General features: G+C 39.8%; 2 protein-coding genes across 4 annotated transcripts; one reads left to right on the top strand and one right to left on the bottom strand.

Moving 5' to 3' along the window:
- The first annotated feature begins 26,362 nt into the window (after positions 1–26,362).
- On the top strand, positions 26,363–43,023 carry NEPRO (nucleolus and neural progenitor protein). Of its 3 annotated transcripts, none has more exons than XM_016185263.2 (9): positions 26,363–26,545; positions 31,229–31,383; positions 33,610–33,695; positions 34,190–34,327; positions 34,997–35,074; positions 37,612–37,967; positions 38,592–38,653; positions 39,473–39,732; positions 42,403–43,023. In XM_016185263.2, the coding sequence occupies exons 1-9, from the start codon at positions 26,443–26,445 to the stop codon at positions 42,854–42,856; spliced, it is 1,692 nt and encodes a 563-aa protein (XP_016040749.1). In that variant the 5' UTR covers positions 26,363–26,442; the 3' UTR covers positions 42,857–43,023. The 3 variants fall into 3 exon arrangements, with proteins under 3 accessions (XP_016040749.1, XP_060054351.1, XP_060054352.1); XM_060198368.1 differs by lacking the exon at positions 26,363–26,545 and adding an exon at positions 26,661–26,896; XM_060198369.1 differs by lacking the exons at positions 26,363–26,545; positions 31,229–31,383; positions 33,610–33,695 and having other exon boundaries at positions 34,223–34,327; positions 37,847–37,967.
- Positions 43,024–43,578: 555 nt separating this feature from the next.
- On the bottom strand, positions 43,579–59,179 carry GTPBP8 (GTP binding protein 8 (putative)). Its single transcript, XM_007516343.3, has 6 exons — positions 58,847–59,179; positions 56,590–56,688; positions 51,307–51,437; positions 50,482–50,581; positions 46,429–46,547; positions 43,579–44,221 (listed from the first exon to the last, which is right to left on the bottom strand). Exons 1-6 carry the CDS (start codon positions 59,177–59,179, stop codon positions 44,146–44,148), a joined length of 858 nt encoding a protein of 285 aa, XP_007516405.1. The 3' UTR covers positions 43,579–44,145.
- Between the last annotated feature and the right edge of the window lie 12,910 nt (positions 59,180–72,089).

A 72,089-nucleotide genomic window follows, 5' to 3' on the forward strand; every position in this document is an offset into this window, starting at 1 on the left:
GGCTTCCTTAGTGATCTGCATGAGCCATACCTTTCCTCTGGGCTGGGATAGCTGCGTGTGGCCTGCAAAACAATCAAATACTTCTCAGTACCAGCTCTCCGTGAACAAAGCCACATGCTTTGCTTAGTGTCAGAGGCAAACAGACATTTTCTGGGCTGGAAGGCAAAGTGCTACCCTCTCATCATTGTAACTTCGAAATAGTGCACATGGAAAAAGGTGAGCACAGATGCTAACAAAACCCCTGTTACTTGCATCTTATGACTTGACATGGTTCTGGTAGACCCCACACATGGGACTTTGTATGCTATCAATTTAGAAGACATAAAATATCTACATCTTGGGCCCCAGAGGGAGGCTGACTGTCCCTAAATGCTCCCTCTTCTCTGGGTCAGCTTTGATAAGAGCCCTAGCCTTAGCCTTGAGCCTAGTTTGGGAAGCCATGCTTCCCAAACCATGACCCTAGCTTGATTCTGGTTGAGCCACAACATGTATAAGAAACACATGCTGAGGAGGCTGGAGCAGGGGAGAGAGTGTGTATTACAGAGAGAGAGTGTGTATACAGCTAAGGTGTATTTTTTTTTTTTTACCACAGTGTAGACATTGTGGTTTTGTTAAAAATCATATTCCAGTTTATGTGCACTTGGTTTTATGAAAAACCAAGGCCATTTGCCCAGCAGTGAAATGAGTTGACCCAGCTCAGCCACAAATGACATTTTGGCTAGAGATAAGCTCCTAAATGGAGGGAATAAGCTTCCCTTATGTAAGTTTAAAGGCTCTCAAGGGTGGGGCAGTGTGGTAAGAGAGGAAGAAGGCCTGAGACCTGGTTTCTGCTGCTGCTCCACCACTAATTAGCTGTGCGAACAAAGTAGGCCAGTTCACCTCTCTGTGCCTCACTCTCCTCATCTCTAAGTTAGTGGGCCTGGAACTGATGACTTTGTAAATCCTTTCCAAAGGATCAGTCTACTAGTCTATGCAGGACTGGCTGTACAATTAACTGATGGGCCTAGTGTAAAATGGCGATGCAGAGTCCCTCAGTAATAAGCTATTAGTAATTCCAAGAGAGGAGAAGCAGAGCATTCAGGTAAACATGGGTCCCCTGGCAGAGTAGTCTTCTGGGCACCTTACCAGATAGGCTAGCATGAAGTTGGCCTTGATTCAGTGGCTGTCTCCATTGCTACCTCTACTGATTACATGGGATGGAATGTTTGCTTAATGAAGGGAGGAGAATATGACATAATCTGTTTTATATATATATTCAGGAAATCCAGTCTCCTTCTATCCCCTGAAGACTTTGACTATTAAGTTTTCTCTCACTTAGCAGTTAGACTCCATCTTTCATCTTAGCCCTCTGTACCAGTGTGTGACTTTGGGTCACTCACCTAACTGCTCCCTGCCTCAGGTTCCTTGTGTGGAAAAGTTAAACCACACCTTCTCTCACAAGAATAAAAATAGACAAGCAGAAGTTCAGTGAAAGCAGTACCTGATTGTAAGTTGCCTCAGAGTCCTATTAAGCTGAGTTCTGTCGGAAAGAGTGTCTCTCAGAGTTGTTGCTTTTTTGTCTTTTTTAAAGTTTTTATTTATTTTCCCTTTTGTTGCCCTGGTTTTTCTTTCTATTGTTGTAGTTATTATTGTTGTTGATGTTGTCTATGTTAGATAGGACAGAGAGAAATGGAGAGAGGAGGGGATAACAGAGGGGGAGAGAAAGACACCTGCAGACCTTGTGAAGCAAGAGTTGTTGCTTTTTAAGGCAAAATTCTGTGCTGCTATAGAGATGGTTGTTTTCAAAACATACTTTATTCTTGCCAAAAAAAAAAATCATGTTTTTTTTTTTTTTTTTTTCTATAACTGCATCTGGGCCTCTGCTTTCTGGACCACACACTCTACGATTTAGGAACTCATTCTGTTCCCAACTATAAATTATCTCTTAGGCCTGTTGCATTTTTTTTTTTCACCTAGTTCTTTTTACTCCCACTCTTTCTCTTGCTATCCAGGGCTGTGTATGGGCATGGAGAAAAGTATTTGAAATTTGTATTTAGTTCATGGCTATTACTGTTTTCATTTGCTTTTGCCTCACATGTATCCACACGTGCAAATCCCTTTGACCTTGTGTAGCTAGAGAAGATTACCAGTGCCTTCTTGGGTCTCCCTGCTTTAGTTAGTACACAGTAAGTAAAAGTCATCCTCCATCAGGAAAGGGAACAACATTCATTCATAAGTTCATTTCTTCACCCATTCACTTATCATTTTTTTCAGCACTTCACATGTGTTGCAATGACATGAGATATTGGGAAGACAGGAATCAATTAGGGCCTTGGAAGTACTCAATGATGAATAAGAAACACAAGTGAAGACACTAAAATTGAAACAAGATAAACACTGTTATAAAGACTTGTAGATTGTAAGGAAGAATGAATGACTTCAGTTTCTATCTCAGTGAGTCAGAGAAGAGGATAGCTGGACTGAGTCTTTTCTTTCTTTCTTTCTTTCTTTTTTTCTTTCTTTTTTCTTTTCTTACCAGAGCACTGTACAGCTCTGGTGATGTGGGTTACTGAACCTGAACCTGGAACTTTGGAGCCTCAGGCACAAGAGAGTCTCTTTGTATAACCATTAAGTTATCTACCCCCCCTTAAAAATACGTTTATCCATTGACAAGAGAGAGAGAGAGAGAGGAGGAGAGAGAAAATAACAAGGCATCATTCTAGTACATGCAATGCCAGAGAGTTAACCCAGGACCTGAGATTCTGAAGTCAATTCTCAGGCCACTGAGCTGAGTCTTAAATAACATATAGAAATTTTCCCAGGAAAGACTTATGTATCTGAAAGGAATTCTGGCACCTAACAGTTCCTTTGTGATATTTCAATAATTTGTTATTACCCTTCTAAAACAGTTGCCTCAGAGTCTGCTCATGTAACTCCAGCTACATGAGTTTCAGACTAATTGTCTTCTTGCTCTAGAGATGAAAAATGCCTAGAAAATGAGATGCTTCCACTTTCCTCTTCATTTTTATGTGATTCTTCACTTTTCTTTCCTTCCTTTTCCCTTTCAGAGAAAGAGATTCATTCTCTTTCTAAGACCACCCCTTTCTGAGGAAATTCAATCTCCTTCCACACACTGAAGACTTAACGGCTATCAAGTTTTCTCTTTTAGCTTCAAAATCTCCTCACTCACATTGCCTTTCATTTCTCAAAAGTTTACAGACCTCCAGATCAATGAATCTGTATCATTTAAGCCCTTAGATGTCATTCCTTCCTGCCTTCCACAGCACTATACTTCTTACCAGGCCTCCCCATCAGTCTGTCTTTTCTGCTCTGCTTTCTTCTCTTGTCATTGATCCCACTGTTTGGCCATTCCACATTATCTCTTCGTGTCAGCTGCATAGTGAGTCCTCAACATTCTCTGGCTCTCTGAAGTCAGATTCACTCCTTTTCAACTCTGTGATATTTTTGTTAGGGTGGTTCACTGACACTCCAAATACTACACCAAACCTTGATATTTTGGTGACAGTCATCATTCCAGAACCCAGGTTCAGGATCTGAGTATGATTTCTTCCTATTTCTTTCTCTCTTAACTGGCTCCATTTCTAGTTAGATACCAAATCCAGTACCATGACAATTTTTAGATTTATTTTATTTATTAACATGAAAGAGATAGGGAGAGAGAATCAGAGCATCACTATGGCACATGTAATGCCAGGGATCAAATTCAGGACCTCTTGCTCTTAAAATGGAACAACTCTAGTCTCTGTGCCACCTCCAGGACTACTCCCATCCATGTAATTTTTAAAATGTAGCTCCAGGGAATAAACACAGGCTTAACACATATGCAATAATATACTGAGCAGTCTCCCCAGACAACTTTTTCATTATTTGGGAGAGAGGGATATATATATATATATATATGGAGACAGAGAGAGACAGAGAGAGAGAGAGACAGAGAGAAAAGACACAACAGCACTGATCAGCCACCTTAGACCTCTGTTGGTGCCTTCCAGGGTACTCTCATGTATTCTGGGGGTTGGCGTGGGCGTGAATCCAGGGCTTCATACTTGATAAGGTGTGACTCTGCTAGCTAAGTTCTGACTGCCCATGTCATTTTGAAATGGATGCTGCCATCTCTGTGGCATTCACAGGGATAAATTTCTCCTACCCTTGCACTGTCATGGCTGCTGGCTATCACATTTCCATTCTTTTCCAACTCAAATGAATTGATTTTTCTTTTATTTATTTATTTATTTATATTTATTTATTCCCTTTTGTTGCCCTTGTTGTTTTATTGTTGTAGTTATTATTGTTGCCGTTGTTGGATAGGACAGAGAGAAATGGAGAGAGGAGGGGAAGACAGAGAGGAGGAGAGAAAGATAGACACCTGCAGACCTGCTTCACCGCCTGTGAAGCGACTCCCCTGCAGGTGGGGAGCTGGGGTTCGAACTGGGATCCTTATGCCGGTCCTTGTGCTTTGCGCCACCTGCGCTTAACCCGCTGCGCTATAGCCCGACTCCCTGAATTGATTTTTCTAAATGTTCACTCTAAGTTTTCTCACATTTGTCACTGGATCGTAACTGAGTTTAGTTAAAGTAACCTCTGGCTTTCCTATTAAAGTTCACAGATCTGTGCTGAGTGCCTACTGTCTGCAGAGTACTCTCTGAGGAGCTGCAGGAAGACATCAGTATCTAAAATTTAGGAGAAAGACCTTGGAAGTAAGATAGGGGATGAGAAAAAAAGAAAAGCAATGACAAGAAGAAGTGTGTGTATATGTATTTAGGGGCATAAAATGCAGTATTTGCAGAAGGTTTTGACAGGAAGAAACAATAAAAAAAAAGTAGAGTTTTCCAAATGAGGAAAACAATTTCAACAATAGCATAGAAATAGGAAACTACCATGTATTAAGCAAAACAACACAACAACAACAAATGGTGAGTAATCCAGATTTTTGAGAACATGGAAATCCAGAGGGATCTATTCTATTTTAATCTGCTTGATGGATATGAAAATCCAGGCATCACTTTAGAAAATATTTCACATATGGTATGATTTAAGACTTCAGCTTAAGACTACAACAAAAACATCTGAATATTATGTGCACATTTGTTAGGTTACACACCATTCCGCACACATGTATCCATGAGTAGAATGGATACAGAGATCTTACCCTGATTATTGTTTCTTGGGAGAATGCAGTCATTGCAACATTATACGGTAAATGCTGTCGGCGCAGGTCGAGAGTGTCTGTGACAGCTAGAGGAGGGGATTGAAATTAAATTGTCAGAGATTAAAACGAAAACTATATGGATAGATAGCAGTGGGTTTAGGTCTTGAAGAGTAAGTAGAAGTTTGTCAATGAACAGGGGGAGGGATTTATGCCAAAAGAAAAAGGTACGTGGTGGCGGTGGGGTGGTGAAGATGTGCTCATAGAAGGCAAGCTGTCTCTTGGACTAGAGCTGTTATTCTTAGTGGGTGGCATTTATCCCCTGGTAGTTCCTTTTTTTCCTTTTCTTTTTTCACGAGAGCACTGCTCAGTTGTGGCTTATGGTAGCACTCGGGATTGAACCTGGGACCTTAAAGCCTCAGGCCTGAAAGTCTTTTGCAGAACCCAATATGCTATTGCCCCTGCATTAGGGATAACTTTTATGGAACTTTATTTATTTTAATTTCTTTGTTGGGGGATTAGTAGTTTACAGTCGACAGTGAAATACAATAGTTTGTACATGCATAACATTTCTACATAATAATACAACCCCCACTAGGTCCTCCTCTGTCATCATGTTCCAGGACCTGAACCCTCCCCACTTCCCCAGAGTCTTTAACTTTGGTGTAATACGCCATCCCTGGATGTTCTTAACTGGGGAGATTTTGTCCTCCAGGTGACATTGGCTCTGCCTCTGGGCACCTATTAGTAGTATAATTCAATTTAAAAAATAATACATACAAATGAAAAAAAAAAAATTCTGTACTAAAGTCCGTAACTAAAGTTTTGAGGTCATTTGAATAGATATTTTCTCATGCTAAAGTGTTCATTTGTATTCTCTACTAGTTACCAGCTAGACTCCTGCTACTCCTCCTACCCACCTCCACCTGTGTGCCCAGAATTAAAAAATACTTTATGGGTCGGGTGGTGGCATACTGGATTAAACACACACGGCGTGAAGCTCAAGGATCCCTGTCCCAGCCCGGCTCACCACCTGAGGGGGTGTCAATTCACAAGCAGGTCTGCAGGTATCTGTCTTTCTCCCTCCCCACGCCCCCACCCCGTCTTCCCCTCCTCTCTCAGTTTCTCTCTGTTCTATCCAACGACAACAATAACAACAACAACAAAAGGAAAAATGGCTGCCAGGAGTAGTGGATTCGTAGTGTAGGCACCCAGCTCCAGCAATAACCCTGGAAGCAAAAAAAAATTTTAACAATAAAATATTTTATTAATTTAATCTGTTAGGACAGAGAGAAATTGAGAGGGCAAAAGAGATAGATAGATAGATAGATAGATAGATAGACAGACAGACAGACAGACAGACAGACAGATAGACACCTGCAGTACTGCTTCACCACTTGTGAAGTTTCTTTCCTGTAGTGGGGGACCAGGAGCTTACACCTGGATTCTTGTGCATGGTGATGTGTGAACTCAACTGGGTGCACCACCACCCAGACCCATCCAAAGATCACAGTTGTAAGTCAGACCATTTCTCATGTTCAGCTCAAAAGGTGTGTCCCAGAATAGAAGTACCAGATAAATTACAGGATTCCCAGTTAAATCTGAAGTGCAGATATGAAAGTTATTTTAGGGGAGCCAGGCGGTAGCGCAGGGGGTAAAGGGCAGGTGGCACAAAGCACAAGGACTGGCGTAAGGATCCGGGTTTGAGCCCCACCCCCAGCTCCCCACCTGCAGGGGAGTCGCTTCACAGGCGGTGAAGCAGGTCTACGATGTCTCTCTTTCTCTCCCCCTGTCTTCCCCTCCTCTCTCCATTTCTCTCTGTCCTATACAACAATAACAACATCAGTAGCAACAATAATAACTACAACAATAAGGCAACAAAAGGGAATAAATATTTTTAAAATTATTATATAAAAAAATTAAGTTATGGGAGTCGAGCGGTAGCGCAGCGGGTTAAGCGCAGGTGGCACAAAGCGCAAGGACTGGCATAAGGATCCTGGTTCGAGCCCCCGGCTCCCCACCTGCAGGGGAGTCACTTCACAGGTGATGAAGCAGGTCTGCAGGTGTCTGTCTTTCTCTCCCCCGTCTTCCCCTCCTCTCTCCATTTCTCTCTGTCCTATCCAACAGTGACGACATCAATAACAACAACAACAACAGCTACAACAATAAACCAACAAGGGCAACAAAAGGGAATAAATAAATATTTTTTAAAAAATAAAGTTATTTTAGAATTAATATACCCCACCCTAAATCCATTGATTGGGGGTCTAGCGGTGCACCAGGTAAAGTGCACATTGCACATGTAACCATGCCACCATGAAGGAGGACCTGCGTTTCAAGCCCCTGGTCCCCACCTGCAGGGAAAAGGTTCACAAGCCTTAGGGCAGTGCAAAACAAACAAATAAACTCATTGATCTGAAATTCAAATATGACAGAACAGCCTCCATTTCTGTTTCCTAAATTGGGCAACAGCACCTTACAGAGAATGGGAAAGGAGAATCTTGCATTGCTTAGGATGGTGCCTGTGTCTATGTGCTTCTCAAGAGTAAGCAGTTTGCCTTTCCGAATAGGACTCTTGTTAAGAGTTGCAGGCAGGGAGTCGTAGCGCAGCAAGCTAAGCGCACGTGGCGCAAAGCACAAGGACCGGCGTAAGGAGCCCGGTTTGAGCCCCTGGCTCCCCACCTGCAGGGGAGTCGCTTCACAGGCGGTGAAGCAGGTCTGCAGGTGTCTTTCTCTCCCCCTCTCTGTCTTACCCTTCCTCTCTCCATTTCTCTCTGTCCTATGCAACGACGACAACAACAATGACATCAATAACAACAACAATAACTACAACAATAAAACAACAAGGGCAACAAAAGGAAATAAATAAATATAAAAATATATATATATATAAAAAAAGAGTTGCAGGCAAAGGGCCAGGCAGTGCTGCACCTGGGTAAGCACACACATTACAGTGCACAAGGACCCAGGTTCAAGCTCCTGGTCCCCACCTGCAGGGGGAAAGCTTCATGAGCGGTGAAACAGGTCTGCTGGTGTCTCTCTGTCTCTCTCCCTCTAACTTCCCTTCCTCTTTCAATTTCACTGTCTCCATCTAACAAGTAGTAAGTGAATAAAAATATTAAAAAGAAAAGAGACAAATTTTCTTTAAAAAAATAAGATAAAAATTTGCAGACACCATGATCCCTTGACCCAAGACAACACTACCAGCTAGTATGCAACTGAAGAAACTGTCATCTGCTTCAACTCTGGAGAAGAGAAGATGGTCCGCAGTGGACTTATATAGAGATCCTGGTTTCTGATGTGGTCTTTCACTGAATATTTTCTTCACTTGACTAATAATTGAACTGATAGGACAATGTCGTATGCTTTACATTGGTTTGCTCTAGCCCTCCCCCCGCCAAGAGAATTGGATTAGTCCTGTTAATTTCACGGGCCTGCTTGGCCCCGCCCCAAGAAACCCGGAGAGAGGGTTCCTGAGTTCGAGAGTTCCTGAGTTCCAGAGTTGAAGAGTTGGAGAGTTCGAGAGTAAGAGAGAGTTCCACAGTGGAAGAGTTTTCAGAGGGTTCCCCAGTACGAGAGTTCCTGAATTCCTGAGTTCGAGAGTTTCAGGGTTACAGAGTAAGAGAGAGTTCCAGTGTGCCAGAGTTTCAGAGGGCTCTCAAGTACGAGAGTTCCAGAGTGCCAGAGTTGAAGAGTTTCTGAGTTCGAGAGTTCGAGAGTAAGAGAGGGTGTTTGTGCCGCCGCAAAGAGACAGCAGAGTTCTGTTTGGTGATTAGTTTGTCTTAGTTTGTGAATCGTTGTTCCTGAATAAAGAAATACAGCTTCCCTGCCCAGCCGTTGTCTCCGCGTCTCTGTTCACCACCGTGAAGCCAACCCAGCCAGAGCCCGCCGAAATATTAGCAACAAATGGCGCCCACGTGGACCTGCGCATCTCTCAGATAAGTAAAGACAATTTGGCTACCTATGCACTATAGCCTTCTCTTCTGCTTGTGAAGAGATCTCCAAAGGCCTCTGCTCTTTCTTCACGAGACTGTTTTGCTGTTTCTGGAACATTTATCTCTGGACCACTCTGTGGTTTCCACTCGCTCGGGCGAACTCAGAACAGCCAGCGGGAAGAGCCAGCGGACGGGAGGCGAGGCGCGGAGCTGCCGTTTCCACCTGGTTAAACAGCCAGCCAGCCGGCTGCGCCCAGACAACCCCGCGCACCGCGCCCGCAGCCCCGCAGCCTGCAGGAGGCTGACGCCAGCACGCAGGAGCCCAATGCCACCACACAGGAGCCCAATGCCACCACACAGGAGCCCGACGCCACCACGCAGGAGCCCGATGCCAACACGCTGGAGCCCGATGCCAACACACAGGAGCCCAATGCCACCACGCAGGAGCCCGATGCCAGCACGCAGGCCAGCCCACAGGAGCCGGCTCTCCACCGCGTGGCGCAGGGCACTGGACGCGTGATCCCTTCACGCTGCTCGGCCACTGCGAACAGGGCAGCAGACATGGCAGGGCCATGGGGCAGGGCCGCGGCGGTCTATCATGGCCGCCACCCCTGGGAACCTAGGCCCACGCCTTCTGCAAAGCTGGCCTGCCTGCCCTCTTTCTATGAATTCTGGAACCATCCCGGGCCTCCCGGAACCCCGGGCTCCCTGCCAAAACTGGGCACACGAGATCTCCAGCCGCCGGTCCGGTCTGAAGGCAGACAAGCTGGAGTACGCAGAGATTTGTGCAGAGATCACTACCTGCAATTCCTAGAAGTGGAGCTGCACGGGAAGCCACCTCCGGATGGTGAACCCCCCCCCCCCCAACAACTAAGACAGTACAGACTTAAATTCGTGTTTGAAATGACATGTCTTCGTAACAAAGGTTTCTCTCCTTGTGTATTAATGACCATGTTTATGTGTATGTTTAAAGTTTGGTAAACAGTAGCTTTAAGGCTAAATTCTTACTAGTCAAAGTTAAATGAAAAAGGTTTTCAACGTAATTCTCATAAAGATAAAAATTAACTTACATTTAAAGTCTGAGGTAAAAATTAGTTAACAATCAATATATTTTAACTAAGTTGGTCTAAACAAAAGGTTAAATAGACTTGTTGATATGTAAAACACTACCTTCTCTATTAGAAATGGTAGATCGCACAATGGCTATGCTAATTATTCTCATGCCTGAGGTTTCCTCTCCGGCCCACACCTAGGGTGTGTCTCCATCTTGAATGGGTGTAACAAAAGGTTAAAAGACGTTGTTGATATGTAAAAGTCTCAAATTCCTTCTCTGTTAGAAACGTTGGATCGTGCAGTAGATATGCTAATAACAAGTTTTGTTTCATAGTAAATAAGTTGCAGCCAGCTGCCTGTGGGACTCTAGGCCGTTCCCCGCCCCCATGCAATTGCCCATTGAGGCAACTAGCCCCCCAGAGGCAAGAAATGTTTTTTTTTTCAGATATGGCCCCCTCAGGCCTTCCCTTGGCAACATGCTGGTTTTTGTTATATATGTTTCTGTTCACCCCACACCCTTGATACTATAGTCATTTAGTTAAAAAGAAAAGGGGGAATTGTCGTATGCTTTACATTGGTTTGTTCTAGCCCTCCCCCGCCAAGAGAATTGGATGAGTACTGTTAATTTCGCGGGCCTGCTTGGCCCCGCCCCAAGGAACCCCGAGAGAGGGTTCCTGAGTCCCAGAGTTCCTGAGTTCGAGAGTTTCAGGGTTCCAGAGTAAGAGAGAGAGTGCTTGCACCGCCGCAAAGAGACAGCAGAGTTCTGTTTGGTGATTAGTTTGTCTTAGTTTATGAATCGTTGTTCCTGAATAAAGAAATACAGCTTCCCTGCCCAGCCGTTGTCTCCGCGTCTCTGTTCACCACCGTGAAGCCAACCCAGCAAGAGCCGTCCGGAATTTTAACAACAGGACAAGGAAGTAAATAGTTTGCTGTTGGAACAAAGAAATAAAACATTCCTGTTCTTGTAATGATTACATGCTTTAGGGGAAAGATTTCTAATCTCAATTTTAATGTTTTTAGTTTTGTTTTTTTTTTAAGAGCCTGATTATTTATTTATGAGAAAGACAGGCAGAGAGAGAAAGAACCAGACACCACTCTGGCACATGTGCTACCAGGGATTGAACTCAGGACCTCACGGGTGAGAAACCAATGCTTTATCCACTGTGCCACTTCCCAGACCACAGCATATTCTTAGTTTTTATTCTATAGTTGACCTGAGTAATATGACACCATGTACTGACTTTATAACACATTAGTACCTTATTATTTGATTACAGCTACTTAGTACCCCTAATCATGTCACCTTTCTCTTTCTCTCCTTATTTTCTTTACTCATTCTTTCCTTCACTCATTCTTTCCTTCATTCTGTTTTTCTTTTATTTTCCACCTCTCCTGGTTAAATCATTGTTTTTAGGCTAGAGGCTGAGAGACAGGGAAAGAGAGATATCAGACCACTTTGTATGGTGTGTGCCTTGTACAGGTCAGGGGTTCAAACCCAGGCCCTCGTATCTAGTAAAGTGTGTATTCTACTAGTGAGCTCTCTCACAGCCCCTTGTTTTATTGTATAAGTCCAAGGAAAACTTCTTGCTATACCAGTACTTCTCATGGTAAATTATGAGAAAAGACAGCAATAAACACTGGTATAAAAGAGACAGCTTTTACGGGTGTGATTGCCCCGAGAACCTATTTCTTGACATATGAGCATGCTTAGTGAAGTAAGCAAGAATGGAAAAGACAATGATTGGCTGGTTTTGCTTATATGTGAAATATAAACAATGGAAACAAATGAACCTGCAGAAAGTAGAAGTCAAACTGTTTCTAAACTTTTCGGGAACTATGTAGGTTATGAATCTGACAAAAAAAAAAAGTCAAAGGGTCTCTGAGTTCTATAAGAATGATGGAGGTTAGGGGGAGGGATACAGAACTCTGGTGGTGGATGCTGTGTAAGATTACTATCCTAGTAGCCTTATAGCCTCGGACCTATTATTCAATCACGAATAAAATATATGTATTAAATACTCATTAGGCCATCAAGATAGCTCACCTGGGTAGTGTACCTGCTTTGCCATATGTATTTCCCAGGTTTAAAGCTGGCCCCTTACCACACTGGTGAAAGCTTCATTGCTATCTTTCCCTTTCTTTATTTATGAAAAAGTCAACTCATTTTAGTGAAACCCATGTGAAGACAGGCAAATATTTATAAGAAAGAGAGATTAAAGAGCACTGTTTGACTTGAGCATATGGTGGTGCTGGGTTTGAACCCAGGTCCTGTGAGGCCGCAGACATCCATGTCTTCCTGTGTGCTTTTATGAGTGTATGCAGGTGCACAGATGTTGGGGGCTCTTGGAAAAGTTGGATTGTAATACAGAGGCTATTCCCTTTTTGGATAACCCCTCCCTTTTATTTTTTTATAAAATTTTCCCACTCCCCCCCAGACTAATTTAGTTGTAAAAACAAAACACTCAGAATATTCCAGTGACAACTTCTTGGGCAGAAAATAAAGCCTCTGCTCAGAGCTTTGTTCAGCAATAGGCCCTGCAATGTGGCTTGGCTCCACCCCTTGGCACAGTGCTGGGGTGTTATGTTCCATTAGAGGCCCTGGTACCTTTTCAGAAACTCTAAATCAGGCACAGACTTGCTGGCAGCCACAGTGGAGAGATCTCACTGATCCGTGCCCAGCTCTCAGGAGGTAACTGGCAAGAGAGAAGAAAGCAAAATAAGCAACGAAATCCTTCTACACCTTATAAATTTGACTTGGAAAATGTTGCTTCAGAATAAAATTTGTCAGAGTAGAAATAATGATTGCACTCTTAGGCATTTGGTTTTTTTTTTTTTTTCCTTTGCCTTCAGGGCTATTGCTTGGACTCCACAGGCACTGTGAATCCAATGTTCTTGATGACTATTTTTTAAAATTTTATTGGATAGGACAGAGAGAAACTGAGAGGGGAGTAGAAGATAGAGAGGGAGAGAGAAAGACACCTGGAGACCTGCTTTACCACTTGTGAAGCATCGGGGCTCGAACCCAGATCCTTCTGTGAGTCCTTGGGCTTCAGACATGCACTTAACCTACCTGCACTACCACCTGGCCTGGCATTTGGTCTTCAATGAAGATAAAATGCATCCAATTATTTGATTATTAATTTTCTTTTCCTTCCTTCCATCCTGCCACCTTTCCTCCCTTCTTTTTTTCTCCCTTCCCCTCTCCCTCCCTCCTTTCTTTCTTTTTCTTATTTCTTTTTGTCTAGATATTTAGGTGATTTCTGCTTTCTTGAGAATAAAATTAGGTTATGTTGCTTGTGTAGACCTTCAGGTTACATGACTGATTTTCTCTTCGGGGCGAGGTTACGAAATCATGTGCTTCTATTTTGTCTGTGAGTTGTTTCTTAGATTATCTGAGCCTCTTCTGCGAGGGTAAGTGGATTTGTCTCCACTCTGTCTGAGGTTACGGAATTGGGATTCCATCAGCGGGATGGAATGTAGATTAGGTTCCTTTGCGAACTGAAGCTAGGCGAGATCAAAAGAGTAATGCATTTATAGCCCCATGCTGCTCTCTGGTGGAGATAGTGGGTATTGAGCAATTCATTATGGCAATTACATTGCTTGAGCAAAGAACGAGGTTAAAGCTATTGTTATGCTAAAACGTGAGTCTGAATGTAATAATAAGATGTCAGTTAAACGAAGGTGATTTGAGTCTAATTTCTCAACAATAAGAGTTTTAATTTCACCTCCCCTCCTTTGCTGGGAGTTCCTAATTTTTGTCTCCAAATTTCTTCACTTATTATGCATCTTGAGATACTTGTAAGTTCTAATTTTAGAATGAAAGTGAAAATCAGGGGTGGGTGGTGGGTGGCAGATTAAGCGCACAGAATGGGAAGTGCAAGGACCCACACAAGGATTTGGTTTGAGCCCCCCCCAACACCTGCAGGGAGGTTGCCTCACAAGCAGGTCTGCAAGTGTCTATCTCCCCACCCATCCCTGTCTTTCCCTCCTCTCTCAATTTTACTTTGTCCAATCCAGCAACAACAACAACAATGGGGGAAAAAAGATGGCATCCAGGAGCAGTGGATTCGTAGTACTGGCTCCCAGCCCCAGGTGAGCCCCAGCAATAACCCTGGGAACAAAAACAACAAAATAAAAAAGTAATAATAATAATAAAGAAAGAAAGAAGGAAAAAAGAGAGAAAGTGAAAACCAGTATTTGATTCAAGGAAACTAGTTGTTATATGTTCTGGATTGAAAACCAAAATGTACATCAGGAATTTTAATGAAACATTCTTTCTTTTACACTTTCTGAAAGTCCCCAAGTGCAAATAAGAGGTTTCCTCTAGGAATTCTGCATGAAAATTACACTTTGGGAGAAAATAGGCCATTTTTTCATAGCCTTAAAAATACCAAAGTCGTGGTCCAAGAGGTGGCGCAGTGATAAAGCTTTGGACTCTCAAGCATGAGGTCCTGAGTTTGATCCCCAGCAGCACATGTGCCAGAGTGATGTCTGGTTCTTTCCCTCTCCTCCTATCTTCATTAATAAATAAAATACTAAAAAAAATACCAAAATCTCCCATAAGCAGTCAGGTCAAAGCATGCATATATTCTTGGCCCTGGCATAAGGTAATTCCCAGATTGAACCTTCAGCCTCTGGGGCCTCCCTCTGGCATTCATTTAGTGCTTAAATAGGCTGAGATATCTCCTCTGCCCCTAGATTCTTAATGCCAGTATAATACCTGGTTCTTATTGAAAAGCTTTCAAAACTTATTTATGAAATATTTCACTGATAATTTGTTCACATTCAGCATTTTCAAGCACTCAGGAACTAGTAGCAAGGGTTTAGAATGAGATGCTCTCCAAACCAAGCACAGCTGTCTCAAAAAGAAGGCAGGCTAATCAATGCTATACTTTATGATCCACACTTGGTTGGAATAGAATCAGTGTCAGAGATGTCATATATGATGGCAGTACAGTGACGCTGGGTGGGTTGGCTCTGAATTCTAATCATCATCCTATATGTTAGTTTTATAGAAAGATGTATTTTATTTGAAACCACTAGAAATGTCTTTTAAATGGTTGCTGGTCCAATGTTATTTTGACAATTTTTTTTTAAGTTGGGATAAGACAAGAGCACCAGTTTATATGCTTAAGATCCAAAGGCTACAGTTTCAGTCCCCAGCGTCCCTTTAGGTTAGATCTGAGCAGTCCTCTGATTCTCTCTCCTGACTTGTTATCTCACTCCCATAATAAATAAATATTGAAAATGTATGCTAGCCAGAACAAAAAAGGAAAACTACAGACCAATATCTCTGATGAACATAGATGCCAAAATATTAAACAAGATCTTGGCCAACCGGATACAGCAACATATCAAAAAGATTGTTCATCATGACCAAGTGGGATTCACCCCAGGAATGCAAGGTTGGTTCAACATCCATAAGTCAATCAATGTCATTCACCACATCAATAAAAGCAAAGCCAAAAACCACATGATTATCTCAATAGATGCAGAGAAAGCCTTTGACAAAATCCAACTCCCGTTCATGCTCAAAACTCTACAAAAAATGGGAATAGATGGGAAATTCCTCAAGATAGTGGAGTCTATATATAGCAAACCTACAGCCAACATCATACTCAATGGACAGAAGCTGAAACCATTCCCCCTCAGATTGGGGACTAGACAGGGCTGTCCACTGTCACTGTTACTCTTCAACATAGTATTGGAAGTTCTTGCCATAGCAATCAGGCAAGAGAAAGAAATCAAAGGAATACTGATTGGAAGGGAAGAAGTCAAGCTCTCACTATTTGCAGATGATATGATAGTATACATAGAAAGACCTAAAGAATCCAGCAGAAAATTACTGGAAGTTATTAGGCAATATAGCAAGGTATCAGGCTACAAAATCAATGTACAAAAATGAGTGACATTTCTTTATGGAAACACTAAATCTGTAGAAGAAGACATCCAGAAATCACTCCCATTTATTGTTTCAGCAAAATCAATCAAATACCTAGGAATAAAGTTGACCAAAGAAGTGAAAGACTTGTATGCTGAAAACTATGAGTCGCTACTCAAGGAAATAGAAACTGATACCAAGAAATAGAAAGATATCCCATGCTCATGGATTGGAAGAATAAATATCATCAAAATGAATATTCTCCCCAGAGCCATACAAATTTAATGCAATACCCATCAAAGTTCCAGCAAGCTTCTTTAATAGAATAGAACAAACACTACAATCATTTATCTGGAACCTGAAAACACCTAGCATTGCCAAAACCATCTTGAGGAAAAGAAACAGAAATGGAGGCATCACACTCCCAGACCTTAAAATATATTATAAAGCCATCATCATCAAAACAGCATGGTACTGGAACAAAAATAGGCACACAGACCAGTAGAACAGAATTGAAAGCCCAGAAATAAATCCCCACACCTATGGACATCTAATCTTTGATAAAGGGGCCCAAAGCATTAAATGGAAGAAGGAGGCTCTCTTCAATAAATGGTGCTGGGAAAACTGGGTTGTAACATGCAGAAGAATGAAATTGAACCACTTTATCTCACCAGAAACAAAAATCAACTCCAAATGGATCAAAGACCTAGATGTCAGACCAGAAACAATCAAATGCTTAGAGGAAAACATTGGTAAAACACTTTCCCACATACACCTCAAGGACATCTTTGATGAATCAAACCCAATTGCAAGGAAGATTAAAGCAGAAACAAACCAATGGGACTACATCAAATTGAAAAGCTTCTGCACATCCAAAGAAACTATTAAACAAACAGAGAGACCCCTCAAAGAATGGGAAAAGATCTTCACATGCCAGACATCAGACAAGAAACTAATCACCAAAATATATAAAGAGCTCAGCAAACTTAGCACCAAAAAAGCAAATGATCCAAAAATGGGCAGAGGATATGAACAAAACATTAACTACAGAGGAGATCCAAAAGGCTAACAAACATATGAAAAACTGCTCTAGGTCACTGGTTGTCAGAGAAATGCAAATTAAGACAACACTAAGATACCACCTCACTCCTGTAAGAATGGCATACATCAAAAAGGACAGCAGCAACAAATGCTGGAAAGGTTGTGGGGACAGAGGAACCCTTTTACATTGCTGGTGGGAATGTAAATTGGTACAGCCTCTGTGGAGAGCAGTCTGGAAAACTCTCAGAAGGCTAGACATGGACCTTCCATATGATCCAGTAATTCCTCTCCTGGGGTTATACCCCAAGGACTCCATAACACCCAACCAAAAAGAGGTGTGTACTCCTATGTTCATAGCAGCACAATTCATAATAGCTAAAACCTGGAAGCAACCCAGGTGCCCAACAACAGATGAGTGGCTGAGAAAGCTGTGGTATATATACACAATGGAATACTATGCAGCTATCAAGAACAATGAACCCACCTTCTCTGACCCATCTTGGACGGAGCTAGAAGGAATTATGTTAAGTGAGCTAAGTCAGAAAGATAAAGATGAGTATGGGATGATCCCACTCATCAACAGAAGTTGACTAAGAAGATCTGAAAGGGAAACTAAAAGCAGGACCTGACCAAATTGTAAGTAGGGCACCAAAGTAAAAACCCTGTGGTGAGGGGTAGACATGCAGCTTCCTGGGCCAGTGGGGAGTAGGAGTGGGTGGGAGGGTTGGGTCACAGTCCTTTGGTGGTGGGAATGGTGTTTATGTACACTCCTAGCAAAATGTAGTCATATAAATCAGTAGTTAATTAATATGAGAGGGGGAAAATCAATTGTATGTCTCAAAGTTTTTCAAAACACAAACTGAATCTTTTTAACATATAGGCTGTGTATTTGATATGCGGACTCTCTCAAAAGCCTAGACCAAGTAGATCAGAAGCATCCAATAGCACAGCTATATACAAGATACTGGGTACTGTACAGCAAACCCTAACAAAAGGACTTTTCAAAGTTAACCCAATTACCAAATAATGTGATGATAACATTAACTATCGATTGTCTTTTTGAACCCTAAGACAGCAGGAACCTCACATCTCCACTATAGAGCCCCCACTTCCCCCAGTCCTGGTACCCTTGGATAGGGCCCACTTTCCCGTATGCCTCTCCCAATCCATATCAAATAATATTTCATCCGCCGACCACAACCTAACCAACGCAACGATTGCCACCTCAACATGCTTCACCTCAGACTGTGTCCAGAGACTTCACGTGTGGAATGACAACCCTTCAGCTTCATTACTCAGGTGAGACCTTTCCTTTTATAGTACACTCTAATTTCATCTCAGGTGGTTCACTTTCTAACAAAGTCCCAAAACCTAGATATACACCAGTTTCTGTGAGAGAGAGCTTATGTTCACACGTATCTATAAACTACTGCAAAATACTACTACCTGATAGCAGAAGTACACTACAGTTTGCAGTGAGTACCTCCCTAACACTTCCTCTCCACTATTCCAAGCTTTGGGTCCATGATTGCTCAACAATTTGTTTGGCTTTGTATGTTAACTCTCTTTTCAATCACCAGATTCCAGATGCCATCAGGATGCTAGCCAGGCTTCCCTGGATTGAAGACCCCACCAATGTGTCCTGGAGCTCAGCTTCCCCAGAGACCCACCTTTTGGGGTGTCTGTCTCCTTCTCCAGCAGGGTGTCCTCCAGGGGAAAGGTAACGGGCTGGTTCTTTCTCACTCACGACAGGGGTGACACGAAGTAAAAGACACCAGGGGACTCTTAGCGTGAATCTAGAATCTGAGTCCTTGAGTCCCAGAATCCTAGAGTCCGTTTATTAGCAAAATTGACATGAGTTAAATAGAAAAGCAATGGAGGTAATTATTGTTAAAATATGATAGAAATTATAAGTTTCTTAACAGTCAGCATGCCCCCAAGGTAGAGGGCTGGTATGACAGGAATTGATGAGATACAAAACAGTTATTTTCCATGACACAAACAATTTAATTATCCAAAGGTATTTGAGAGAAGCATAGGGGTTAAACCCGTAGGGTGAGACAGAAAGAAGATGAATATCAAAAGGCCATATAGTTTGGAATTTCTCTTGTCTGGGGTCTGAGGTGTGTGATGAAGTGTGTGATAAGATGTGTTCTTCTGTGATCAGAAGGTGACTTTGAATGAGTGAATCTGCAGCCATATGGCCTGCAGTTATGGAGGGAAATACTGGGGTATCTGTGGGCCTGAGAGTCAAGAAGGAAAGAACCAAGTCTGAGTTTCCCCCCTTATGCTCACCTCGGTTGAGAGAGACTTACCAAGAGGTTATCTTCTCAGACCTCCATCCAAAGATGGGGGTGGTTCTCCCTAAGCTCTATCAGGCTTACACATGTTCCCAACACCCACCCTACTAGGGAAAGAGAGAGGCAGACTGGGAGCATGGACCGACCAGTCAACGCCCATGTTCAGTGGGGAAGCAATTACAGAAGTCAGACCTTCTACCTTCTGCAACCCACAAAGACCCTGGGTCCATGATCCCAGAGGGATAGAGAATGGGAAAGATATCGGGGGAGGGGGTGGGATATGGAGATTTGGTGGTGGGAATTGTGTGGAGTTGTACCCCTCCTACCCTATGGTTTTGTTAATTAATCCTTTCTTAAATTAAAAAAAATTAAAAAAAAAAAAAGAAAATGTATGCTAGCCATAAATATAAGAATAAAACCTCAAAAAATAATGCCCTCTGTGTGCCGGGATAGTCTGAGGTGCTTCTTCCTGAGCAAGGGCTCTCTGGGTTGTAGAGAACTCGACTGGAGCCAACCTAGATTGCTGCATGGGAGAGGGATCAGGAACTCTTACCGGGCTAGCATCACAGGAGAGAGACTCTGGGACTCTCTGAGCCAGAAGGCAATCCCCAGTGTGTTCAAACAGAAGAGCAGCTGTATATATACTCGCCAAGTAGGGTAGAAACAGGATGTGAAGTAGAAAGGGTGGAGCGAAAAGAGAGTGGTGGAAATCAGTGTGTATCTAGGAGAGGGGGCGGAGCAAAAAGGGAGTTTGAACCAGTGGGGCTTAAACCAATGCCCTGCAGGCAGAGTGGTTCTTAGGTAACTGGTTATGTAAATAGACTGCAGTTAAGTAGGGGGAAGCTGGCGTACTGCCCAACATTTCCCCTTCTTTTTAACTTCTTCTTCTAGCGTTTGCCCTTCTTCCATAGCCAGTCAACAGCGTCAGGTTGAAAGCTGTCAGGAGCTGCTTGTTGCTGGCTTTGAAAGTGACTGGGATCCATGTGGATTCAGTCGGCTAGGAAGGATCATCAGTTTCCCCAATGAATGGGTACTCACGGGATGCACCACGAGAAGGTCGATCCAATGCATCCCAATGGCCATAGTGTCAGAAGTGCGGGGCACTTTGTGAGGCAGGGAGACTGATAGGAGGAGGCACACCTTTGGGGTTCTACTGTCCCTCCTTGCTCAACCTCTCCGTAGAGAGAGAGACTAACAGGATTGACAGCGGCATCTGTGAACATTTTTTTTTACATTTCTGTGATGTCCCAGAAGTTAATATAGATGACTTATAGCTAGCAATAATATTTACTAAATGAATGGTGCTTATGATTTAGACATATTATTTTTTTATTTACATATTTATTTATTTTTACCAGGGTGTTGTTCAGCTCTGTGGGGGATTGAACTTGGAACTTTGAAGCCTCAGGCATGAGAGTCTCTTTGCATAACCATTATGCTATCTATCCCCGCCCTTTATTATTTATTTTATTGCCACTAGAGTGATTGCTAGGGCTCACCCTCTAAATCAGACATTTTTAACATTTAAAAAATAGGAGGGCCGAGTGGTGATTCACCTGGTAGAATACACATGTCACCATTCACCAGGACTTGGGTTCAAACCCGACCCCCACCTGCAGCGGGAACCTTCAGGAGCAGGGGAGCAGTGCTACAGGTATCATTCCTCCAGCCCTCTCTTTTTCTCTAGCTCTCACTTTTTTTTTCATCTCCAGGGTTATTGCTGGGGTTCAGTGCTTGCACTACGAATCCACTGTTCCTGGTGGGCATTTTTCCAATTGTATTGGATAAGATAGAGAGAAATTGAGAGGGGAGGGGGAGATGAGAGAGGGAGAAAGAAAGACAGCAGCAGCAGACCCGTTTTACCACTTGTGAAGTGTGTGTCCCCCCCACCCCCCCATTCCCGCAGCTGGGATCTTGGAGCTGCTGCTGGTCTTTGTGCTATGTACTCTGAACCCAGTGCGCGTCCACCCAGCCCCTTCCAGCTCTCACGCTTTAACAAAAAAAAAAAAAAAGGAATAAAAGAGAAATAGCCACCAGGAATGGTGGAACCATGCAGACTCCAGTGATAACCTTAGTGGCCAAAAAGAAATTAAAAAAATTTTTATGAGTATTAGAGATAATTTGTGTTCACTGAACACAATTCTGAAGAGTAGGGGGAAAAAAAATTCTGTGTTCCCATTAAGTAGAAACATGTCTTCAAGACTTATTTATTTTATGAGAGAGGATTACTCTGCATGGATGAAGCTGGTCATGAACAGAATTCAGAACCCCCCCCCCCACAAGTCCTGCTTTCTACCCCATTCATCACCTCCCCTGCTGCTTTTAAAAAATTTGAAGCTAGTGGGTAACAGAATGGAAAAAACATCATACTCTCAAGTGTGAGGTCCTGAGTTCAATTCCTGGCACCGTTTGTGCCAGAGTGATGTTATGGTGTGTGTTCTCATTCTCTCTCCCTCCCTCTCCCCCATTAGTAATTACATTTTTAAAAGATGCATTTATTTATTTAAACGTGACTCCTTATCCAGGTATCAGAGTCTGTCTTATCAATGTACTACATTTCACATATGCGATATATAAGGTTTGCATATCTACAAATTGAACTTGGGCTTTAATTTTGTAACACAAAGTATTAAATTTTGGGTAACAGTCAGCTTTATTTTTTTAGGACCACCAAGGTAGCTCTTGGATTCTCTGTGACTTGAGCTAAGAGTTAAAAGATCTGAGCATGTCATATTTTGTAGGCTGTCCAGCACACTTAGACATGGCCTTAAAGATTAACCTTTACAACCATGAAGGTTATTTGGTTCCTTCCAGGCTTCAAAGGGCATTTTATCACATTTATACATGATTAAGCATGACATCATAGTATGAATTGATTCCTCATATCCCATTTCCCCTTTATAAAGAGGTAGGTTACTGCAGTGTTCAAAGCTAAGGACATGGCCAAATATACCTCAGAATCCCATTTGGAGGTGGGGTGGGTAATAACCCGGTGGTTATGCAAAAGACTCTCATGCCTGAGGCTCTGAGGTCTCAGAATCTATCCCTGGGTCCACCCGAAGCAAGAGCTGATCTTAATGCAAAAAAAAAAAAAAAATTACAAAACAAAACATTTTGATGAACTTTACTCTTGGACCCATTATTATGCCAAGTATCACATCAATTAGAGTCCATTAGTAATGTAGAATGACTAGAGAGATAGAATATATATGTAAGGGATAATCTATAAAATAATATAAGGAATTATCAGGTAGGAGGTGGCAGAGCTCAGAACTTACAAGCACAAAGTCATGAGGATATTAATGCCTAATGTCCAGTACCCCATATGCCAGAGTGGTCCTCTGGTTTCTTTATCATAAACAAATACTTTTTAAAAAGGGAATTGGCTAACAGTAGACGTTTAAGAACTCTTAAGTAGAGCAAGCGTGCAACACAGGTAACATAGAGATAACTGTTGTAAGCTGAAAGTAGTTTTACCCCTAGGATGAGAGAGACATGGACCCAAGTTAGGTGTTACTAGAATTTATTTAGAGGAAGAGTTCTCTAGAATTGGGACCCAAATTTAAGTAGAATACACCATACAGGGTCTGCTGGTTCCTCTGAGGCATCAACTAATCTAATGAGTACATCAGAAAGAGCCAGAACATCCAACAGCCATGCTTTGCAGCACTGCCATCAGTAAGAACCAGACCTTCTTTCTTGCCCACCAATCTCCCTCTAGTGGTCTGTGTTGGTATAGCTGCCAATACAAAAAGACAACAAGGGCAGCAAAAGGGAAAATAAATGAATAAAAATTAAAAAAAAAAGTCTACACCCCCAGAATCCAAGGCTATGTGTCCTTAAATGTGGAATTAAACTGGATTTGCAGATGTTAAAGATTCTGAGGTGGGAAGGATATTCTGATTATTGGCATGGACTCAACTCAGTCACAAGGGTCATTTGTAAAAGATGGACAGGCAGGAGGGTGAGAGAAAAAGAAGATGGTAAGATATTCGAATATATTATCCTATTGAGTTTGAAAATGAAGATGGGGCATAAGTTAAGGAGTGCAGGTATCCTCCAGATGCTGGTCAAAGCGAGGAAGCTAGATCTTTAATGCCGTAATTTTACTCCACTAAAAGCAATAGACCCTGAACCTCTATAAATGTAACAGAATAACCCATATTCCTTTTAACCCACCAAGTCGTTTGTTACAGTAGCAACAGAAAATTAATTCAGCGGTCAACCGAGAATAATCTGATGCCACAAGGGTGTCTATAGGGGATGAGAACAATCAGGGAGACTTACCCAGAAGATGGCTCTCCTGGTAGCTCGGTGCCATCCTTTGATTCACAGGTACAGACACACTGGAGAGGCTGAGGTGGGCTGGGCAGCGAATGCCCTAGAGCACATGGACGATCAGGGAGATGTCTAGACAGCAGTACCCTCAGCAGCAGGCAGAGTCAGGATGAGGCAATGGGAAGTGAGCACCATTTCCCACCCACTTTGCCTGCACTAACACTAAACCCAGATTGGGGATGGGTGGGTGGCACTGTGGACCAAGACAGTCAGTCAAGGTGGAATCTAGTAGGCCAGATGTAAACATCAACACCTCCACAATGCCCCAGATACTGAAAGAAGGAAACAGCATCTCCCATGGGTCAGGTCAGCCACCACCTGAGCGTTGGGGTCCCTCCTCACAGCTCCAGAAGCCCAAATCCATTATTGTTTCTGCCTGGGCCCTGTCCCTTGCGTGTAAAACTTGGGTCACGTTCAAGGGACTGCAGCCAGAGGGTGTATTAGCTGTTGTCCCTGGCTAGGCTCTGGCGGCTAAGCTCCTTCCCCATGGGCCCCTTGCCTCTTTCAGGACACTCCCTTTTGATCAGTTTTAGGGAATAGTTCATTAGAGAAAGTGGCATGTATAAAAGTGGCATGTATAAAAGCAAGCAATCATTGGCAGAAGGCAAGGTTATTTTGATGTCAAGTGCTGGCTGTAGCTAGGTGAAGGGGAAAGTCAACAAAAGTTCTTGTTATGTCTTCACTACTTCATTGAGTTGGACCCTGGACACTGTGCTAACATGTTTTGCTGTCTAAGCTGAGAAATAAAGTCATTTTTTACTGTTTCACTATATAAGCTGAGCTCTGCTATGAAGAAAGTATCAGATGATCAGTCAGGTCAAAAAAAAAAAAAAGCAAGCAGAGTACATGGAATGCATCGTAAAAAAGGTGATTTGCCTTAAGTAGTGCAAATACCAAGAGTTAATTCTGATAAGTGCAAATGTTTGTAGCTAATACTTCATGTATTTCTCTAAAGCATTTTACCACACGAAGTAGATAATTACTGTAAATTCATCCATAAGGTTAGGAGATTAAAAAAAAAAAAACTTTCCTGATATTCTAAGAACTAGTAAAATGTCAGAGATAAAATGAGAACTTTGGGCTCAGTGAAACAGCTCACTTGGATAGTGTGCTGCTTTGCCAAGCACTCAGCCCAGGCTCGAGCCAGCCCCTACTGCACTGAAGGAAGATTGGGTGTTAGGGTCTAAGACTCTCTAATTAATTTAATAGTGATTTACAAAATTACACAATTCCACACCATTACCACCACTAGAGTTTTTTATGCCCAATCCCTCCATTGTAAGCTACAGCAATTCTCCTAAGGTTGCAGATATGGGTTAAATATTATTTCTACAACTATCTGTCTATATTTGTATTTATTTGCCCATTTTTTTTTTGTCCTATGGTCCCATTTTCTCTTCCTTTCCAAGTCACACATATTCCTATTACTATATCCAAATGTCCCTCCCATATTCCTCTTCTCTCCAGGTCTTGATGGGGTTCGAGTTCAGAGCCCGCTGGTCATCTGCTTCCTATCATCTCTCCCCCACTGGGAGTAGAGATCATAATTATTTTTTGGGGTGTAGAAGGTAGGAGTTCTGGCTTCTTTAATTGCTTCTCCACTGGACATGGACGTCGTCAGCAGGTTGAATCATACTCCCAGCCTGTTTCTTTCTTTCCCTAGTGGAGCAGGGCTCTTTTCTCCCTTGTCTTTATCAGAATACTAATAACGAGAGCCCTGATAGTCCACGTTCAAAATCCACTACCTCTTAAATATATGACAATGAACACTTTAAGAAAGCATCAGTGTGGCTAAGGATAAAGGAACTAGTGAAAAGATACGAGGTGATGACCAGCATGACTGGGAATGCATTCTCCGACACGGGTAGACGGGCTGATAGTCAGATGACCTCCTTCTTTGATTATGATCATCAGTTCCCAGGTGCCCAGACATGAAGGAGCATTCCTAGACTATCAAAGTAAACAACGCCTTCCTTACAAACGCTACACTTTTCTGTCTATGTCATTTTCTTTTCCCCTTAATGACTGAGGCGGTGGCGGGGAGTGCATACAACTTTGCCCGTTTCCATTCTGCAAAATGCGCTGAAGTCATCTAAATGCAGATTACTCGTCCAGTTCCGAGAAAACGATTGAATAGCACATGGGATGAGTGTTTGTTTTTTTCCCTCCAGGGTTATTGCTGGGCTCGGTGCCTGCACCATGAATCCACCGCTCCTGGAGGCCATTTCCCCCCCCCCCTTTTGTTGCCCTTGTTGTTGTAGCCTCGTTGTGGTTATTATTATTGCCATTGTTGACGCTATTCGTTGTTGGATAGGACAGAGAGAAATGGAGAGAGGGGAAGACAGAGAGGGGAGGGAAAGATAAGACACCTGAAGACCTGCTTCACCGCCTCTGAAGCGCCTCCCCTGCAGGTGGGGAGCCGAGGGCTCGAACCGGGATCCTTACGCCGGTCCTTGCGCTTTGCGCCACCGCCCGACCCCCGGGATGAGAGTTTTTAACAGAGAATTCTCCCACGTTACGTAGATACATTGGCAGCTTCTGATCCCCCAGAGAAGCCACTGGTCCTACAGAGCCAGTTACCAGGATTCCCGAGGGCTCCTCCCGCCGCCCCGCCCCGCCCCGCCCCGGGTCCCGGGCCCGCCCTCTTCCTCGCCGGGACTCGGTCTCTTGCTTCCTCCTCCCCTCTACAGTCGCTGCACTTGGTCTCGTCCGTCTTCGCCTCCTCCAGTCCCTCCCCCGCTTCGCAACATGGCTGAGCCGTGGCCTGGTCCGGAGCCTTGGAACCGCGTGAGGATCCCTAAGCCGGGGAGCTGCAGCTCGGTGACAGCGCAGGAGCCCAGCGCGGCCCTGAGTGAGTGGGGCGCCACGCGGCGGCGGACGTTGCCCGGCTGGGAGGCGTCTGTCTCGACCGGGAACGAGGGGCGCGAGGGGCGGGACTTCCGGAGCCCGAGGGCCGCTGGGAAGGGGTGCGGGCTGGGTGCCGTGTCGCGTGCATTGGCCTCCGCGATTGGGGGAGTAATAGCGTCCTTGGTTTTTGTATCTGGCGCTTATTGTAGAACCCGTTTAAAGCATTTAAGTTCCAAAGCCCAACCCCGAGCGTAGGGCCGAGAGAAGTGCAGGCTGCTGGAGCCGGGGGTGGGGGTGCTTCTTGGGCTTCCTGTGCTCGCCTAGCCCACCTGCGCCCCCTTACCGCCTTTACCCAGTGAGTCTGATCTCTGCCTTTGAGGAGCTGGAGTTTAGCTCAGTGCCCTTCAATCTCCAGGCCTCTGGTTTTATCTGGAATAAGGAGTTAGGTTTTCCTGTTCGTGGCCGACTTGTTGGGAATTTTGGAATGAGTGCTCTTAAACGAGCGTGTCTTTGATGAGTTGGTAGATAGGAAGGGTAGGTCTTTAGCTTAGCTCCGGAGCCAGATTGCCTGGCTTTAAATCCTGGCTCTCTGCCGAAAGTAGGTAGGTGAGGACTAACTTATTTAACCTTCCTGGGCCCTAGGGCTGTTTTGAGCTAAGAGTTATTAGCATAGTTACAGCAGAGTTAAAACATTTGGAGCAGTGCCTGTTAAGTAAACACTCAAATGATAAGTTTCTACTAACAGTTTGTGCTTATGACTTTTGTAGTAATTAGGTTTCTCTTCCCACCCATTCTGTGCAGTTTACAAATTAGTCTTCCTACTACCCCCCCACCTTCTTTTTTCCTCCCATTCTTTTTGTTCCTGATATATAAAGATAGGGACAGACAGTATAGCACTGCACCTTGAATTTTCCCATGTGCCAGTGGTACACCCATGTGGCGATGAACTAAAACTTAAAAAAAAATTTTTGTACGAAGTTCTCCTTAAATATGGAAATACATCAGTTCTCAACTGATCAAGATATGTAGTTCTGCCCTCTGTCAGTTGGAATAATATTAAGTTCTCTGTTTATAATACAGAAATCTTTCGCAGTATTACTTCCACCTAACCTGTTGGTGCAGCCTTTAGGGCTCCATAGAACACACCAACTCCTTTCTGCCTCACAGCTTTACTATCCAGGAAACTTACTTCATTCTGTTGAGTACACTGTTCCTCAGGCAGACATCAAAAATATACTTCCAGGGTCCGGTGGTGGCGCACCCTGGTGGTTAAGTGGCTGGTTAAGTGCACATGTTACAGTGCACAAGGACTGGGGTTCAAGCCCCTGGTTCCCCAACTGCAGAGTCAAAGCTTGTAAGTGATGAAGCAGTGCTGCAGGTGTCTCTCTGCCTCTTTCCCTATCTCCTCCTGATTTCTGGCTGTCTCTATCCAATAAATAAAGATAATAATAAAAAAAATATATATATATATATTTACCAGTTGCTGTGCAAGTTCTATTTCTGAATCTGTTCTTAAACTGTGCTCAAATATGGTACTTTGGACTTTTTTTTTTAACTTTATTTTATCTGATAGAACAGAGAGAAATTGAGATGGACCGGGAAGTAGGGAGAGAAAGACTCCTGCAGCACTGCTTCACCACTGTGAAGTTTTCCTCTTTTTTTTAAGTATTTATTTTTATTTATTTATTCCCTTTTGTTGCCCTTGTTGTTTTATTGTTGTAGTTATTATTGTTGTCATTGTTGTTGGATAGGACAGAGAGAAATGGAGAGGGGAGGGGGAAGACAGAGAGAAGGAGAGAAAGATAGACACCTACAGACCTGTTTCACCGCTTGTGAAGCAACACCCCTGCAGGTGGGGAGCCAGGGCTTGAACCAGGATCCTTATGGGGGTCCTTGTGCTTAGCGCCACCTGCGCTTAACCCGCTGCGCTACAGCCCGACTCCCTTGAAGTTTTCCTCTTGCATGTGGGGGTTGGGGGCTTGAACCTGGGTCCTTGTGCATGGTGATACCACCTTGTGCATGGTGTGCCACCACCCAGCCCCAGTACTTTTGACTTTTTTAAAAAAAAATTATTTATAAATTGGAAATATTGACAAGACCATAAGATAAGAGGGGTATAATTCCACACAGTTCCCACCACCAGAACTCCATATCCCATCCCCTCCCCTGATAGCTTTCCTATTCCTTTTTTTAAATTTTTAAAAAATATTTATTCCCTTTTGTTGCCCTTGTTGTTTTATTGTTGTAGTTATTATTGTTAGTTATTAATGTTGTTGGATAGGACAGAGAGAAATGGGAGAAGAGGGGAAGATAGAGATGGGGAGAGAAAGATAGACACCTGCAGACCTGCTTCACCGCCTGTGAAGTGACTCCCCTGCAGGTGGGGAGCCAGGGGCTCCAACCCTGATCCTTACTCTGGCCCTTGTGCTTTGCCACATGTGCACTACGGCCCAACTCCCAGCTCTCCGATTCTTTATCCCTCTGGGAGTATGGGCCCAGGGTCATTATGGGGTGCAGAAGGTGGATGGTCTAGCTTCTTTAATTGCTTCCCCACCGAATGCTGAACATGGGCATTGACAGGTCCATCCATACTCCCAGCCTGTCTCTCTCCCTAGTGACACAGCGATCTGGGGAGGCAGGGCTCTAGGACACATTGGTGCCCAGGGAAGTCAGGTGAGCATCATGGTAGCATCTGGAACCTGGTGGCTGAAAAAGAGTTAACATATAAAGCAGAATAAATTGTTACTTTTGACCTTTTTTTTTATATTTATTTATTCCCTTTTGTTGCCCTTGTTTTATTGTTGTAGTAATTATTGCTGTTGTTACTGATGTTGTTGAATAGGACAGAGAGAAATGGAGAGAGGAGGGGAAGACATAGAGGAGGAGAGAAAGATAGACACCTGCAGACCTGCTTTACCACTCGAACTGGGATTCTTACGCCGCCGGTCCTTGTGCTTTGCACCGCCTGTGCTTAACTCGCTGCGCTGCGCTACTGCCTGACTCCCTACTTTATTTTTTTTATTTTTTTTATTTAAGAAAGGATTAATTAACAAAACCATAGGGTAGGAGGGGTACAGCTCCACACAATTCCCACCGCCCAATCTCCATATCCTACCCCCTCCCCCGATAGCTTTCCCATTCTCTATCCCTCTGGGAGCATGGACCCAGGGTCATTGTGGGTTGCAGAAGGTGGAAGGTCTGGCTTCTGTAATTGCTTCCCCGCTGAACATGGGCGTTGACTGGTCGGTCCATGCTCCCAGTCTGCCTCTCTCTTTCCCTAGTAGGGTGGGTCTCTGGGGAAGCTGAGCTCCAGGACATATTGGTGGGGTCTTCAGTCCAGGGAAGTCTGGCCGGCATCCTGATGACACCTGGAACCTGGTGACTGAAAAGAGAGTTAACTTAACATACAAAGCCAAACAAATTGTTGAGCAATCATGGACCCAAAGCTTGGAAAAGTGGAGAGGAAGTATTAGGGAGGTACTCACTGCAAACTCTAGTGTACTTCTGCTTTCTTACTTTGGTGCCATACTCCAAACTCAGTCAATTTCTGCTTTGCGTTTCTACTTCTTTTTTTTTTTTTTTTTTTTTTACATGCATAACATTCCCCAGATTCCCATTTAACAATACAACCCCCACTATTTCATTCATCATTTTTCATGGACCTGTATTCTCCCCACCCACCCACCCCAGAGTCTTTTACTTTGGTGTAATACTCCAATTCCATTTCAGGTTCGACTTGTGTTTTCTTTTCTAATCTTGTTTTTCAACTTCTGCCTGAGAGTGAGATCATCCCGTATTCATCCTTCTGTTTCTGACTTATTTCACTCAACATGATTTTTTCAAGGTCCATCCAAGATCGGCTGAAAACGGTGAAGTCACCATTTTTTACAGCTGAGTAGTATTCCATTGTGTATATATACCACAACTTGCTCAGCCACTCATCTGTTGTTGGACACCTGGGTTGCTTCCAGGTTTTGGCTATTACAAATTGTGCTGCCAAGAACATATGTGTACACAGATCTTTTGGGATGGATGTGTTGGGTTCCTTAGGATATATCCCCAGGAGGGGAATTGCAGGGTCATAGGGTAGGTCCATTTCTAGCCTTCTGAGAGTTCTCCAGACTGTTCTCCACAGAGGTTGGACCAATTGACATTCCCACCAGCAGTGCAGGAGGGTTCCTTTGACCCCACACCCTCTCCAGCATTTGCTGCTGTTACCTTTTCTGATGTATGACATTCTCACAGGAGTGAAGTGATATCTCATGACTCCCTACTTTTGACTTTTAAAAGTATAAGTTTGTTCATTCATCTTTGCTTTTGTACTTAGCATAATGGGGGATTGGAAAAGTGTACAATAGGTTAGAGCAGGATATGTAACATGTAAGTACATCCAACACTTGCAAAATAGTCATCTAAAAGATTAGCAAAATTATAATAAAATGGTATAAAGATAAACTTTCTTGTGGAGCAGATATTCTCTATGATTTCTGGGTTTTACATCACTTGTCATTTCCCACCTTCCCTTCTACTTAAAATTGTTGTGTATTTATAGTTGAGGCAGATGACATTAGTTTGCTCTTGATTCCTTTAAAAAGAATAGGGTCAGATGTTGCTTTCAGTGTATTTTTAATATAATTAACGTTGAAATGCGTTATAATCTTTGTTAAATGTCTTTTTTTTTTTTTAGTCTTTTTCATTAAAGCTGTGATTAAAGAATGCAGTCTTGTTACACTGTCATTGAAGAGCCAGATCTTAGATGCAGAAATCAATGTGTTATGTGCAGTCCTTTACAGCAATCACAATAGGATGGGCCACCACAAGCCTCATTTGGCCCTCAAACAGGTAAGGGAAAAGCTATGGCTAAGAGTCAACATACTAAATTGAGGAAGATGAACCTCACATTAGCACTGTTATTATGGGGATTTCAGCAGGTTACTTGTATCTTGTGCACACAGTGACATTCGGGCTTTTTTTCTTTCTCTGTAGGATTTTAAAACACTACTTAGAAAATAAATAGAGCAGCAAAATAGCTCACTTGGATATTGTGTCTGCTCTGCCATAACTAGATATTTCTTTTTTAAATAAGAAATGCTGTTGAGTTGAGTGTTAGCACGGTGCTAACCGCTCAGCTGCTGTGGTAGATGAAAATAGTTCTTTTGTGAAACTTGTTGGGAAGAGAAAGGCTATGGAAATAGATTAAGAAGAGACTATAGAAGTTATGAGAGTGAGACTGTTTTTAAATAGGACGTGTGTTTTTAATTTTCTTTTTTTTTTTAATTGGGGAATTAATGTTTTACATTCAACAGTAAATACAATAGTTTGTACATGCATAACATTCCCCAGTTTCCCATTTAAGAATACAACCCCCACTATGTCATTTATCATCCTTTATGGACCTGTATTCTCCCATGTTTTTAATTTGCATATTAAACTGTGTATATATATATATATATGTATATATATATATATATATATATATATATATATATATATTGCTTTTACCATTAGATTTATAACAAGAAATTGGGAAATGCTTTGATTTTTTTTTTTTCCTTGCATGCCTTGAATATAGTAGGTATTTGGCATACATATATAATGTGAGTAAGTTCATCATTTTCCCAGCCCTGTGCTACTTACAGTTGGACTATTAAAATTTAGGTATTAGAAATTTACTATCTTAAAAAAATAGTTTCATTACTATAAAAAATCATGTTGTTTCAGAAAAAAATTATTTTCAGATTTATTTTTAGTATTCTATATAGATTCATGTATATCCTGCTATAAATTTTTTTTCTTAAATTTTTTGTTAATGAGGCGTAGGAGAGAGAGAGAACATGAAGCAGACATCACTTTGGTACATGTGCTGCTGGGGATCAAACTCGGCATCATGCTTGAGAGTCCAAAGCTTTATCCTCTGGTACCACCTCCCTGACCACACAATAAATTTGTGGTCATACCCGAGTTTATTTATTTTCTCTCTCTTTTTTTTTGTTGTTGTAGTTACTATTATTGTTATTGATGTTGTCATTGTTAGGACAGAGAGAAATGGAGAAAGGAGGGGAAGACAGAGAGGGGGAGAGAAAGGCACCTGCAGACCTGATTCACCACTTATGAAGGGACTCCCTTGCAGGTGGGGAGCCGGGGGCTGGAACCGGGATCCTTAAACCTGTCTTGTGCTTCACACCACGTGCACTTAACCCGCTGTGCTACCGCCAGACTCCCATAACCTGAGTTTAAGATTTTGCCTGAATATATTTCAGTTTTTTCCCTAAAATTTTAAATTAAGAGGTAAGGGGGAGGTTGGGATAAAGAGAGACAGACATCTGCAGCATTGCTTCACCACTCGCAAAGCTTTCCCCCTGTAAATGGGGACCGGGAGTCCGAACCTGTGTTCTTTTGCACTGTAGCATGTGTACTCAACCAGGTGCATCACCACCCAGCCCCCTAAATTTCAGTTTTTTTTAATCAGAAATTTCTCTTCCTACACTACATATTACTTTGCCCATAAGAATAAGTATTTTGGCAAAATACCTTCCCTGGATGGTGTGCTCACTTAGCTATGCACATGGTCCAGTTATTAGCCTGGTTATTACTATATCAGAAGAAGCTTAGATTCTATGGTGTTTCCCTGTCTTTATCCAAAAGTCTGCCTAGAGCACTGAGGTCCTGTCAGTGACCAAAAAAAAAAAAAAAAAAAAAAAAAAGAGTGTTGGAGGGGGCAGCATTTATTCTAGAAGAGATAGCACACCCATTAGAGTATATGCTTGTCATCCAGGTTCCAGCTGCAAAACAATATGGAAGTGCCATGGCGGGGCGGGTCAAGTGCTATGGTGTGTCTCTATTTCTTTTTCTGCCTATCTCTCTCTGTTTCTGTATTTGTAAAAATTGGTCTGCAATAGTGAGGCTATACATATAAGAGACTTCAACTTTAACCAAAAAAGAAATTATAAAAAATGTTGTGTGATATTCAGTGTGTTTTTGTTTTTTGAAATTGTGATTCTTTTGGCTTCTGTGACTTAATCTGTGTTATATACATAGTAAGTACTTTGAGCTGCCCTTCCCTTTCAGGTTGAACAATGTTTAAAACGTTTGAAAAACATGAATTTGGAGGGTTCACTTCAAGATCTTTCTATGTCATTGTCATTTTCTCCCAAGTAAGTGGTTCCTTTGTTTGATGGGATTTGTGGTAGACTAGGAACTGTTTCTTGCTGTGTTCTTGCTTTAGATAATTTCTCTGCTTGAGGTTGGAATATTATACTTCAGCTGTACACTTTTTTTTTTTTTTAAATAAGAACCACTTAGTATTTGTTGGCCTGCTGGAGGGACTGGAATAATACTGAAATTTGGATTTTGATAAATTATATTAAAACGTCAGTCTCACAATCAGGGAAGTGGCACAGTGGAGGGGGGTGTTAGAGGTCCCAAGTGATGCCCTGGTGTTCTGCCTCTCTTTTCTTCTCCTCATTAATAAATACATCTTTATTTATTCAATAAATATATTTTGAACAGATTAAAAATTTTCTTTTTAATCACTGTCAGTGAATCATTGAGAATAACCACCTCAACTTGAGTTTAAGGTAAGGTGATAACTGATGTATGTGTTTCATATTTAAGAATGAAATCAGTATGCTTTTCTGTTTTTGTCAAGTTCTCGAAGACTTCAGCCTGTATCTACCAAAGCATGTGTCACCCCCAGCCAACCAGTGCTGGAACTAGTGTTGATGAAAATTTTGGGAGCTTGCAAATTGTTGCTTCGTTTGTTGGACTGTTGCTGCAAGACATTCCTGTATCCTTGAGTCACTTAAAATAACATACTTCTGAATGGAAATTGTATGTATTTAATATTCTGCTTTGTTGGCTAAGAAGGTATACAGGAGTTACACAGGAATTCTTAAGTTTGTTCTTGACCTTTTCTGTCCCAGAAATTGCCTGATTCAGTCATTGCCAGAGGTTGTCTAACATGTACTATCCTAAGGTTATTAGTAGTTATAGCTTCTTAAGCTTAGAAATAAACTTTAGACACTAAATTTAATAAGGAGAATACTTGTAGTTACGTTACTTTTTTAAAAAATTTATATTTATTTATTTTCCCTTTGTTGCCCTTGTTTTATTTTTTATTGTTGTTGTTGTTTACAGGAGTGGTTTATTTACTTTTTTTTTTTTTTTTTTTAACCAGAGCACTGATCAGCTCTGGTTTATGGTGGTGCGGGGCATTGAGCCTGTGACTTTGGAGCCTCAGGCATGACAGTCTGTTTGCATAACCATTATGCTATCTACCCCTGCCTGTTATGTTACTTTTAAGTTTTAAATTTCCACATCTTAAATTTTTTTAAAGCTTTTTTTTTTTTTAAAGGCTTTAATTCCTTTAGGAAAACTTTTTACTTCCAGTCTGTTCCTTTCATAAATATAATTTAAGACTTGCATTTGGTTCTCCAACCTTAACTTGGTTCTCCAGTTTTACAGTGAAACATCTAGGTTTGGAAGAATTCATTATTTTAAACCTTGTGATGATTGGGCTGGTGAGCAGATTATGGTATGTTTGAAATTCTTGATTTCCTTTTCATCTAGCTTAGCCTATGTTTCTCAATAGTTATTTCTATGTTTATTTCCCATGAGATGCTGTTGAAGGTGAAGGAGTTCCAATTCTTCATTTGATCATAGTTTATTGGGGTGGATCAGAAAGCTGAGTGGTGATAGTTATGATAGAAGATTAAACATCGAAATTGAAAATAGGAAGTCACTGCAAAACTAAGCAAATGAGCTCCTAGAATGACCAACTGGAAGGTGCACTGAGTTTTGAGGGCACTGCTCTTACTGTGTGGTTTAGATTAATTTCTTTCATCTGAAACATCACTGCCTTTTCAGGCATAATGGACAAATTACACAAATTATACAACACAGTAGTTATAAATTGAAGAGATCCTCCCTTGCACCTCTCAGTGTATATTGTGAAACTTATCTGATAGGTAATTGAATTTGTAATCTGCCCTTATTTGTAAATAGACCTGTTTAGGGCCTTTATAAACAGCTGGGATACTTAACTATAATGTGAATGAAAACTTTAAAAAAAAAAAAGGTAGAAAATTCTCTCCTATCTTTGAGATTAAAAACTTTGCTTTCATGTTTTATCCTTCTGACTGTTTTCAGTATTGTTGTTTTTTATCCTGCTTATTCATTCCTACAGGCTATAATGTTATTGTGTGGTCAGGGAGGTGGTACCAGAGGATAAAGCTTTGGACTCTCAAGCATGATGCCCTGAGTTTGATCCCCAGCAGCACATGTACCAAAGTGATGTCTGCTTCATGTTCTCTCTCTCTCCTACGCCTCATTAACAAAAAATTTAAGAAAAAAAAATTTATAGCAGGATATACATGAATCTATATAGAATACTAAAAATAAATCTGAAAATATTTTTTTTCTGAAACAACATGATTTTTTATAGTAATGAAACTATTTTTTTTTTCCTTGCATGCCTTGAATATAGTAGGTATTTGGCATACATATATAATGTGAGTAAGTTCATCATTTTCCCAGCCCTGTGCTACTTACAGTTGGACTATTAAAATTTAGGTATTAGAAATTTACTATCTTAAAAAAATAGTCAAACCTTTATTTTTACTTATTTTATCTTATTGGATAGAGATAGACAGAAATTGAGAAGGAAATGAGAAAGAGACGCCTGCAGCACTGCTTCTCTGCTCATCAAGCTTTACCCCAGCAGGTGGGGACAAGAGGTTAAGACCCCGATCCTTAAGAGTGGTAATGCATGTGCTCAACTGGGTACATCACTGTCCAGCCCCTTATTTAAATTTTTAAAAAATTGTCTGTTTACTAGCTAGAGACTGTCTGAAATTAAGAGGGGAAGAGGAGATAGAGAGGGAGTCAGAGAGACATCGGCAGCACTGCTTCACCTCTCGCAAAGCTTTCCCCCTACAGGAGGGAGGGGGCCAGGGGCTCAAACCTGGGTCCTAATACATTGTAATGTGCACTCAACCAGTTGTGCCACCACCCGCTCCCTCATTATTCTTTGCAGTAATGATAATAGTTTTTTTTTGTTGTTGTTGTTGACTATAAATAGTATTTAAAAAATACAGAAAAAGTATGAAGGACCTGGAATTCACCTAAATTTTTACCACCTAGTAAAACCACACTAAATATTCCAGTGTGCTTCAAGAAAACATAAAATAATTAAAACAAAATGAAAATGTTATCAAGAAGAAAAATATTCTCATGTATGTCTTTTTAGTGCATCCATGCAAAAGTTTATTTGGTTTTATGTAACATCTATTTACTTTTATTATCATTACTATTGCCACCAGGGCTCAGTGCCTGCACAATGAATCCACTGCTCCCAGCAGCCATTTTTTTTTCCTTTCTATTTTTTTACATTATAGTAGAAATTCAGAGGAGTGAGGAGATAGGGAGAGGGAAAGATAGGCACCTGCAAGCCTGCAGGTGGGGAGTGGGGGCTCAAACCTGGGGCCTTGCAGATGGTGATATGTCTGCTTAACTGGATGTATCACCACCTGGCTCCTTATGTAACATTTATATATATATATTTTTTTTTTTTCTTTGAGGGGGACAATTCAGGTTATTTGCAAATACAGTGTCTATCATTTCTTAAGAAAGCTTTTTTTGTTCAAGGGAGATAGCATAATGGTTATGGCTGGCTCTAAAGTCTCAGGTTCAGTTTCGAGCACCACTAGAAGCCAAAGCTGAGCAGTGGCCTAATAAAAACAAACAAATAAAAAGCTTAAAAATGTTTTCTTTATTTTAATGAGGCAGAGAGTTAGAGGTTGGGAGGAGGGTGCAGGGAGATAGAGCAGAGCATGGCACAGCTCTGGTTTATTGTGGTTCTGGAGACTGAACCGAAGACTTAAGTGCCTCAGGCATGAAGGTTATACTATCTCCCCAGTCCACAAATAGTGGTATTTATATTTTTTTAAATATTTATTTATTTTCCTGAAGTGGCAGAGCTTGGTAGTCATTTGTTTTCAGCTCTGAATCTTGTTTTTTTATAATTTGAAAATTGTAATTATTGGCTAACTCACAACTTATTTTTTTCTGTAGGATTCTCCATAAAGGTGTATTAAAAAGGCTGATTTCATTATACGAGCCACTGTTTGGATTGTTTCAAGAAGTCTCTAGGATCCAGTCTACACCATACTTCAAAGATTTTGCCTTTCCTTCTGACATTACTGAATTTTTAGGAGAGCCTTATTTTGAAGTCTTTAAGAAAAAAGTGCCTATTGAAGATAAAGGAGTAACCAACTTGCTAAATAAACTGTTTTTAATGAAAGAACAGTCACCGGGGTTCAGTGAAGAAACATTGCCTAGAATTTCCAAAAAAGCTAAGCTGTCAAAGATTAATGTCCAGAATAAAGTAGATCTTGGACAGCCAGTAAAGAATAAGAAAATCTTCCAAGGTAATATGCTTTGAAATAGCGCACACGTTAAAAAAAAAAAAAGAGAGAGAAAATCTGTTGAAAAATATAAACTTGCATTATGTAGAAAGTCAGCTTATTTTTTAAAAACTTTTAACATTTTCTTTTTTTTTTTTAATATTTACAATAGTTATTGGATAGAGAAAGCCAGAAATCAAGAGGGAGTGGGGATCTATCTATCTATATATATGTATATATAGAGAGGGAGAGAGAGCGCGAGAGCAAGCGAGTGCCAGACAGACACCTGCAGCCCTGCCTCACCACCCGCAAAGCTTTCTCCCTTAATTTTAAGTCGTTATCCTTAGATACAGTTAGTACCTATGTTTTCTAATTTTCTAAGCTAGAGAATTTAGTTGTTACTGTTACAGTTCTCTGCTTTTTTTTTAAACCAAGGCACTGCTTAGCTCTGACTGATTGTGGTGCACAGCATTGCACCTGGAACCTTGCAGCCTCAAGCCTGAGTCTTGCATAACCATTATGCTATCTCCTCCACCACACCCTCCCTTTCTTTTGTAGTAATTCAACAAGAAATGTTATGCACTTAAGACAACTCGTGATTTGAAAATAGTATGAATCAGTTTCTGTGTCTCTGATCTGTCTCCACAGAACAGTCATCAGAACTTGATGTAAGGGCTTTCTGCAAACAGCTGAAAAACAAAGCTCTTCAGGTTTGTCTAACTTGCTTTAATATGTAGCTTATGATTTCTGCTAATTTAGAGTATATGCCATTTTCCAAGGGGGGAAATAGAACATACTTGAGGTTAAAAGTCCTAGTTTTACATTCAGACAGAAATGGTCTGAGTCAGACCCAGGTTTAAGTCCCCAGTCCCCATCTGTAGGGGGAAGGAAGTGTCAGGAGTGGTAGAGCAATAATGTAGATTTCTCTTTTTCTTTTTTTTTTAATTTTTTTTTTTAAAATATTTATTTTATTTATTTATTCCCTTTTGTTGCCCTTGTTGTTTTATTGTTGTAGTTATTATTGTTGTTGTCGTTGTTGGATAGGACAGAGAGAAATGGAGAGAGGAGGGGAAGACAAAGAGGAGGAGAGAAAGACAGACACCTGCAGACCTGCTTCACCGCCTGAGATTTCTCTTTTTCTCTCTCCCTTTCTCCACATCTGTATCAGAAAAAGGAGGGGAGGGTTAGAGAAAAAAATAATGGCCACCAGGAGCAGTGGAGTTGCTGTCTAAGCCCTAGCCATAGCACTAGTAGTAAAAAGAAAAAGAAAAAGAAAAAAATTGCTCTGATTTGTCTTTGGTTTGTGCTAGCTGTATTACTAACCATATGCTTCTTAACTTGTCCATACACGTTTTCAGTAGTAGTATTTATATCATAGATCATATCAATTTTAATGCATATATTCAGCAGTTTGTAGTATGGTAAGCACTTAATTGATGTTAGAGTAATTAAGTAGCTACTTTTGTCATTGCTGTCATCTTTACAAGTTATTGAGATATCTAACATATTTTTCTCATTCCACATTTCAGGAGGCCAACTTTGAGTTTAAATGTTCTCCGTCCAGACCAAAGGGAACCAGACATTCTGGTTGGAAGACAATGAAGACTCCTTGTACCAAAAGTTTTGTGCAAAGATTTCGAAAAGTTGGGACTTTCACACAGCTTTCTGAAGAAATACAAATGGTGATTCTCTGGTGCAAGAGCAAAAAACTGAAGGTTCAGGCCACCTTTCTGGGTAACAAGCTTCTCAAAAGTAACCGACTTAAGCAGCTAGAAGCACAAGGCTATAGGTAGGTATATATTACAAAAATATATTTCTTTACCCTTTTTGTTATTAGGGCAAAAAAAAAACCAAAAAAATGAAAAACATATATTCAAATTAGTTTTTTTTTCTTTTTAAATTTTTTTACTCCATTTTTTTTATAAAGTATTTATTTTTTATATTTATTTTCCCTTTTGTTGCCCTTGTTTTTGATTGTTGTTGTGGTTATTGTTGTTATTGATGTCATCATTGTTGGATAGGACAGAGGAGCTGGGGTCTTGATCTTTTTTCATTTTTTTGAACTTTTTTCCCTTTGTTGCCCTTGTTATTTTTTATTGTTGTTGTAGTTATTGTTGTTAGGACAGAGAAAAATGGAGGAGGGGAAGATGGGGGAGAGAAAGACATCTGCAGACCTGATTCACTGCCTACAAAGTAACCCTCCCTGCCGCCACCCCCCCCCCCACAGATGGGGAGCCTGGGGCTCAAACCAGGATCCCTACACCAGACCTTGTGCTTCATGCCATGTGCGCTTAACCTGTTGTGCTACTGCCTGACTCCCTTCAAATCAGTTTTCTTTACGTTAGTTTTTTTTTTTTTTTAAAGATTTTAATTATTTTATTAATGAGAAAGATAGGAGAGAGAGAGAGAGAGAGAGCAAGCCAGACATCACTCTGGTACATGTGCTGCTGGGGATTGAACTCAGGACCTCATGCTTGAGAGTGTAGTTTCTTAGCCACTGCACCACCTCCTGGGCCACAAGTTAGGGTTTTAATATAAGTAGGGAGAGCTAAAAGTAGAGTCTGCTCATACTGCAATACTATGCTGCTTTTTGTTGAGTAGATATATCGTCAGAAGAAGAAAGTAAATTTGGGTGATTTATTCAGGTATATACCTTGCCATTCTGTCTGCTCATTTAAATTATTTATTTAACCAGAGCACTAATCAACTCTGGTTTATGGTGATCTGGGGGACTGAACCTGGGACTTTGAAGCCTCAGGCACAAGAGTCTCTTTGCAGAACCATTATGCTATCCACCCTGCCATCTATCTATTCATTTAGAATGCCTTTGATATGCTACATACTACTAACAAAGACAAACTTACTCCTCCATGGAACTCTAGCTCTAGTTAAGGCCAGATGGCCAGTCTGCTCACAGATGAGGGTGTGACAGCAGAAGCAGAAGGTGCCTGTCTCCTCAGAGAGCCATCAGATTGGTCAGGGCCAGATAATGCTCCTTCACCAAGGTTAGGCACTCCATGTATAGATTTATTTATTTTCTGTGATTCTTACACTTACAGAATACCTTTTCAAGACTGATGAGAGAGAACCAGAGCATCATTCTGGTATATGTGATGGTAAGGCATTGAACTTAGAGCCTCATGCTTGAGAATCCAGAACTTTATCCACTATGCCACCTCCTAGGCTGCTGTAGTACACTTTAAGGATGGTTATTTTTGTGAGTCAGTATTGCTAGAACAATACATAACATTCGAAATGTTAGGATTTATGTATATATATGTTTTTCAAATAAGAAACCAGGCTAGCAATTTCAGACACAAGCTATAAAGATAAAGAGTACAGGATAGAGCCAAACAGTGGCACATTGGGTTAAGCGCAGGTGGCGCAAAGCACCAAGGACTGGCATCAAGGACTGCATCAAAGCATCAAGGACTGTAGGGGCTTACTTCACAGGCGGTAAAGCAGGTCTGCAGGTGTCTATCTTTCTCTCCCCCTCTCTGTCTTCCCCTCCTCTCTCCATTTCTCTCTGTCCTATCCAACAAAAATGACAGCAATAACAACAACAATGATGATGATAAACAACAAGGGCAACAAAAGGGGAAAAAATAAAATTAAAAAGATGTCATTTTTTTTTTAAAGGACTAGAAGATTTTATTTTGCTGTGGTTGCTAGAGCTAGAGTTCTAGAATTCAGTTCAGATCTCTGACCCTTGTGTTTTCACTTAGCAAGGAGGCACACTTACCTCTTCCTCCCTTAAAAATACTTTCTAGACTTGGGAGATATGTGAATCAAAATTATTCTAGCTCTAGGCAATCACTTTATCCATCTGTAAACCATCACTTTATTTTCACTTTTTTTTTTTTTTTTTTTAATCCAGACATGGGTTAATACATTATGGTAGATTATCCTGTTTGTGATACATTTCCTTCAGTTCTACTCCTGTTACATCATGGACTGATTAGCAGTTATCAGGGAAAGACTCTGATATTATCTCACCAATTACCTTGGTAGTCAGTTGTAGCAGCTACTGCTCTAATGTTTATAACTTTGGGAATATAAAAAGACACTTCTGCCTACAGTCTGAATCAAGGAAACTGCACAGAAAACAGGTTTGGGTTTAAGTTCCAATTTGCATAATTGCTTATTTATTTTTGTTGTTATAAATCTAGGATTATACAAAAGCTCAGGACTTACAGGTTGTTGTTTTTTTTATAGTAAGATATATTTGTTAATGAGAGAGGGAGAGAGAATTAGCATGAGATGGTACATGAGATGCTAGAGGTTGGAATTGGGACCTCATGCTCATGAGTCCAAGGCTTTACCCATTGTGCTACACAAGCCCAGGTTTTATAAGTTATACTTTTCAGCTGGAATTTAATAGAAAACAGAAAAATTTGAGCCTTCCCCCAACCCTGTATCTTAATAATCTCAGATTTTTCTTCTTCTGTCTCTTCTTTAGTTTACCAAAAAAACTACAGTGCATAAGAACTTCTATTTGCAACTGCCTTCTTCGTGGCTTATATATCAAAACTTCAAAGTATCATCTAAGTCGAAGGTTGCAGAATAAATGTTTACTGAAACAGAAGAAACCACAGAGAAAGCTACAATCAACTCAGTTAAGGGAAATTCATCAGTCTTCTCAAGGTAGTCAGAGTGCTACAGACACCTGTAAACAGAGACTCTCCCACAGTACAGTTCATAGAACTGACATCAACTCTAACAGTAAACAGCTCTTGAATAAGAGAGTTTCAAATCCTGTCATCCAAACTAAAGAGAAGCAAATTAATGAACACCTTACAGGAAAGAGTGAACAAACCAGTTCACAGACGGTGCAAATAACCAAACTTAACACATCAGGAAGCACCAAGGAGAGAGATGACATTGATGATATTTTTGCTTTAATGGGAGTTTAGACACTAGTGAGATTTTAAAGTGACTGACAAACTGGTCCAGTGTTCTGCTGTTCTAAGTGCAACTGTTGAGGTCTGGAAAGACCTGAAGAATCCTAGCACTCAAAGTGCTACTATAATGCAGCACTGTATAGCAGTTCATTTCAATAAACTTTGACCTGTCTGTGTCATTTAATTGCCAAGTATTTAGCTATCATATAGTTAAGTGTTAAGATGAAAAACCTTAATATCCTGTCCTTGAGAAGCAGATTTTTTTTTGACTTTCTAAAAAACTAGTTTTACAACCTTGTTTATTTATTTTATCTAGGGTTATTGCTCCAACCCTTTAGTGCTTAGCCTTATTTTGAAAAGTTAAACCACGTAACATGAGCAGGTCAGTCAGTAACATCTTTATAAAAATATTTTCTATTAATTATCCTTATAAGACTTTTTCTCTTTTGAATCTTAATGTTCTGGTTCTAAAATGTCTCAACTTTTTCCAGTTGACATTTGCAAATCAGTTCTCTTAAATTTGTTTTTCCTAGGTAAAATGATAGTTCCTCCATGACAGGATGGTTTCTGTGATAGGCCTACATGTGAATTTTGCTTTGTGTGTGTGTGTGTGTGTGTGTGTGTGTGTGTGTGTGTGTCGGTTTCATCTACAGATATGCAGATGTCCTTCTCACATATAATGCTACTTTAATCTTGTAAGATTAGGGTTACAGATGAATCTCAGGAAAGTCAAGTGATTTGCACAAAGTTTAGTAGATAATAAATATTAGAGTTGAAACATGAATCTTATGATTCAGAGTCCTGTGTTCACCTTGGGGGGAGAGATGCTAGCTTGAAATGACAAAATATTTTCAGTATGAACTGACTGACATTTATCAAAAGTAATTTCTTACATGCACATAGGACAGGGCTTAACAGAAAAGTGACATCCCTTTTTTTTGTTTTTAATCTAGTCCATCTTAACATTAAAATGTTACAAACAGTAGGCATTTTCTTTAAAAGACAAAAGCCCATTAAATAAGATGACAAGCCTGTCTCTACACAGTAGTAAGTAGGCTTTCATTTTATGGACTTCTATATGTCAAGCAGTTTTCCTATTTTTAACAAACTAATGTCTGTCAATGATTTATAAACCCTTTTTTTTCACATTTGAAATTCATTCTTGCTTTGGGAAAATGTAGCATTTTAAAGCTGAAGTGATTCTCCTGCAAGGTACAGATATAAAACATTTAAAAGTTGAAATTCTGTCCTTTTAACTTCACTTGGCATGAACAACTTTCAATCTTCAACTTAACTGGATGCTATAAAGACTTAAGATTTCCTGTTATATTCGCTATAAAACATTTCAGCAGATGGATTCCAGAATAGGTGACAGCACTGTGAAAAGAACAATGATTTTCTTATTAGAGAAATACTACTGAATTCATCTACATTAAAAAATATAAGCTCTTTATTAATTCTATGTATGAAACAATGTTTTAATTTATCTTCTCATCCCCTAGCTTCTTAGAATATTATAAAAGCTGATGATCACATTATTTCCTAAACTACTTACCATATTTTTCTACAAAATCAACTTGTATTTTGCTTTTAAGTACTGATCTCTTTAGTTCTTTTAATCACAAAAATTCAATCACTCTGATATGTTTAGACCCCCTTTTCTGTGATTAAAAAAAAAAATCGTCACTGTATCTTTTGTCTGTAACACTGTGCCTCCAGCAACATGAAAATGACCATGTTTTCTCAGGATAGGTAGACATTTATGGAAACAACATGTCTTTTGTATATACCTATGTACCATGGTATATACCTAATATCACAGGTAAGATATTTGCTACTGCAAATTTTTGTTAGAACAGAGTATTCTGACTTTTAAACAGAAGTTTTGATTCTAAACAGCCAGCCCATAATGATTTTTGAGTTATAAGTGAAGTCATATACTAGTAGTTCAGGGACATTTACATTAGTTGCCACACAAATTAATGGCACCTTGAACTCAATATTTCTGTCAGCTCATGATTTAAAAAAAATTTTTTTTTTTTTTTTTTTGTTTTTTACCAGTTCACATTCAGCTCTGTCTAGTTTATGGTGGTGTGGAGGATTGAACCTGGGACTTCGGAGCCTAAGGCAAAGAGAATCTCTTTGCATAACAATTATGCTATCTACCCCTGGCCTAACTCATGATTTTTCTGCCATCAGAGCCAGCTCTCACTACTTAAAATTTCTCAATGAAAAATCATGGAAACAATTACACTGTGCCTATATACATATTTCTCTCAAGCCATTAATAACAAAGACTTAACTCTATTCCTTGGGGACCTTTATCATTTATACATTTTATCATTTACTCTGCTGGAACCTTTTATCATTTATACATTGTCCTTGGAGACCTTTTATCATTTATACATTTTATCATTTACTCTGCTGGGACAGAATCCAGACATGACAGTGAGCACTTTTACCTATCTTTGCTGGACTACTGGTCTGTTCCATACACCACTTTTGCCCTACCAACAATGTCCAGAAAGAGAAGGAAATGGAACCTGATTTACTTTATAACAACTATTTTATAAATAGGTAAAATTTACTTCTTGAGGTGTAGTGAGGGACTTGGTCATGCTAGTAAAAGCAAGAAGTACATAAAATTCTACTTTCTAAATTGTATTTTGAGAACTTTATGTAGTCGCTGTGGCATAGTGAATGCTTATATTTTTAAAGCAAGCAGATTCTCATGGCTTACGTCTTATACATGTTTGAGTGCTGCCCTTGGTGACTTGGTGACCTATGAGTACAGTGGCATAGGTGGTGGAAGAGTTTGCTGACATCTAAAGAAGGGAATGACTAAAAATACTGATAATCTAAAAATATGGGCTGTTGACCTAAGCCTGTCATACACAAACTGTCTGATCTTTGGCAAAGATGAAAATACTGTGTGCTTAATATATGTGTATCAACCATGGCAGATTTTTTAAAATTATTAAAACACTTATATTTTTTACCAATGAGGAAAAAAAAATTCAGAAAATGAATATGTTGCTTTACCATCTGTAGCCAAGCCAGCAAAATAACTCACTTGCACAGTGTGCTGCTTTTTATTTTATTTTATTATTAGCTAGAGACAGAAAGAAATTGAAAAAGGAAGGGGAGATAGGACAAGAAAGAGAGAGAGAGAAAGATACCTGGGGCCCTACTTGACTACTTGTGAAGCTTTCCCCCTGGAGGTAGGGACCAGGGACTTGAACTTGGGTCCTTGCATACTGTAATGTGTACTTAGCTAGGTGTGCCACTGCCTGATCCCCACAGTGTACTGCTTTGTTAAGTGCATGACCCAGGTTTGAACCCAGCCTCCACCACACTGGAGGAAGCTTCTATGCTATGGTCTCTTTCACCCTCCATTTCCCTGCCTTCCTATCTCAACCTAAAGACAAACTGTAACAAGAAGTAAAGGAGCCATGTTAATGGCATAGTTTCTTCTAAACCTCCTCTGTTACATCAATTTAAAAAACACTGGACTTAATACTAAGGGCTTTAGTATATAAAATTAAAGTATCTGAAAAATGTAAAATTTAGTATATAAACCTTACCTTACAGGAAACAACTGTGGAAAACATCCTTGTGTTTTACTATCAACAAATTTTTGGATCTGAAGCACTTGTTTGAGAAGATATCCTTTGGAACATTTGTCAATTTTTGTTAATACCATCTGTAAGAAAACAACTATTTGAGCACTAGAAATTCAGTTCTTTCTTAATATACATCTTTACACAGCTATCACCAGGTGCCCTCTGCAAGAACCATAAGCTCTCTGTACTTGTTTGCTCATCTGTAGACTAAAAGCAGTATCTCCCAAAGGAGTTACTATACCCAACAAGTCACTGTATGTAATGTCTAAAGCACATATAGACGGTGTTTGCTACTCAATGGTGCTTTAACTACATGTGGACAAGTCTTAACATTTAAGACCAGTGAAAAGCACCATACTGACAGCTACCATAAGTCAAATCCTTCATATGATCACTGTGTCTTTATAAGATTTGTAAATGATTTTACCTTATTTATAATAATCTCAAGGAAGAGTCAGGCTATTTATAAGCTGTATCCTCTACAGTTTTATTTGAAATAAACCTAGAATTTTATTTGAAATAAACCTAGACTAACTAATAAATCCTTTGAATGTTTCTTTGAATAACTATTTAAAGGCCATCACATATTAGTGGCAGGCCAGGGTACAGATGACTATAGTATCAATTTAAAAGTAACCCTTGATGGCAGAGGACCTAGTGGGGGTTGTATTGTTATGTGGAAAACTGAAATGTTATGCATGTACAAACTATTGTATTTACTGTCAACTGTAAAACATTAATCCTCCAATAAAGAAATTAAAAAAAAAAAAAAAAGTAACCCTTGCTGGGCTCACAAGATAGCTCACCTGGGAGCATGCCCACTTTGCCATCTGTGCAACCCACGTTTGAGTCCTAGCCTCTGCAGCTCTGGAGGAAGTTTCTGTGCTGTGGTATCTCCTATCTGAAATAGTTGACCCAGAGCAGTGAAGCTTTGGCACTACCAACAGAAAAAAAGGTAAAACCTTCATTTAGCAGGTTTTCTTGGGGGATTTACATAAAATTTTATTTTCTGACTAGACATTTGTGCTTTTCAATTATAAAAATGTAAATGGTGGGAGTCCGGTGGTAGTGCAGCGGGTTAAGTGCACGTGGCGCAAAGCGCAAGGACAGGCATAAGGATCCTGGTTAGAGGCCCCGGCTCCCCACCTGCAGGGGAGTCGCTTCACAGGCAGTGAAGCAGGTCTGCAGGAGTCTTTCTCTCCCCTTCTGTCTTCCCCTTCTCTCTCCATTTTTCTCTCTGTCCTCTCCAACAACAATGACATCAACAACAATAATAAATACAACAATAAAACAGCAAGGTCAACAAAAGGGAATAAATATTTTTTAAAAATGTAAATGGTAAAAGTGAAAAGCACATGTGTTGTGTTTAAAAATCTATGAATCTCGTGCAAGGACCAGCGTAAGGATCCCGGTTTGAGCCCCCAGCTCCCACCTTCAGGGAAGTCGCTTCACAAGCGGTGAAGCAGGTCTGCAGGTGTCTTTCTCTCCCCCTCTCTGTCTTCCCCTCCATTTCTCTCTGTCCTATCCAACAATGACAGCAATAACAACAACAATAACTACACCAAAGGCAACAAAAGGGAATACTTAAAAAAAACAACTATGAATCCCTTCAAATGGGAGTCCCTCCTCATACAGACAAAATATGCCAATATTTAAAAGGAGACAGTACTTCTACCACAACCTTCTTGCCCCAACAGAGAAAGTAATTGTTTCTTAAAGTTAAAACTGAGAAATCACGTTAAGTGAAGTAAATCAGGAACAGAAGGATGAATATGGGATGATCTCACTCTTTGGCAGGAGTTGGAAAATAAGATCAGAAGAGAAAACGCAAGTAGAACCTGAACTGGAATTGGTGTATTGCACCAAAGTAAAAGACTCTGGGGTGGGTGTGGGGGAGAATAAAGGTCCAAAAAAGGATGACAGAGGAACTAGTGGGGGTTGTATTGTTACATGGGAAATATTATGCATGTATAAACTATTGTATTTACTATAGAATGTAAAACATTAACTTCCCAATAAATTTAAAAAAAGTTAAAACTGAGGAGGGTGCTGGGTGGTGGCATACCCAACTGAACACACGCTACACATTACCATGCACAAAGACCTAGGTTATCTCTAATGATTCACAGGGCTTTTACAATCCCTAAGAGTTGTATAACCCCAAGAATATAAGAGGACTGGCATAATAGCTCACTTGGGTAGTGTGCCTGCTTTGTCATGTGTGCAACCCAGGTCCGAGGCCAATTCCTACCCCATTGGAGGAAGGTATGGTGCTAAGGTCGGTTGGTCTGTCTGTCTCTCCGTCTGCCCTCTGTCTCTATCTGAAAAAGTCATAGTGGAGTGGTGAAGCACTGCTGTTGAAGAAGTTTCCCGATCCCAGGCTTCTTGATATTTGTTGTTAGAAACTCTGTTGATTTTACTTAAGCCTCCATGTTTACAAAACGTGTGGCTGCTTGTTTTCAAGTGCATTCCTTTGTCTAAAAAATACCCACTAAGAAAGGATTCGGGCACTGCGTTGTCACAGCTCCTTTCCATCCTAAGGTTAAGGCAGAAGGGTGTCAGAGTTAACTGTCAGCTCACAGACCCAGAGATAATGCAAACATGTATTTATCTGTAACTCTGCTGTTTGGCTCCTTCCCTGGATGATTTGAGGTTTGTGTACAGAGTAATCTGAGAATAAATAAATATTCCTGGAGCATCAAAGAAGTACACCTGATGTAATGACATTCAGACAAGGACTATTGCAATTAAGGTTTTACATGTTACTGATGTCTTCCCCCACCTTATAAGTAATTTGTGCCTTGACAATAGTTCCTGAAGTATGTTTACGTAAAACATCTTTGATTTTCCTGTTCTTTTTTATGTGATTTTACCAATAATAACCGTGCTGGAGTTCTGATGAGTGGCACACCTGACATACTCTCATCTCTAGGTGTCTGGGTGTGTCCCTCCAGACTTCAAATTAACTAGATGGTGACTGAAGTTATTTTTCTCTCAAGTTTTGATCTCAGGGTCCTGGCATCTGGCTAAGGTTCTTCAGCCACCTATATATTAGCCATATACCATCGATGACCAAAAAAGATATAGAAGTGACTGACTAGTAACATGGTTTGACTTACACTAAACTCCACCATTACATTTTAGTAGTTTTTGAAACCAAATTGCAGCCACTAGGTTCTTTAAGGAAAAAGAGAACTTAAAGAATCCTATTTTATCTGGAAAATACACAGAACAAAAGTAAAGGTGGACACTAAGTTACTAACCTGTATTCACTCTAAAGCAAACAGAAAAAAAAATTATTTTCTTTAAGAATATAAAAATCCCAGTTGTCTGTCCTAGAGGTCATTATGTTCTTACAATGGTTCTTAAATTTCAAATCAGTTTAAAATTTTTTTCTTGCAGCTTTATTTACGATTTAAAAATACTATTTGTCAAGTTGCTGTTAAAGAGTTACTAGCATGCTTATAAAAAGTATTTATATTGCAAAAAATAAACAAACATGGACAAAAGAAGCACTTAGGAACATTAAATAAACAGCTAAAAACTTTTCTTTAAAATATTCATTTATTCCCTTTTGTTGCCCTTGTTGTTTTACTGTTGTAGTTATTACTGTTGTCGCTGTTGTTGGATAGGACAGAGAGAAATGGAGAGAGGAGGGGGAAGACAGAGAGGGAACGAGAAAGATAGACACCTGCAGACCTGCTTCACCACTTGTGAAGCAACTCCCCCGCAAGTGAGGAGCCAGGGCTCGAACTGGGACCCTTACACCGATCCTTATGCTTTGCGTCACCTGCGCTTAACCCGCTGCGCTACAGCCCGACTCCCAGCTAAAAACTTTGAACTTTTTTTTTTTGGAAAGCTTAAAACTAGAGAGAAGGAAAAGGAAATAAATGCACCACAGAGTTTCGTATTAATAGCTGGTAACTGAGAAGAATATTCAAAAGGTACCCTCAGCTTCACACACCACTGGCATTTCTATTGGTAGCCATGACTCCAGGGAAATACTGTACTTACCACATAAGGTAATGAAAATTCTTCACACATTTCTATGGCAATATGGTCTGCTTTTTGAATTCCAACAACACTATCCACTAACAAAAATGTTCTTGTCAAACTGTAAGAATACAAAAATGAAAGTTAATGGCAATATAAAATCACTCATTCAGTTTACCCTTGATTTAGAAAATTTTCCTTGAGTTGTTAAAATTTTGTAAAAGATTTCTTTAGGCAAAAAGAACCTTCAGTTCATCAAAAAGACCATCCTGTAGTCCAATAACTCTCAGTGATGTTAATCTTAATTTCAACAACGTGTATTGAACACAAGACACTGTCTCAGACAAGACACAAAAATAAATGAGCCCATTACTCTTAGTAGTTTGAACTACTAAATAGGAGAATCAGACGTGAACTAAACTATAAACTGACTGTCACAAAAAAGTCTAAAGTTTAATTATTTTAAGACTAATAAATGAAGACAAAAGTAACATCTACAGGGAATGTGACACCAGAAATATTAAGAAATCAAAATTTACTAAATAATTTTCATTTTTAAAATTAGCCAGTAGAGTCTGGTATAAAAAAATACTGAAGTAGAATTTAAGGTCTCAATTTAGGAAAACACTTGAATATAAGATTTGAGACTACAGGCAAAAACAAAGCAAGCACTACAAACTTTGGTATGAAGTATTATAATACAGAAAAGAATGAGAATAAAATGGGCTTTTTCTAAAGAACTGATTTGATAAAGCTGGGTATTCATTGTGTGCAGAATGCTCCAGTAGTGAAAATGAACATTCTGGGACAAGTGTCTAACCTCACAAAAAGGACACTTTTTCTTACTTCCTTCGTTCTTTTAGATAGGTCTCTACCATGTCAGCAAAATCTTCAGGTGCTCTATAGCCATACCCTGGCATGTCCACTAATGTAAAGTATTTTCCAACTTTGAAAAAATTCATCTTCTTGGTGTGTCCCTGAAAACAAGTAAATGGGGAAAAAAAGTAGTCTTAAAACAAATTGTACATATTATGTAACCACCTATTTTACATTCAAACAACAAGTATTTATTAAAGTCTAAATACCCTATATATATTGAGTTGTCGGAAAAATCATGCTGCATTTTTTTTTTTTTTTTTGCATAGAAAAGTACATTGTGACTTTTCCTACAACCCAGTAATTCTAGCTGATGATGACACTGGAGAAGCAGAAGGAAAGTGCCTGAAATAAGCTTAGATGATAATACTTTAGCTTATTTTTTAGGGGTACCTATATGATTTAAGGACTGTTCATACTGTAAATACAGAGCACATTATTTTGAGTCTTTCATACTTCATTACTTGTAATAAAAAAGTTAGCTTGTTCTAAAAAAAATATTTTTATCAATTTAACATTGATTTATAGTAAGATTTCAGTATGGTTTCAGACCTATATATGTGTGTATATATATGACTTACCACTCAATACCAAATTTCCAGTGTGATTTAACCACAAAGATCCCTCTATCTGTTCCCTCCACTAACCATTGGAGCTTTCACAAAGTCTAAAAAAAAGTCAGTTTGGTTATTATTATGTTTTTTTATGTAAGCCTATTTGTTTTAGTTACATTTCACATGTGGACGAAACCATCTAGTAGTCCTCTTTTATTTCCTTACCTATTTCACTTAGCATAAACGATTCAAGATCCATCCATTTTGCAGCAAAAGACTGGGGTGCTGGGGTGGGCAGCACCCATTTTTTGATTGAGTGCCCATCTTACTATGTGCAAAGACCCAGGTTTAAGCTCCAGGTCTCCCTCTGCCTGTAGGGCAAAAGCTTTGTGAGTGGAGAAGCAGGGCTTTAGGTGTCACTATCTCTCTCCTCCATCAGCCCCTTCCCTCTTGCTTTCTCTGTCTCCATCCAGCAAAAATAAATAAATAAATAAAATACAAAAGACAGTGTCATTTTTTTTAACATAGTAGTATTCCACTGCATATTTATCTCACATTTTCAATATCCAGTCATCTGCCAGTAGGCATTTAGGTGGATTCTGTATTATGGCAACTATGAATACAGATACTATGAGTATAGGGTTGAATATACACTTCTGAAGTAATGTTTTCATGTCCATTGGATAAATGCCTAGAGCTGGTATTGTAGGACTGCTATGCATTTCTATTTTTATTTTTAAGAGAATTCTTCTAACATTTCCCATAGGGCTTGTATTAGTTTGTATTTCTATCTACTGTGTCAGTTTCTTTTCCTTCACTTTCTTGCCAGCATTTGTTTCTAATCTTTTAGATGTAGGTTATTATTGCTGATGTGGGGTGACAGACATCTCACTGAAACTTGCTTTCCATAAAAATAGGCTATGTTGAATATTTTTTCATGTGTTTGAGTCATCTGCATGTTTTTGGAGAAGAGTCTATTAATAATATTGATCACTTTCTTACTAGGTTGCTTGGTTTTAGTTGTTTAGTTGCTTTCTACCCACTGCTGGATCGGTGATGGTACAAACTGCTCTCAATTCTCAATTGCTAGGTTGTCTTTCATTTTTGCAGTAATTCTTCCAATGTGTAAAAGTTTTCAAATTTTAATATAGTCTCATTTGTTATTTATTTATTTATTCTTAGACAGAGAGGGAGTACAAGAAAGAGAGAGAGGCTCAAAGACCAAAGCTTCCTTCAATGCGGTGAGGGCCAGGCGCAAACCTGGGTTATGCAGCACACTATTCAAGTGAGCTATTTTGCTGGTGACCATTGGCTTATTTTTGTTTTAGTTTACCTTGAGAAAGGGGTTCTTAGTAGATATCCAATATTTTCTGATAAATAATTTACCTATACTTTTAAAGGGAAATGAAATATAGTATAGGATAAAATTCTTTTTTTAAAAAAATATTTATTTATGCCCTTTTGTTGCCCTTGTTTTATTGTTGTAGTTATTATTGTTGTTATTGATGTCGTCATTGTTGGATAAGCAAAAGAGAAATGGAGAGAGGAGGGAAGACAAAGAGGGGGAGAGAAAGAGATACCTGCAGACCTGCTTCACTGCCTATGAGTGACTCTCCTGCAGGTGGGGAGCTGGCAAGTATCATTCCGCCGGTCCTTGCGCTTTGTGCCATGTGCACTTAACCTGCTGCACTACCGCCCAACTCCCAGGATAAAATTCTTACCTTTTGTGCTATGGCTTTCATAAAACATAGATCCAAAATCTGTTAATTTATTATGCTATACTACTGCTTCCCTAAAATCAAGATATCTTGTATACTTCAGTAGGTGAGTTTTAGTGCTTCTACTAAACCATATTTCAAAAAGCATGTCAAGCAGTACAGAATATCTATGCAAATAAAATTGATGTCAAGATGATAAAAAGTGGATTGCTCATAATTTTGTGTCCTTTGATAGTTACCCATCAGAGAAAAAAAATATAAATAATTGAAAAAAAAAGTCAACTGCTTAATAAACAACCTCATTAAAAACTGGGCTGAAAAATCTGAATACTTCTCCAAAGATAGACAGATGAACTACTGCAGATGATGTTCACCATCTCTTATTATGAGTGAGATGCAAATTAGCTGAGGTAGCATTCCATACTTGTGAGGATGGCTGGCTACTATTCAAAAGATAAGAAACAACAATCATTGGATACAATGTAGAGAAAAGCACCATTATTGAGAATGTAAACTGGTGCCGCCATAATGGAAAGGAGTTAAGTAGACTCAGAATCGAAAAGAAAAATTCCATATGAGTAAGTTATCACACTTTTGGGTATTCACCTGAACAACAACAACAACAACAAACCAGTAAATATGTTTACCACAGCATTATTTAAAATACCTAAAAACTGGAAACAACCAAAGTGTTCACTGACTGGTGAACAGATAAATGATGTGGTATATATAAATAAAGGAATACTATTTAGCAATAAAGGCTGAAACTTTGCTGTTTGTAACAACATGGATGAACCTAGAAGGTATTTTGCTAAGTGAAATAAGCAAAACTGATAAAGACAAACACCATAAATTACACTCACAGTATACAGTGAAAATAAACACACAAACTAAATAAAATACATACAATATTTTAGTACAATTTTAGTCTATAAACCAAATTTGTGGTTAATAGAAGGGAAGGAGAAGATAGGAAAGTAAAACAAGAAGTTAATTATTTGACCAAGGACAAAATTAATTTTGGGTGGGGGAGATAGCATGATGGTTATGCAAACAGATTTTTGTGCTTGGAGCTCTGAGGATGGAGGGCCAATCTCCCTTACTACCAGAAGCTAGAGTTGAGTGGTTCTCTGGTGAAGGAAGGAAGGAAGGAAGGAAGGAAGGAAGGAAGGAAGGAAGGAAGGAAGGAAGGAAGAAAAAAGGGGGGAGGGATTTCTGGTGGTGAGTTAATGTAGTATATACACTTATTTATAATGTTAAAAATGCAATATTATTTCAATAACTTATTATACACTATACACATGTATTTAAACTCAACTGGGGTTTGGAACAAATATTTTCAGAGGATGCTTAAGTTACTAGTCAGATTATGTGTCTATCTGTAGGAAAATGACCTTAGAATTATATATCAACAATGTCAACAGTACATTTATTCCATTGTCCTCTTTTTTTTTTTTTAATGTTTTTTTTTTTTTATTGCCACTAGGTTTTTTTCTTTCTTTCTTTTTTTTTTTTTGTATTTTATTTACTTTATTTTTGAGAGAGATGCAGAGAGAGAAAGACACAGAGGTAAATATCAGAGCACTGCACAGCTCTGGCTTATTGTGGTGTGGGGGATTGAACCTGGGACTTTGGAGTCTCAGGCATGAGAGTCTCTTTGCATAACCATTATGCTGTCTACCCCCACCCTTATTCCATTGTCCTCTTAGGAATGGAACCACCCTATCCAGAACTCAGAATTTAGTGGAGTTATTTGATGAGACAGGACAGGAGGAAGGACCGAAAAGTTAAGTAATGGAAACAATCATCAGCACAGAATCAAGGAATACACCAGAAATACTAAGGAAGCCTAGGAAATGAGAGACAGTGTACTCGCTTATGCAAAAAGACTTTCATGCTCGAGGCTCTGAGATCCCAATTTGAACAGTACTCCGGTCTCTGTATTTTTCTCTTTTTCATTAAAGCAAATAAATAGTATATGTATAGAGACTAATAAGCCTAATGGAAGGGCTCCAATGTAGAGACATAGAGGAATGAGCACTGGGTTGGTGGGAACATTTTGTCATAGCTAAGGCAAAATTGTGAGTTTTGATAGTATAGCTAACATACTATTGTTTGTTGTTTTTACGAGAGCTCTGCTCAACTCTGGCTTATGGTGGTGCTGAAACTGAATTTAGGACTTCAGAGTCTGAGGCATAGAAAGTCTTTGCATAACCATTATGTTGTAGCTCCCTTCCACAACACCTTATCTAACATGCATCAACACTGGGAAGAAAGTGGAGGGAACTGGAAAATAAGAGAAAGCAAATATAGTGGTCAGGCTGGGATAATAAACACATCATCTGGTACTGGATAAACTAAGACAGCCTGCTATATAAAAACACAGACATCCATAAGCATATGTGTATATAAATTGGCAAGATATAAGAAATTACAACAGGAAAAAAAACTTTTAGAAGTTGATTCCTATAAAATCAATGCAGAACTTGGTCACTTTCATAGAAGCAAATATATTGTAGAATGACAAGAGATCACTTTATTTGGCAATTCTTTGGAAAATATAACGGCAAAGGAAGATTTTTGTTAAGATATTCAAGATTACTAAAATCCAGACATATTATATTTTCTTTATATAAACATATAGGTATTAATGAAATATATTTTATTATTTGAAGAATTACTTTTTATAGAAAGTTAGTAAATAAAAACAGGTTTTTTCCCCCTATTTTATTTGACAGGACGGAGAGATATTAAGAGGGGAAGAGGGAGACAGAAAAGGAGGGAGAAAAATAGATTTACCTGTCGACCTGCCTCACCACTTGTGAAGTGTCCCCAATGGGCTTGGACCCAGGTCCTTGGCATAGTACTATGTGCACTTAACTGGGTGCACCACTGCACAGCCCCTGAAAACTTAGGATTTCTTATACCTCCCAACATTTATTATCCATCTTAGTTCAGATATGCTTTAAATTTCAACATACCGGCTTTTTGGAGACTCTGACTTCAACCTCTGGGGCCAGTGAAAATAAGGTTTTGATTAAAGATGATTTTCCCACATTGCTTCTGCCTATAAAACATACCTTATACAAGGCAAAAGAAGATAAGTGAGTACTAGTTTGTATATGTGTGTATGTATGTATATATATATATATGTATATATATCATGTGTGTATAAATATAGCGTATCAACTGCAAAAACTTGTCAAATTATGTCTTCTTGACTAGTTATGTAAAAATATGGCTTATGTCTAGGCCAGTCTTTAATTCTAACAGTTATTATCTAATATATGATTTCAATATGTAAGTTATGTTTAAAGCACCTTACATATTTTCAGATTTGATTTGTACATCATCCCCAGGAGATATTTTACAGAGAACAAAACTAGAAGCGGGGGGGGGGGGGTAACAATTGGTCCAAAATTATAAAGCTAGAAGATGAAGGAGTTGGAATTTGAAATAAAAATATCAATATCCATAACCTGCATTTATAACTACACGATACCATTTAAGAATAACTGCAACATTTAGTAATTATTTCATATTTACAAATTTTTTTTCTTTTGATTTTTTTTTTATTGGGGAATTAATGTTTTACATTCAACAGTAAGTAAAATAGTTTGTACATACATAACATTCCCCAGTTTCCCATATAACAATACAACCCCTACTAGGTCCTCTGAATCCTTCTTGGATTACAAACTTTTTTGATGTTAAAAAGATATGCTTCATCAAAACTGACTCTGATTCTAGAGAACAGAAATACATTTGAAACCACTCTGGCCCACAAACTCCCAGAGTATACACCTTTGTGATTATGAGGTTATTACTTCCCCTCTATCTACCTTGTTGCAGTTAATCTTTTCTTTTAATATCTACAGTATCAAAATTAATAAAACATTCCCAATACTATTTTTGCAAGTGGCTCTCTGTTTTAACATGGTAAACATAATGAGGCAAATTCTAATGACTGGTTCTTTAAATAAGGACAGATTGTGGGGCAGGGTGAGGAAGTGGGTGTTTGTAAACCTAGGACATTCTGGGTTATCAATACAATTCACGTGGCATTTACTGGGCAAGACAGATAAAAAAAATATTTCATGATACTGTGATCAATGCTTAAAAATTAGTTGATGACTTCTGCATAAATCTTAAATGCTCTGCTAGATGATATCTAACACTATGCAGATAATAATACTGAATTAAAAAAAATTATAAGGGTTGGACAATAGCTCAGTGTTAGAGTGCAAGTTTTGCAGGCCCAGGCTCCAGAGGCTTATGGTTCAATCTCCTCTGCATCCCATGTGCAAGAGCTTGAGTGGTACTCTGGTCTCTCTCATAAATAAATCCTTTAGAACATTACATAAAGGTCCAGGGAGATAGCATAAAGGTTATGCAAAAGACTTCCTGCCTGAGCCTCCTAGTTCCCAGGCTCAATTCCCAGCACTACCATAAGCCAGAGCTGAGCAATGCTCTGGTGTCTTTCTCTCTGCATCTCTCATTAAAATAAATTCAGCAGTTAGATGATCAAAGCGAAAAGGAATATCTCAAATGAGATATTGTATGAAATGATTTATGGACTCTTAAATTATTATAGCGCCTCTAAACATATTAGAGCGTCCACTGCAATGGTGCAATTATGACAAATATCAAAATAAATCTGAACTTTCTTTAGCAGACTTGAAATATTAAATATACATAAAATGTCTACCTGTGGAATTCTGTTAATTTAAAAACCTACATTACTGCTATATATAATTATTCATTTTGCAGAATAATACATTTACATATGGTGAAAATTACATATAGATGGCCTCGGAGGAGGCGGCAATAGATATGTTGGAAATTCAAGCACAAGATCAGGAGTTTGATCCCTAGCATCGCATCTGCCTGAGTGATGCTGATTCTCTCTCCTCCTCTCTCTCATAAATAAAATGTTTTAAAAGAAAATTAGATATAGATATGACTCATTTTATTTGTGAAACTATTTTACATTTTGTATCCTTCACTTGTTTCATTTGCATGTCCTTCCTTAGGAACACACAAGCAAAGGCTAGTAAAAGGCAGTTTTTAAAAACACCCTCATTTGTTTGAAACCTCTGTACGAACTACACAAATAAAAGTATATTTGCTTAGTTAAAATAATTACAAGCAATCACACAAAGCTAAGAGAGAGAAAAAAATTTCTCCCCTTTGGTGACAAGAAATAAGTGACAGCAAAATCCCAACCTAAACTCTCACCTCCGGGCGGAGGAGGTCCGGGGCGTGGTCTAGGCGCACCGCAGAGGAGAGGTACTCAATGCGGTTCCTCTCCGAGTGCGTGAAGAAGCTCTCCGCTCTCGCGATATCCTGCAGACTCGGGTCGAAGATGTTTAAGTGCAGTTCAGATCTCCAAGCTGGGAGAAGATGCCGCTCTAGTTCCTGTAGCGGGAACACAAGTTTCGTCAGCTTGCTCTTCGGCAGCTGTAGCACCTCCGCGAAGGCTTGGGAAGTGCTGTAAACACGACTCCCGCACCGCAGCGTCGCTTGAATCCCTAAGAGCCTGCTCACGGACCACAGCCTGGGCGCCGCCATTTTCCTCACCCAGAAATCTGCATGAGCGGCCCAGGGTTTGGGATGCGCATGTGTAAATCCTCCCGCTTTGCCTGCTGGGAATTGTAGTCTCTCCTAGCATCACTTGTTATTGCCTTAGCTCGTGTTTGGAGGCTGGCATTGCCTTAGGCGAAGAGAAATATGTATTGGGGGCCTCTCACACGTTGAGGATGTCTTTGCACGTCTCGGTGGAGAGGGTGCTTAACGGTTTTGAAAGGTGGGGGAGGAGGTAAAAGGATATACCAGACTCTGTGGCTCTTGTATCTCAAGTGAAAAAGTGAAACTCAAGAAAAAAAATTTAAGTTTAGGGATTCCAACCCGTCGTTCTTCTCAGTTTCAGGTTGTCTTATGGAAGGTTTTTGCAGAAAAAAAGAGCTGAGAAATATAGTTGAAAAAAAAAAAAAAGAAAGAAAAAGAAATATAGTTGAAACAGCACCTCCTCTGCAAGCAGCAGACAGAACTGTAAATTTTCTCACCCTCTGTACTACAGGAAAGGCCAAACCTTAAAGGTGTTATACGGAAGATTTATAAGATTAAAAATAATTTTAAAATGTAATACAGATTTATCTCATGGAAATTGCATATGATACTTTATTTTTAAAATTACTTCTTGGGTAGGGGAAGATAGCATAATGGTTATGCAAAAAAACTCTTTTGGAGCAGGTTCAATTCCCCACACCACTATAAACTAGAGCTGAGCAGTGCTCTGGTTAAAAAAAAAGAAGAAGAAGAGGAAGAAGAAGGAACAGAAGGGAAGGACAGAAGAAAATTTCTTCATTTCTTAGAGAGTCCCAGTAAGTAACTACAGAGATACCTGACCTGGGATGTCACCCTTCAGCTCCAATATTTGGGTGAGACCTTACCTAGTTCATAGGACTCCTTAGTTCCATTTCGGGTTGCACACTTCCTAACAAAGCCACAAAACCTAGATACAGACCAGGGATCATGAGAGAGGGCACATGTACACAGATTATCTATCCATAATTTTGGGAAGATATATACCTTAAAGTAAAAGTATGCAGTAGTTTTCAGTGACTCAATAAGTGCAGCAAGCAAGTAGAAAGACCTAAAAAAGATACCATAAAGCACTTAATCAAATATTTCAACTTACACCTGGATACTCTCCTCACCTACATCCTATTTCACTTCCCTCAATCACTCTAAGTCTAACCCTGTCAGATAAAGTAAGGACTACAAAAGCTGGATAAGGGCAAGAGACCAGAACACTTAGATGATGGCCCTTTTGGTCACTACCAGGTCGTTCTATCATCTGGGACCCTAGTCAGGGAATCCTAGAATTCCCACATAGATAGTATGGGCCTAAACCTCTAACAGATCCCTCTCTCCACTGTCACTGGTCATCTCCATCAGGAACAATATCATAAAGCTTCTTGTGGGACTCTACAGGACATTGCCCTCAATGTAGAACTACAATGGTAGAAATTGCCCCACTCTCCAAAGGGAAACTGGGTCAGCATACTCTACCACTCAAGAAAACCTGCTCCTGAAGGAGTGCAGCCTAGAATGTTCTTTGCCATGTCCATGGAATGTGACCTCAGACTGATAGAGGTTACACAGGCTCCTGTGCTAAATATGAATAGACATGGGTCACAGAGCAAATCGATGGGGTTTACAGTTAACAGTATTTATATACTTTTCCCATATTTGGGAGCGTCTCTCTGCCCTGATCCAGCTTTCTAGTCTTATCCCCAACTCTGACACCATCTTCCCAGACAATACTCCTAGCCCACCTGTATGTTAGCTGTCGTGAGCAGGCAAAAATTAGTAAAGTCATGGGTCCCTTGGAATATACCCAAAGTAGACTTCCTAGCTCCTTCCAACATGAAGACCCCAAATTTCATCTGTTATATTCTTACCTTTAAGTTCCTGATTATTAAACAATTTGTTCTGCTTTAAATCTTAGTACCTTTCAGCCACCAAGTTGCAGATGCTACTATGATGCCAACCTGACTTCCTTGGGCAGAGTACCTCACCAATGTGTCCTGGAACCCCCACCTCTCCAAAGCCCTGCCCCACTAGGGAAAAATAGAAACAGGCTGGGAGTATGGATCGACCTGTCAATGCCCGTATCCAGCAGAGAAGCAATTACAAAAGCTAGATCTACCTTCTGCTCTCCATACACATCTTTGGTCCATACTCCCAGAGAGATAAAGACTTGCAAAGGAGGAGATGGGATTTGGAACTCCGGTGGTGGGAATGTATATAATTGTACCCCTCCTATCTCACAATCTTGTTGATCAATACTAAATCACTAAAAACAAAACAAAACAAACAAAAAACTGAGCAACTGGAAGCTATGAGTGCTTAAAGGACTATAAATTTTCTAGAATAAAAGAAATACCCACAGAAAACATAAAAATGGTAATTGACAGCATTTTGAATGAGTTCCTAAGTTGTTCAATAGATACTCATGACAGAAACATTGGTGAACAGCACCAAGGTCTTTGAGAACAGTTGAACCGGTAGCTGCAAGACTAGTTTTATCCCCAGGGGCTTCGAGGTTTGTTTCCCTTCATCTTCTGGTCTCATGCCCCTATGAAACAACAACAACAACAACAATATTGTCAACATCTAGACATGGTAGATACATACTTAACTGTGTATGTACTTAACACATATCCCTTAGAGACAACTTCATTGATAGGAATACATCTAACCTAAATGTCATAGAATAAGTCCTATGTCAAGTTTAGGCAGCCCAAATAACAGATGAGGAAAGCAAATATGGCATTTCATAGACAAGGCCACCATAGGTAGTTGGTGGAGCTGGAGACATTATAGCATCATCAAGCATAGTATGCATATAGTTTCTTAGCTTGAACTAGAAATGGTTTGAATCATCTGACAGAAGCAATAGTATACAAACATAATAGCTTATGTCTGTTTCCAATTTACACAAGATATTTTCCCCTACCATACATCTTCCCTTGTTTTAACAATAGTAGGAGACATTTATTGAGTTTTTTTTCCTTATTGGGTGGGGGATTAATGGTTTATAGTCAATAGTCAAATATAGTAGTTTGTACATGTGTAACATATTTCAGTTTTCCACACAACAATTGAACCCCCTCTAGTTCCTCCTGTGCCATCATGTTCTAGGACCTGAACCCTCCCCCAGGCCCCCACCCTAGAGTCTTTTACTTTGGTGCAAAATACACCGAACCCAGTCCAAGTTCTGCTTTGTGTTTTCTTATTTTTCGACTTTTTTTTTGTTATTAGTGACTTAATAATGATCAATAAGATTGTGGGATAAGAGGGGTTCAATTCATACAATTCCCATTACCAGATTGCCATATCTCATCCCCTCCACTGGAAGCTTCCCTATTCTTTAACCTTGTGGGAGTATGGACCAAAGATGTGTATGGGGAGCAGAAGGTGGAAGGCCTGGCTTCTATAATTGCTTCTCCACTGGACATGGGTGTGGACAGGTCAATCCATAGCCCCAGCCTGTCTTTACCTTTACATAGTGGGGTAGGGCTCTGAGGAGGTGGGGTTCCAGCACACATTGGTGAGGTCCTCTGCCCAGGGAAGGCAGGTTGGCGTCATAGTAATATTTTTTAATTTCTGTTTATGAGTGGCATCATCCCAAGTTCATCCTTCTTTTTCTGGAATTCTTGCTCACTTAGCATGATTCTTTCAAGCTCCATCCAAGCTAAGGTTAAAAAAAAAAGTGAAATCACCAGTTTTAGTAGCTGAGTAGTATTCTATTGAATGAAATCACCAGTATTAGTAGCTGAGTAGTATTCTATTGTGTATATCACAGCTTTCTCAGCCACTCATCCATTGTTGGACGCCTGGGTTGATGAGGAAACCATGGATGTAATCTATTGATAATTGTGATCTCAAACTTTTGTATTGGACAGAAAATATTGAGGAAGAGGAAGAAGGAAAAGGGATATGCATGAGACTATGGAGAATTTTCCACTTGTTACTTAACTTGGTTGAACCCTCTGAATACATGCTGTAAGTTCAAAATATATGATGGTTTCTGTACAACATGTGGTAGCTCAGCGGTTAAGTGCACTTAGCGTAAAGTGCAAGGACCTGCGTAGGGATCCCGGTTCGAGCCCCCGACCCCCACTTGCAGGAGAGTCACTTCACAGGCGTGAAGCAGGTCTGTAGATGTCTTTCTCTCCCCCTTTCTGTCTTCCCCTCTCTCAGTTTTTCTCTGTCCTATCCAACAATGAACGACACAACAACAACAATAATGACAACAGGGCTATAACAACAAGGGCAACAAAGGGGGGGAAAATGGCCCCTAGGAGCAGTGAATTCATGGTGCAGGCACTGAGCCCCAGCAATAACCCTGGAGGCAAAGAAAAAATATATATATATATACTGCATTAGACGTCACCCAAAACATTTATATACATTTATGTCTTCACACGCATCATGATGTATGACTTGCCCACCAATTTTCTAATGAATATACCTTATTACTATCATAATTGAGATTTGTGATTTTATCATCATACCTTCTGTGAAAGGTCATTAAATCATCTAGTTTCACTTTATATCTCATTTGTCTCTACAGAATAGCTCAAACTTCAAGAGGTTTTTATCTTGAGAGAAACTTTTGTGCTTTGTTTTAAGATTGTGCCTATGCCTATAGCACTGACATTTCTGTAAAAAGATCTGGAGATTAAATATCAGACTGTATTCATGTGTAGGAGTTGAGTTCTTAGAATGATTCAGGTTTAGAGGAGGAGTAATGTAAAGCTCAACTATTTCTCAAGTTGTTTTTTTTTTTTTCTCCTCAGTAGAAAGAAAAGCAACTGCTTTGTGTAGTCTTACTTTTTCCCATTTATAAGTGAATTTGATCTCTTTGCCATACTTGTTTGTTAAAGTGCTTATAAAACTCAGTTTGTATTTCTATATTATTCACATGGTTTATTATTATTATTACTACCACCAGGGTTACTGCTGGAGTTTGGTGCTGGCGCTATAAATCCACTACTACCAGTGACCATTTTTTTCCTTTTTTTAAAAATTCAATAGGACAGAGAGAAATTGAAGGGAGGGGGGATAGAAAAGGAGAGAAACACCTGCAAAACTGCTTCACTACTCATGAAGCATTCCTACTGCAGATGGGGACCAGGGCCTCGAACTGGAATTCTTGAGCATAGTAATGTGTGCTCTCAACTGGGTGCATTGCTGTGCAACCCCTTGCAAGCTCAATTTTTCACTGGATTTTGTTTTTATTTCTTTTTTATTTTTAAAAATTATTTATTATTGGCTAGAGACAGGATTTAGAGAGGAGAAGGGGAGACAGTGAAAGAGTCAGAGAGTCACCTGCAACCTTGCTTCACCACTCATGAAACTTTTCCCCTATAGGTAGGGATGGATTTTGCTTTTCTAACTGGTTAATGTATTAGCACTTTGATATTTTTTTTAATCTCCACTGTTCTTGGAAACTTTCCTTTCTCTCTTTCTTCCCTCTTATGCTTCTTCTCCTCCTCCTCTGCTGCTGCTCCTCCTCCCCTTCCTCCCCCTCTTCCCCCTCCTCCTTCTTCTTTGAAAGAGAATGAGAGAGAAAAAGATAACAGAGAAAAGGAGAAATGTTTGTAGCATTTCCAGTGTTTATGATTTATTTATTTATTGGGTAGAGATAGAGAGAAATTGAGAAGGAAAAGGGAGATAGACAGAGACATGCCTGCAGTACTGATTCAGTGCTTGTGAAGCTTCCTCCCTGCAGGTGAGGACTAGGGGCATGAAACTCGTGTGCCACTGCTTGGCCCCAAGTGTTGCTCTTCCATTCTTTAAGCTTCACCCCTGAAGGTGGGAATCTGAGGTTTGGATCTGGGTCCTGTGTGTGCTCTATTGGGTGTACTAATGCTGGGTCCCTAACACTGTAATTTCTGTTTGCTTTTTTGTTTGTTCATTTGTTCTTTACAAGAACACTGCTCAGCTCTGGTTTATGATGTTGTTGGGGATTGATCTTGGGACTTTGAAGACTCAGGTATGAGTTTTTTTTTTTTTTTTTGCATAACTGTCATGCTGTCTCCCCAGTCGCTGTTAAATTCTTATTGCCAATTAGGCAAGCCTATTTTTATGGACCATTTACTTGATGTATGCCTTTAATTTATGTTTTCATGACCTTATTTATTGTAAGTGAATGGCATATTTTTCTAACACCATGAATATATGCACCCAGTTGAGAGCACACATTACTATGCTCAAGAATTCCAGTTCGAGGCCCTGATCTTTTTTAAAGATTTTATTTATTTATGAGAAAGATAGGAGGAGAGAGAAAGAACCAGACATCACTCTAGTACATGTGCTGCCAGGGATTGAACTAAGGACCTCATACTTGAGAGTCCAAAGTACCTGGAGATTTTTGAGGTGAAACTGTAACTTTTTTTTTCTTCACCAGAGCACTGTTCAGCTCTGGATTATTGTGGTTGCAACAGATTGAACCTGGGACTACTTTGAAGTCTCAGGAATGAAAGTTCTTTTGCATACCTGTATACTATGTCCCTTGTCTCAAACTGAAACTCTTCATGTTGATGGAGATTAAATTCAAAGCTGCGTCACTATCTGTCATGAAGCACAGGGTCTCCAGAAGGTGCAATTAGCATTAATGTTTGAGTTGGCATGAAACCTAGGTTGACTTGGTGAGCCTTGGGCTATTTAAATGGAGTCAAGTGCAATAAATACTAGACCATTTACTCCTTATTCATCCTGCATCATGAGACATACAACAAGTCACAATTATTTTGTGTGCTTATTCTAGAAAGGAGTAATTCATGGGGTAAAAAAAAGTACTAGGCAATTAACTGATAGGAAAGACTTGGGAGGAATAGGCTAATGGAAGGAGTGGTTGAGTCCCAAGTGTAATGCCAGATGTCCTTTATGCTGCAGTGAAACCTTCTACTACCTAGTAACAGAAGATAAGGCCTAGACTTTCCTTTTCTCTTGCAGTATTCATTACTTGTTATGGTGACTCATTTTTACTCTAATAATATGAATGTCCTAAACCCACAAGCCATCAGCAATAACTAAGTTCATTAAGATGTAGTCAGAATGAATAGGTTGGTGGACAAAGAATTTAGGAAAAACAAACACTTTCAGCAAGATAAGGGGGTATATGGGAAACATGAAACCAGAAACTTCATAATAGAACTAATTGGACATACTGGATATAAACATGTAATCATTGAAGTAGAGATATCAATGACTGTATTTAATAATTGAGTATCAGAATGAATATAGCAGAAACAAAACAGCAAACTAGACTATCAGATTGGAGGATATTGTAAGAAAGCATCAGCAAAGAATAAGAAGATAAAAAAACTTTTAAAGCAGTATAAAAGCAAATTTTAATAATGACAATTCTATCACAATCACTCTAAAATAATTGAGGAAACTGTGGTGTGTGTGTGTGTGTGTGTGTGTGTGTGTGTGTGTGTGTGTGTGTATGAATTTCTTGAGCTCTGCTCAGCTCTGGCTTATGGTGGTTCAGGGGATTGATCTTAGGGCCTCAGACTGAAAAGCTTCAGCATGACAAAAGGTATCACCACCATAATAGAGATACTCTCCACAAAGTGGGAGAAGATCTTTATGTGCCAGACATTGGACAGAGGACTGATAACCAAAATACATGAAGGAACCACCAAACAACAAAATAAAAGGACAGGTAAGCACACTGAAAAATGGAAGAAGATATGGAAAGAGACTTCTCTCAATAAGAGATTCAATGGGCCAACAGATTTTAAAAAAATGTTCAGAGTCACTGATGACCAGGAAAATGCAAATAAGAACAATAATGAAATACTACTTTATTCTGGTGAGAATGTCATTCATTTGAAAAGACAGAAACACCAACTGTTGGAGAGGCTGTGGGGGTCGGGGAGGGGCTCTCCTGCATTGCTAGTGAGAATGTAAATTGGTTCAACCACTGTGGAAAACAGTCTGGAGTTTCATCAGAGCAGTAGAAATGGTCCTACATGATGACCCAGAAATACCTCTCCTTTGCTTTCCAGGGAGAACTTTGGTGGTGAGTGTGGTATGGAATGACACACTATATACTATAATCTTATAATCTTGTAACCTAATATAATCATAAATAAAAAAATTAAAAAGAAAATTATGGCACATATACACAATGGGATACTCTGCAGCTGCTAAAAATGATGAAGCCCCCTCCTTTGCAATATCCTGATCAGAACTTGAAGGGATCATGTTGAGTGAAACAAGCCAGAAAAAGAAAGACTAATATGGAGTGATCTCACTGACAGGTGATACTTAAGAATAAAGGATGGTCTCTTGCCGGCAAAATAAATAAATAAATAAAGGATGGTAAAGGAAAACATAAGGTGAAACTTGGACTGGGTGTGGCATACTGCACCAAAGCAAAAGACTCTGGGGAAGGAGGGAAAGAGACAGGATGAAGAGACTTTGGCTTCTGGTGTATGATGTCCCTAAGCTGGAGGAATAAGTGTCTCCCAGATGGATATCAAGGGGAGGTGACAGGTTGTGCTTATATGTTAAAGTCTATACTAGAAACCATTAACCGGCAATAAATAAGTAAATAAATAAATAAATGGAATGTTCTAAAAATGAAAGAAAATAGTAAGATTGAAAAAGGTTGTAGTTTTTTTTTTAAGATCTTATTTATTTTATTAATGAGAAAGATAGGAGGAGAGAGAGAAAGAGCCAGACATCATTCTGGTACATGTGCTGCCGGGGATTGAACTCAGGACCTCATGCTTGAAAGTCTAGTTCCTTAGTCACTGCGCCACCTCCCAGACCACGAAAAGGTTGTAGTTTTTTTTTTTTTTTTTTTTTTTAGATTTATTTTGATGAGAGAAAGAAAAAGAGAGGAAGTGTGTGCGAGAGAGACCAGAGAAATCTCAGTTATAACTTACGCTGGTGCCAGGGATTGAACCTGGGGCCTCTATAGCCTCAGGTATGCAAATTGGGTGTGCTACCTCTGTGTATCTTTCAGGATGTAAATCTTTTAAAATAGAGAACAAGTGGGAGTCAGGCGGTAGCGCAGTGGGTTAAGCGCATGTGGCACAAAGCGCAAGGATTGACGAAAGGATCCCGGTTCCAGCCCCAGGCTTCCCATCTGCAGGGGAGTTGTTCACAAGCGGTGAAGCAGGTCTGCAGGTGTCTATTTGTCTTCCCTTCCTCTCTCCATTTCTATCTGTCCTATCCAACAACAACGACATCAATAACAACAACAACAACAATAAAATAACAAGGGCAACAAAAGGAAATAAATATTAAAAAAAAATTTTTAAATAAAAAAATAGAGAACAAGAAAATGAAATTCTTTTAGTGGGAGTGTTGGAAAATAATAAGCAACTGAAATTTAAATGCATGATAAATAGATAATACAGTATAAGGTGATGGAAATAAGATCTGATATTACAGGGTTAAAACAAATGTAAGTAGCTTAATCTAATGAGATGATAGGATCTTCATATTGGTAACAAGCCAATAATGTAAATTCATCAGGTAATCCTATGTTTATTTTAGATAAAGTTTAAAATAAAAAAAGTAACCTTTGGGGAGCCAGGCAGTGGTGCGCCTGGTTAAACACACACATTACGGTGCACAAAGGCCCAGGTTCAAGCCCCTGGTTCCCACCTACAGGGGGAAAGCTTCACAAGTGGTGAAGCAGGGCTGCAGGTGTCTCTCTGTCTCTTTCCTTATCACCCCTCCCCTTTCAATTTTTCTCTGTCCTATTAATTAAACTTTTTTTCAAATGGAACCTTTAATTTTTTAATTTTGTTGAATAAAGAAAGAGAAAAATTGAGAAAGAAAGGGGAGATAGAGGAGAAGAAAAGAAAAGAGACAGGACCACTACCCCTCTCTTGAAGCTCTCCCCTTCAGATGGTGACTAGGGGCTTGAATCCAGGCCCTTTTGCTTCGTAATGTGTGTGCTAAGTAGGGTCCACCATCATCAGCTCCAACCTTTTAGTGGTTTTCTTTTCATAAAAATTTATTTATCATTTTTTTTTAATTTTTGAAAAATCTAAGCACTTTATTGGAAGCAGAGAGATGGGGTGGGGCCAAGTCAGGAATCTATAGAGGGCTTAATATCTGGAATATAAGTAACACTACCAAAAGATAAACATAACCCAAAGTGAAAATAGCAGGCAAGAATCTGAATGGTGGAGTCACTGTAGAAACAAAACAGATTTTATGCCATAATTATATAAGACTTATGAATGGTCTGGGAGGTGGCTCAGTGGGCAAAGCATTGGATTCTCAAGTATGAGGTCCTGAGTTCAATCCCTGGCAGCACATGGACCAGAGTGATGTCTGGTTCTTTCTCTCTTTCTCTTCCTATCTTTTTCATGAATAAATATATAAAATTTAGAAAAAAACTTATGAATTAGGACAGGGACATCTCTGAGAACAGAAGAATACTTTTTGTCTTTCACAAATGAAACTTGAAATGGGCAGATATGTGGAAATTAGAACCCCATGGAAGAATATTTTCATTTTGGAGCACTTTGCATTACTTTTTAACTTACCAAAAAGATATGACTTAGTATATGATAATAACCATTGAAGAATACATTTTGGGATAGGGAGTTAGTATAATAGTTATGCAAAAGACATTCACGCCGGAGACTGAGGTCCCAGGTTCAATCCCCAGCATTGCATGAGTCAGAGCTGAGTAGTGCTCTTGTCACTCTCTCCCTTCCTTTTTTTGTCTCCCTCATGAATAAATGAATAAAGTATAAAAATGTATTTGACTCTTCAGACATTTTTTTTGTAGAAAATAAATTTTATATTAAGCATTTCTTTGTCATCTTATATCAGGCAACTCTGTATTATTTCAGTGGCTTTTTAAGATTAGTGGGTAGATGGGGCTCACTGGGTGGAGTGTACATGTTACCATGTTTAAGCCTCTAGTGTCCACCAACAGAGGGGAAACTTTACAAACAGTGGAGTTGTGCAACAGTTTTCTCTCCTCTCTATTTCTTTCTGTCTTTTACTCTCTATCAAAAAGAAAGATAAAGATTAAAAACAAAGTGAAACAAAACAAACATCAGGCACAAACCCTAGCAATAACCCTGGTGGGGAAAAAAAAAGTCAGGGGGCTGGACTGTGGTGTACTGGGTTTAGCATACATAGTGCCAGGCACAAGCACCTGAAGGATCCATGTTGCCTCACCCTGCTCCCCTCCTATGGGGGAGGGGTGTGTTGCTTCACAGGTGGTGAAGCAGGTCTGCAGGTGTCTTTCTCTCCCTGTTTCTATCTTCCCCTCCCCTTCTCAATTTCTCTCTGTCCTATCCAATAAAATGGGAAAAAATGGCAACCAGATTCATAGTGCCAGCAGTGAGCCCTAGTGATAATACGGGAGGAAAAAAAAAATCATTGTACTCTCACCTGAGGAAGATAGAAATTGGTACTCATGAAGCATAAAAGAGATATCTAATTTAAATTTACATAAAGGGACTACCTCTACGAAGAAAAATAATGCAGAATAAAATACCATAAAGAAGGGAATAGGATACAGCTCCCCCAGTAAAGCATACAGTTTACTGTGTGCACAGACCTAGGTTTGAGCTCTCTGTCACCACTTAGGAGTACCTGCACAGGGAAGCTTCACCAGTGGTGCAGCAGTGCTATGAAATCTCCTCTCTTTATGTCCTTCCCTTGTTGTCTATCACTCTTTATCTGAAAGAGGAGAACAACTCGCAGGAATCAGTGGAATCTTGTAGGTATGGAATCCTTAGTGATAACTCTGGTGGCTATGTATATATATATTGCAAACAAACTGAGAAAAAAATAGCTGTACAGGAAGTATTTTAACCTATTTTCTTTTTAATATCTATTTATTATTTTTCCCTTTTGTTGCCCTTGTTGTTTTTTAATTGTTTTTGTAGTTATTATTGTTGTTATTGATGTCGTCATTGTTAGATAGGATAGAGAGAAATGGAGAAAGGAGGGGAAGACAGAGAGAGGGAGAGAAAGACAGACTCCTGCAGATCAGTTTCACTGACTGTGAAGCGACTCCCCTGCAAATGGGGAGCCAGGGACTCAAACCGAACATATCATTTTCTAAAAACTATTTACGATCAGTCAATATTGAATCTTCAAATATTGTCTTATTCATTAATACTAGAATATCAGGGGCCAAGTAGTAAAATTAATATTTGCTTCCAAGTGGGTCTAAAAAAAAAATCAGGTGCCCAATAACATATTCCTGGGAAAGATTCTTTTGCTCATTCTCTCATAATTCAGACACAGAGATTATTTAATCAATGTACAGTGAACAAATCTAAAACCAGGGTCCAATCGGTGGCACACCTAGCTGAATGCTCAAGGACCCAGGTTCGAGCCCCCCCAACCTAAAATGCAGGAGGACAACTTTGTGAGTGGTCAAGCAGTGCTGCAGGTGTCTCTCTGTCTCTCTCCTTCTCTACCACCCCATTCCATCTCGATTCTGGTGGTCCCTATCCAATAAATAAAGCTAATAAAAATAAAAAAAATAAACTAAAACCAGCCTATATCTGTTCTCCAGAAAGTATTTCCCAAGCTTTCTTATGGTTGTATGTCTCTACTCTTCAGGGAAGTGGGCTAAGGAAAACAGCATGATCGTAATTTACTTTTGAAGACGGAGGCCTGGATGCTTGTGTCTCCACTGATGTTGGTTCTGGAGTTCTTGTTTTGACTGATTAGGGCTTATGCATCAGCTTGTGGTAGAAATTTATCCTTATTCAATTTCCTCTAATTTGCTATATCACCAGTAGTAGTTGGTTTATTCACTCCTAGCACAAATACATTAGAAGCAGCAAACAACTTCTAATAGATTTGACTGCCTTATCATGTTCTGTCAAGTAAAACAGAGAAACACTAAATTAAAAAAAAAAGGATCTTATCTACTTCCTTTTGTTGACAAAGAACA

Source organism: Erinaceus europaeus, chromosome 9, assembly GCF_950295315.1.
Source record: "Erinaceus europaeus chromosome 9, mEriEur2.1, whole genome shotgun sequence".
In the NCBI taxonomy this organism is placed as follows: Eukaryota; Metazoa; Chordata; class Mammalia; order Eulipotyphla; family Erinaceidae; genus Erinaceus; species Erinaceus europaeus.

Coding starts and splice junctions, on each gene's coding strand:
- NEPRO (XM_016185263.2), top strand. CDS start 26,443: ATGGCTGAGCCGTGGCCTGGTCCGGAGCCTTGGAACCGCGTGAGGATC. Junction 34,328..34,996: donor TGTTGCTGCAAGACATTCCT/GTATCCTTGAGT, acceptor TTGGTTCTCCAG/TTTTACAGTGAAACATCTAG. Junction 35,075..37,611: donor GGGCTGGTGAGCAGATTATG/GTATGTTTGAAA, acceptor TTTTTTCTGTAG/GATTCTCCATAAAGGTGTAT.
- GTPBP8 (XM_007516343.3), bottom strand. CDS start 59,179: ATGGCGGCGCCCAGGCTGTGGTCCGTGAGCAGGCTCTTAGGGATTCAA. Junction 51,438..56,589: donor TCAGAGTCTCCAAAAAGCCG/GTATGTTGAAAT, acceptor ACTTGTTTTCAG/GGACACACCAAGAAGATGAA. Junction 46,548..50,481: donor AATTTTCATTACCTTATGTG/GTAAGTACAGTA, acceptor GTTTTCTTACAG/ATGGTATTAACAAAAATTGA.